The following is a 72,089-nucleotide window of genomic DNA, read 5'->3' on the forward strand; positions in this document are numbered from 1 at the left end:
GATTTCTTAACTTGGAAACTGCTATTTCAAAAGCTAGAAAAAAAAATAAGGAAAACCATGTGCCCATTACCTATGATGAATTAACTGGCCCAGGTAAATTCAGAAGTATTAATAAGCAATTGTTAGGTTCAGAACAAACTTTCAATCAAATTGGGCTAGCTGCTAAAAGAGCATGGCAAATTTTAACTAAAAAACGTGGTTACAAATTTCTGTGAAGAGACAATTCCTCACAAAAAGGCTATAAGAACATGCCAAGACAAAAAACTTTATACCACAAGAATCTGATGACAGCTCAATTTAACAAGACAACACATGTTTGCTTTGCCTACTGCAAAGCTGGACATTTTAAAAGATCATGTCCCAAATAAAAGCCTAGATGGTGTCCTGAATTTTTCAAAGAGTATCCCACAGAACAGCATTGGGTCACGCCATGTCTCCTGAGACCACAGGCCCAAACAAACAAGCCCAATCACCTACAACATTTGAACTGATTGGCAGGGTAATCTTGAGCCCCTCTAAAATTCAGGACACCAAAGAAAAGGCTAGTGATCCCAAAAAAAGTTAAAGCAGGCAGAAATTTTGCTTTCAAGCAAATGGCTAGAGCAAGAGGGTTTTCTTTATCAGCAAAACTCAGCACAGTTTTAGCATATCAAAAGGGAATCTGTAGGGGGCAGCTGGGTAGCTCAGTGGATTGAGAATCAGGCCTAGAGATGGGAGGTCCTAGGTTCAAATCTGGCCTCAGACACTGCCCAGCTGCGTGACCCTGGGCTTGACCCCCATTGCCTAGCCCTTACTACTCTTCTGCCTTCTGATGGAAGGTAAGGGTTTTAAAAAAATAAATAAAATTTTAAAAAAGAAGGGGGAATCTGGGAGACTACAGTAAATTTCTTTAAAATAGTCCCAGAGAATCCTGCTCACCTATTGTTTAAAAGCAAAAATATCATTCCTCAGAATTTACAAACTTTCCATGAAATCATTAGGAAGCATTGTAAGGGAGAGATACAAATCACAACTAAAGCCTTTCACATTTTTGCAACTGGTAATAACAGAAAATATATACACCTGATTCCTTTTTCAAACAGATCTTTGCTATTTGTTAGTGTGAAGTCAAATTTAAAAGCAAACAGCTCAAATTTATATTGGACACAGCAAATTAAAAAGAAATAACTGATTATGTTACTTTACAAGAAAAGTAAAATTTTTCTGGTTATTTTTCATATACCATGGTCTCTTTGGACAAGAGATATTTTATCTGTAATGAATTATAGTCTAACCACAAGCACCACAGTACGAAAAGAATTTTTAGCCCTTTTAATTAGATCTAAAGCTACATTTGCTGATCCAACCATGTGACTTGCTTCTAAACCTAGTTGGATCTTAAAGAGAAAGTTATACCAGCAGAGTGATAAATTAATTCTGCCATGAGGATGACATAACACCTTCACCTTAGGTCAAAAGTTGGTACCATAAGTGCTGGAATTAGTCAACAGGAAAGCTAATACTCAGTACACAGATGACATTGATCACCTACACACCAGCCACACTCAAGACACACCCAACATGAAGCTCAATGGTAACTACACAATGCCAAAGACTGACATTATTTCTCTCTTAGTTATATTCACTATCATTGCCATAATAGACAGTGGTCATGCTGAAATCTATTGGTCTATTATACCTAAATCCCAATATTAAGAATGTTAACTTGGATGGACAAGCCTCCACTTGTGTATGTTAATGACACCAAATGGCTACCAAACCCAATTTTATCCAAAGATATATCCATGGAATCAGAAGGGGCTAGCTACAATTATTCAGGCACTACTGTATACCCTCCATTTTGTATGTCTATGTTATATACTTACAAAAAGAATTCATTTTGTATGCCTTGTAAAATTCAAGCTTGGATTGTAAGAAATGCTACTGATAACAATTATATAGGCATTGGTATGGCTCCCATAGGATAAGGGGATAGAATATAACAACCAACACATAAACCTAATAGACCTGAGAACAAAAAAAAATTGTGTTTAAATCAGGTAGAGACAATGCATAGGGATTTGTCATGGATGGATTATTCTGTTCAACCTCCTAGGTAGGTAGAAATGTCAACTAAACTAAACTTTGAGATTTATAATTGGATACCTAAATTACATTGTGGATTTTATAATCTATTGATATGTTCAAATGGAACTAGAGGACATAAAAGATGGCACATTCCAGGTATGACATAGTATAAGATTGAAGGATTTACACAAGTTTATGTATCAGGTCCCAGACTTACTATTGAAGCAGGTCCCATTCAAAATACTCAGTGGAAAATCATGGTGGCCACCCAGTCATTTTGTAAATTTCAGGTCAACATTAAGAATGTAGGGATTGATTTTGAAAATGCCACTCATGTCAACATCACAGCTAGTGTATTTTCTCCTTCTGTAATATTAGTAGGTAGTACACTTAACATCACTAAAACCAATAAGGTACTCTATGAGATTCAATGCTCAAATTGTCAGCTACATCAATGTATAGATTCTATGCATGACAATGCCTATGTAGCTATTATGTACCAACCACCATTGGTGTGGTTACCTGTTTAATCTAATTTTAATTAGATTAATTAATCTAACAGACATGGGCAACTACTCCCACTGTTCATTTTGTTCACAAAGCATTTAATATCATTATGCATTGCTCCAAACGTTTAATATTAGCAATTATAGGAGCAGTAGTTTCCATCATTGATATTACAGACAACACTGATTACAGCAACAATTGCGTTGACTAACTCGATACAAAAACCAAGGTTTCATACAAGAGGTTGTATCTAATTCATCTGTACTTTGGCACACACAACAAAGTCTTGACCTTGCTTTTAAGGATGAATTAGAAACTTTGAAAGATGTTGTATTTTGGCTAGGAAAAGAGATTGAAGCTTTACACACTAGAATTACTTGCCCATATAATTTCAACCAAACAGAATATTGTATTACACCTTTAAAATATGATAATGTCTCATATGAATGGCAATCCATAGTATAACACATTAAAGGTGCTTGGGGACATCATAATAGCACATTGGATATAGCACATACATAGCACATTTACAACAAGAAACTAATAAATTAGACCAAATTGCATGTGAGCAAGAAGTTGTAAAAATTGCTTCTAAATGGGAAGAAACTTTAGCTTCTATTAACCCTAAAAATTGGCTTGGCAGAATTAATTTAACAAACATTGGCAATGCCATACTCTTGGTTATTATATTAATTGGTTTATTTATACTCTGCAGAAAAGGATGTGTAAAAATGGCTTATATCAGAAATATGCAACCAGAAGTTGCAATATCACTTCATTCTCATAATTCTTGTTGTTTAAAAGAGGATGATATTGAGCAAAAACCAGACAAAATGTAATGTTTATGGGTATATTTGTATTTTTTTAAATTCACATTAATTATTTTATTAATGTTTTTTGAAAAGCTCTTACATGGTGAAAAATTTTGTATGCTCACAATATGAATCTTAGTCAACTTAAATTAGGGAAATAGAAATCATTTTTGAATGAAAATCCTGTATTACACACTGGCTTAGCTAAAACATTGCTACATGGAATGTGAGTCGTGAGTTTAAAATTTTGTATTAATTTTATTTTTATTTTCCCTGATTATTTTTTCAGATTATTTTTCCTATATATTTTCTTCTAAGTACTTGAAGTACATTGAAAGCAGTGCTAATATTTTGATCCTGAAGAATAAGTTTGCAATATCTTTAAGTTTTTTTTTTTTTAACCCTTACCTTCCATCTTGGAGTCAATACCGTGTATTGGCTCCAAGGTATAAGAGTGGCAAGGGCTAGGCAATGGGGGCCAAGTGACTTGTCCAGGGTCACACAGCTGGGAAGTGGCTGAGGCCAGATTTGAACCTAGGACCTCCCGTCTCTAGGCCTGACTCTCAATCCACTGAGCCACCCATCTGCCCCCTCTAAGCTTTAATATATATGCTTACCCAAAAGCTTGAGACTGTAGGAACCTGCAAACATTTGTTAAACATCATGCATTTATACATAATATGCATTATTGTATCTGATTGCTGAGGAAGGGGTTGCAATGGAGGCATTGCACTTTGCATGAAAACCTAAGATCTAGAGACATAAAACCCATAAGAGATGGATAGATGTCGCTTGCTAATGTCTTGTTGGAGGTAAAAGGACTCAGTGTGTTGACACTCTCAAACACAGGTCGGCCTGATACCAAAGTTCCAACCAAATCTCTAAGTGGCTGGCATCTTGGCTTCAATATCCCCAAGACTCTATGCATAATCAGACCAAAGGAAACACTTCCTTCTCATCTCAAACTATAGTCCTTTCTTTATATTTAAAGGTCTGGCAACTTCTTACAGTCCTAGCTGAGCATGGGTGAAATGTTATATTATTGCACCTGTCCTACAGGACTGTGGGACTGATATCACACTAATTCAGGATCACTTGTGACTTAAGGTCATTTCATATATATATATATATATATATATATATATATATATATATATACATATATATATCTTACATAATATTTTAAAATTTCATTTTGCTATTTGATTTGGAATTCATTTTTAATTTTTTTACTTATTATTCTTATTATATATATATTTTTTTTACTATTACACAACCTCATCTTAATTTTTAAACAAAAAGGGGGATATGTAGTATCCCAGATATATCCTCATCTTGAAAGTATTATTGATGTATTGATATTGTAACCTAAGTGCTCATATACCAGACACATGGTCATGTTACTTATTGATCATTGTATTTCCAAATCTTCAGTCCAAAGGTCAAAGAATTCCCAGGCAGGGTGTTAACTGCCACAGGGTCCTAACCACCTCCTTGTCAGACCACATTCCTTACCAAGTCACATGTTTGATTAACCTCCTTCTCTATGATTACGGGATTGTCAATTGAACCAATATTAAATCCTATGCCATGTCACATGTTCATTATTAGCTACCTCCCACGATTCTCCAATAAAAGTTTGGGGACACATGCAGATCCCTCTCTCTCAATACCATCAGAGGAGCACGCATGATGGAGCCATGTTTTTTAACTCCTTGTCTCTGAGTCTTTATTCCTTTGTCTCTCTTCCTTTCCTCTTTACCCATTATCCTTTAGTTTCCAATCTCCTTCTCAGGTGTCCACCCACAAAAATATTAATTTGTAACCGGGGGCAGTTACAACATCTCTATGCATACTCTATGCATTGTAAGAATGAGAAATAAAACCCCTTATCTTGATGTTATTAGTTAGCTAGGCTTGATGATGTATGAGTCTAGCTGGGTTGTCTTTCTCACTGATCAGAGGGTCTCAAGGGTATGTTCCTGTGATGGAAGCTCAGTACAAGGAGAGATAGGATCCAGTATTCAGATAAAGACAACTAAAGGGTAAGGTATAGACAGTTTGTCTGGACTTAGCGAAATGCCAAACACCCTTTGATGTCTTCCTGATACCAACCTGTCAGGATGTCAGCAATGACCTTTTGCTTAACCAAAGTCTCTTAGAGCTGACACCCTATAACACTCTATTACCGTCTTTCTCTTTGATATATTTCAAAGACTTATCTGACTGTGCATCATATGGAATAACAGTGGTTTATTACTGAGACAAGTTAGAGGAAGATATGGGAAAGAGGTATTCAGGATATCCCTAGGTTATTCCTTTCAGACTAGTCTTGAGTCCTTGGCTATGGCTATCAGCCAAGATCAGTCCTGCTAGGAAATTCTTTTCCTAATCTATATATAATATATCTGAGCACCAAAGTATCAGTTTGAGTCTTGAGCAGTAGCAGAGATAGCTAAAAATTCTAGTCAGACACACAGATTGCCGATAAAATCCTGCTTGGGTCAATCTCCAGAGTCTTGTCTGACTACCACAGGTTCACTGGAAGATCTTTAAGATGATTGATTTTATATATATATATATATATATATATAATATTATATTTGGGACACTTCAGGCTATTCAATGATATCAATTTCACAGTTCAGGATCCTCCTTTACTCTCCCCCAGGGTTCATGAAACTTCTCCCTCCTCAGTTGAAAACCTTCCCGGCATCCTCTCTGTGCATACTGTCTCTCCTTTTGTCAATCATCTCTCTTCCTGTGTGTTCTATCTCTCCTTTCCATTTACATCCATTCCTACATTCATCTGCTTTCAAATGACAATCTTACCCCAAGATATCAAATATATATATATATATATATGTATACTTACCATTGATTTATTCCTCATTGCCTAATCTACTCCCCTCAAAATAATAAAATACCCTTTCCTACCCTATCCTATGGTATTCTAGATCTCTACTTACTCTAAGAGATTTTGTAGGTAAGAGAAATTTTGGTTTTTACAAAAATTAATATATAAAATTAAATCCAAATCCAACTCTAAAACTTCCATTAACACAATTTCAGTCTAAACTTTACAACTAACCTTTCCAAATAAACAATTTTGCCAATGCAGCTTAACTCTATTCTTAACCAAATGTAACAACCTAAGTTATGTTTATACTAACATTTATTCTAACTCCTAAACTGTTACACAATATTCTCCTAATTTATTTACCCTGTCCTTTACATGCTTTTATGTACAATGTATGTACAAGCTATGATACAATATTTATAAACCTTATAGCTACATTGCAAAACCTATTTTACAAGTATTTATAAAATTTTATAGAAACTATGTACATAAAGATACAATTCATTTCTTTATTCCCTACTCCTGATGTTAATCAAATAGGAAAATCAATTGATCTTTCTATTTGTTTAAGTCCTAATGGAACTAATTTTTCACAATTTTGCATTCTTTAAATCACAGACTCTCGTTTATCTACATGAGGTCAAAAAGTGATCCAGTAGTGATTTTTTGTGTTTATGTCTTATTATTTTGTGTTGCATGGATATACTTACATCTGTTTTTCAGATTTCTACTTCTCACTGTTGCCGGATGGATCTCTTCTTTCCTCCAAGCTATGTGTATGTTGCATGTTCCCAAAGTATATGAAAATATATATTTTTATGCTAATGTTGCACCATTCTTACATACATCCCAATATACTGTATGTCCTCTTCTATTTACAAGTACTTACAAAGTTCTCTGTCCTTGCTCTTCGTAGCATCTTTGTAACTGTGTTTCTTCTTTCTGGTAGGTTTTCTTACAGCTTTCCCTCTGGGATGATTCAATCTTTTCCTCTGGCGTAGTATTTTCTCTTTATTCCTTTTGTCTCTTTCTTGAATTATTTTTGACTGTCATCTATCATCTTGTTGGTTGTCTCATGGTTGACTGTCATTCTATTCTTCCTCTGGAACTGTTTCTGGAACTTTTGATGTATTCTGTTCTATCTCTAATGATTCTAATTGGTTTCTGTTCTCAGCACTCTCTTTGCTATTTATATTTCACTTTGATTTTCACTTTCTGTTTAAGGCTTCTCAAGTTTTGCATGTGAACAATGGATCCACAAATTCCTTTCTGCTACCCTTACTGCACTTGGAGTTGTTAATGACACGTTATAGGGACCCATCCACTTTTTGTCAGTGATTGTTTTCTTTTTCTTTTCTTTTTAAATTTTATTTGGTCAATTTCAAACATTATTCCTTGGTTACAAAAATCATATTCTATTCCTCCCTCCCTTCCCCCCGCCCTTCCCATAGCCAACATGCAATTCCACTGGGTATTACGTGTGTTCTTGATCAGAACCTATTTCCATGCTGTTGATGTTTGCACTAGGATGTTCCTTTAGTGTCTATATCCCCAATCATATCCCCCTTGACCCATGTAATCAAGCAGTTGTTTTTCTTCTGTGTTTTTACTCCCACAGTTTTTTTCTCTGAATATGGATAGTGTTCTTTCTCATAGATCCCTTTAGGTTGTTCATGATCACTGCATTGCCACTAATGGAGAAGTCCATTACATTCAATTGTACCACAGTGTGTTCGTCTCTGTGTACAATATTCTCCTGGTTCTGCTCCTTTTGCTCTGCATCACTTCCTGGAGGTTGTTCCAGTTCCCATGGAATTCCTCTAGTTTATTATTAGTGATTGTTTTCTTAATAAAATTCTAATATATACTTTGACTCCTGGTTTGATATTATGCAAAGAGTAATTCAATGGTATTGTTTGTTGAATGACACCCAACTCATTAAGTTCTTTTATCCTGTTTTATAAAGCTTTGATATTTGATGCCAATGTACAATCTCCCCCTAGCATAGAGATATATGTTGGTTTGCAAGCTCTTCCTTGCCAAATTGCATGTCCATACAAAATCTCAAATGGAGAAAGATATATGTCTCTGCCTGGATGTGTTCTAAGATGGAATAATGCTATTGGTAGAATTTCTGTATATTTACATCCATTCCTACAGCATACATTTGATATGTATCAAAAAACTGTGCCCTCCTGAGGTCCAGATTATCAACTTTAGTTACTTAGAGTATGTATGTATCTAGATGTTCTGTCATCTTAAATATTCCAAATCAAGCTCATTATCTTTCCCCAAAATCAGATCACCTTTCTGACTTCACTATTTCTACCTGCAATGCCACCATTCAATTTCCTTTCTATGGCCAACAAGGCTAAGCACCACTGTTTTCCAAACATGGAGTATATATAGTTAATATTCTATAGCATTTGGGCAGCTAGAGTGGCATAGCAGATAGAGCACCTGGGTCTGAAATCAGAAAGATTCATCTTCTCGAGTTCAAATCTGACTTCAGACACTTATGAGCTGTATAACCCTAGCAAGTCATTTAACTCTGCCTCCATTTTCCTATCAGTAAAATGAGCTGGAGAAGAAAAGGGAAAATCCCAAATGGGGTCATAAAGAGTTAGATACTACTGAAAAAACAGCAGAACATATATCATTTACTATGTGCCATGCATTATGCAAGTGCTCTGTAATTATTATCTCATTCAATCCTCACATTAACCCTGGGATTTGGAGCTATGATAATCTCCATTTTAAAGATAAGGAAACTCAGACAAACAGAGGTAAGTGAGTTGCCCAGGGTCATATAGTAAGTAAAAGAGGCTGGATTTGAACCCAAGTCTTCTTCATTTAAGACCCAGCACTCTAAATACTGAGTCTCCTAGCTTCACTCAAAAGTAAAGCAGTTTCTGTCCTCAATAAGCTTATATTCTATTGTTCCAACCTACTTTTCCAACTTTATCTCACATAATTTTCAATTTATTCTATACTTTAACCAAACTGTTCATCTTTCTAGCCACCTACATCATGTAATCTTTTGCTCCTGTTCCCATGTTCACTCCTTTTTCTTCCAAACATGGAAGGTCCTTCTTTTCCTTCTTTATCTGTTGCATGCCTGCCTCTTCTTTATAATTAATTCCAAAAGTCTCTTCCATGAAGGCTTCCTCAGATAAATGTTGGTGCCAATCCTTTCCCTCAGACCAAGGAGCCCTTTGATTTTTACCTTCTCTGATACACATGTCCCACTGCTCTTTAACCATCATGTATTTTTGTAGCTTATTCCCCTACTAAACTATGAATTCCAAGAGGTCCAGGAGCCTGTCTTATGTAAATTAAGTTCTTTAAATTCGGAATCTATCATAGTGCCTTGCACATACTAGGCTCATGATGGATATCTGTCAGATTATACTTTTGATAAATAATTGGTGACTAAGTCCAGTGTACTAGCTGGCATTGTCTTCCTCAAAGCATTCATCTTGACAAAAGAGGCTTCAATGAAATACTTGATGAATGAAATCACATGCTTGGGGTTGACCTTCCACGGAATCAATGTGACAAATCCCCTGATCAGACAGACTTCAAACTGAGTCTGGGCCCTGGCCATAGTCTGATTCGTATATTTGACTGAACCTTAAGATTTCGGACTAAGCCGTGACATTCTCCCTAGACTGAGCACAGTCTGACAAACTAACCCAGTTTTCTAAGCGAAGACTAGCCCAACAAACTTAATCTCAGACTAAAATCTATCCTCAGATTGAGCTGCACCTCAATCTTTGGGTCATTGGTCATAAGGAGTATGAGAGGAGAAAAAGTAGGTTGCTCAAAGCTCTCCATCATTCTGCCCTTCAGGAGACAACCCAGAGTCCTTTCCCAGATTGGGGATGATGATGTCATTCCCTGGGTACTGAGACACATTAGACTGCTCAAGGTTCATCGGGCTGTCGATTCTGCCTTAATAATATCACTTCTCCGGGGTCGAACAAAGAGCTCTTGAGGGGTTCATTAGGTCCAGTTCATTGCCATCAGAACATCCAAATTCAGATATATGATGATAGGGTACCGGGGGCCCTTCAAACTCCCCAAGACCTTGGCAGCCCAGTCTGAAAGTTTTTCCTTCTTATCTTCACTCTTAAGGTGCGACGAGGCTCAGGGATGAAGATTTTGCTTTAAGGGAGGGTCTCTCCAGTTGGTGTTGGTATTGGGGCCCCTCCCCCGTCCTCCCGCCCTCCGGGGGATAGGGCCCGGACCCCGGGCAGAGAGCCAGCGCATGCGCCTGCCGCTCGGCGCTGCCCGTGGCTGCGAGGCGCGGACCCGGCGCAGACTGAGTAGTGGACTCGGGGACAGCGACATGGCCGGACAGACGCAGCAGCCAAGCGGGGACGGGGACCCAGGCCCTATTCCTAGCTCGAGTCCGCCTGCGGACAGCTCGGCCGCAACCGCGGCCCCAGCCGGGGTAGAAGAGAGAGTGGCACTAAAGAAGGAGATTGGGCTGGTGAGCGCCTGTGCCATCATCATTGGTGAGCGGGGGCTTGCACCCTGGGCCGGGACAGAGAGGGGGAGGAGAAGAAGGACTGAGGGGATCGGACTAGGGAGCGGGACACAGTGCAAGCTGGTTGCGCTGGGCACTCAGGGAGCAGCGCAGCCTCCAGTGAGTTGAGCAAAGTTGGCTGCCTTCAGACCTGTTGAAGTGCCAGCTGCTCTGGGGTTCGCTCCCTCGGCACGCAGCGCCCCCGCCCGGTTCTGCCAGCTCCCGGGACACCCTCCCTTGAAGGGACGAGCCTGAATGGGATGGGACTGGTCCTTAAGGGTCAGGCCCACGCGCCTCCACCCCAACCCCCCCAATACACACCTCCAGGCACCAGGAGGTGCCCAATCATCTATCCCGGGCTCACGGCCAGAACGCAGAGCCCCTGGCATAGCGCGGGTAGGCGATGCCCCGACCTGCCCTCGTGTCCCCAAGAAAGGAGCCCATGGGCAGCCGCTGCAGTTGAGGGGTTCATTAAAAAGCCTCAGGGCTTACGTCTCTCCAGGCCTGACCAGTGTCATCCCTGTTCCAGTGCAATTTCCCCAGGCAAGAGTGTACCCCAGTTCGGGCCGTATAGAATCAAACACTGCCAGTTCCCACTTCCCTAGTCTGAACCTAGATATGTGCCCCCCAGCCCACTCCCAGCCTAGTCCTCCACTCCCCCAAACGCGATCTCATCAAATCAGAATAGTGATATTCCTTCCCTTCCCGGGACACTACCTCTTCTCCAGTCACAACGGACCCGGTTCTTTCCGCTGATCCAGAAACTTTTCTTTAAAGCTCTAAAGTTAGTGCGCAAAGTTCACTTCGCAAAACAAGTCCTCCCTCTCCTGAAGCAGGACGACAGAAGGCTAGAGGACCTTGTGCTACTTTGGGAGCCGTGGTGCGGGGAGAAGAGTGTCAAGGCTTGGGGAAAGGGACTGATAGTTGCATAGAATGTCGCAAAGGGGAGGACTTTTTTCCGGGGGAGAAGTCTTGAAGTCAGGCCTGGGATGGGGTGTTACTATCACACCAGAACATCCCGGGAGCAAAGAACATGTGGGGGCGGGGGGGAAATAGAGTAGCAGGAAGAGACAATATTGTGGCAAAGAATTTATGGAGCAGGGACCTCCTAGGAGAGGAGGGAAAATTTTGCCAAAGAACTTTAGAGAGGGAAGAGAGAACACTGTAGCAAAGAACTCTGAGGAAAAGGGAGACGTGGTAGCTAAGAATTCGGGAGAGCTAAAAACGTTACAGGAGAAGGGGAAAGAACTTTCCCTGATGGAGCCTGCGGATTTAGTTTGTAGAGATATTGGATGAGATCGAAGCCTCCCTCTACAGGGACTCGGCACCTGGACCTACCTTCCCATCGCCCTACCACCCACCACCCCCAACCCCCCAGAGTGATTAGTGACTAGAGTGGAGGTGGCAATTGAAAGAAGCAGCTGGAATGAATTGCCAAAAGCCCTGGGTTAGCATTTGGGTTAGCGCTCCAACTCTGCTTCTAACTTCAGTGACCTTTAAATCATTTCTCCCTCTGAACTTCAGTTTCTTTCTCTGTAAAGTGGGGATAACAGTATCTGTTGAAAGGAGTGGAGTCTTATTTCGAAGAATGTTGTTAAGGATTAAGCGAAATTGTGGATGAGAAAGTGTTTCAAGAAGGACTAAGTCCTGGAGTTGTAGTTGTTATTAGGAAGTAGGGTCCTTGAAGGAGGGAGTGATCCCAGCACACAGATGAGGGAGGTATTTGACCTTGAGAACTCAGAGGGCCCTCAGCTAGAGAGAAATAGAGGTTTCAGAGGGAAGACCCCCAGAGGCAAGGAATAAGAATAACTCCTGGTTATTATCTTAGCTCCATCTATCACTGTAACCTAGGCAGCCAGCTGCTTGTTTGTTCATCAGTTTCTCCACAGGTAAAATACATTTACAATCCCTGCTCTTCACTAGATATTTCAATGGCATGAACAGGTACTTATTAACATCTAATACATTTCTGGCCCTATATACTCACATTCTCTCTCTCTCTCTCTCTCTCTCTCTCTCTCTCTCTCTCTCTCTCTCTCTCTCTCTCTCTCTCTCTCTCTCACACACACACACACACACACACACACACACACACACACACACTTCAAAAAAAAGAAAAAGAAAAAAGCCCCAATAAGAGAAATAAGATTTTTACACCCAAGGTTCCATAACTGGAAGGGACCACAAAGGACACCTGCCCTCTCAGTGCCTATCTCTCAATCCTGAAAACTGCCTGTCAAAGCAACCTATTCTATTAATGCACAGGCTTAAAGGAAGTTCTAAAACAGGACTAAACTATCTAAGACAAAATATAGTTAGTGTAAATAAACAATACAAGCTCAGTTGTGTGACCCTCAGCAAGTCACTTAACCTCATTACTCATCTGCTTTGGAACCAATATATAGTATTGATTCTAAGATGTAAGGGTTTATTTTTTTTTAAGTACAATTTCTACTCTAGGAGGTAAAAGAATGGAGAGATTAGTGTGACTGTGGTGGTCCAGGAAGGAGATAAGACAGCAGGATCAAATAAATGGAGCCAATTGGGCAGAATAGAGATAAAATCATAGGATTTAGAACAAGAGGCTATCCTACAGAATATCTTGTCCACCTCCATTTTAACAGTAAGCAAATGGAGGCCCAAAGGAGTTAAGTAATTCACTCAGGATTTCACAGGTAACAAATACAGATGTAAGACAAGATTTGTCTTTCCACTCTTCTATACTTCCCCTGTTCAGGAAATCAAATCACCACTGTTTCTTTTCTCTCCAGTTGAAGGGCTAGCCAGTACTGTCCTCAGGATGGTCAATGGGCTCTACTATGGAAACATGCAGTTAAGGAGGAGAGAAAAGATAAGTATCAAGGTCAGAGAATTTATAAGGCTTTGTCCCCTGATGTGGGAGAGAGCAGTAATGTGGAGTCTGGGGCAGGTATATGTGTTACGGGACTAGAAAAAGGAAGCAAAGGGAATTCATAGAACTTTGGCAGGAATAGTGTGCCAATCTTTTTTCACAGCCCAAGATCTTTTACTCTGTGTTCTAATTTCTTTCTGGATGGTAGGAAAAGGAAGGAGGATCATTCTTAAATATAGTACCAGGTGTAATTAACAACAACACAGTTGATGTTGTCTGAGCCCAAGGGAACCCCTACTCATCCCCACACCCAAATCTCAGTCTCTCAAACTACACTTGTGTATGTACACACACACACACACACACACACACACACACACACACACACACATACACACAGAATGTAATGGATCTCCACCCCCTCCCAGTTCTATGAAAATTCAGCAGAGGAAGCATTGGGTAGATGGTAAGTAGTTTAATAAAGACTGGTTAGATATCTTAACTGCTTAACTGCTGTTTCCCAGAATATACCCTATAAGACTTCCCACCCTACACCAAGATTTCTCCAAGGATTTTGCAGCTCCATCCTTCTGTCTGTGTAGTTCCTTTCCTGGCTCCAATTGAATATGTCATTTTCAGTTTAACTCCCTGACAACAGTCCAGCTTTTTGCAGAAAGAAAGAGAGAGAGAGAGAGAGAGAGAGAGAGAGAGAGAGAGAGAGAGAGAGAGAGAGAGAGAGAGAGAGAGAGAGAGAGAGAGAGAGAGATCTTGTATTTTCTTCATGGGCCTCACCATGTCCATAGGGCTTATTTAGATGTTGCTTTGCAGCTGAGTTGGAAGCCCCATATTAAGTGTCAGAAAAATTCTTTACTAGTGTAGGTGGGGCCCAGAGTTAGCTGAGGGAAAACCACTGGAAACACTTTAGAACTCTATATTACACTAATAAGGATAAGTGGTAGATAGGAGATTGGTTAAAGGGAACTCCTAGGTGAAGAATTCCCTCCACCAAAGGAAGATCTATCTTTTCTGGGTCTTAGAGTCTTAGAGAGCTACCTAGAGAACTGAGAGTCACTTGTCCAGGTTTCAGAATGTCTAGGGTAGGACTTGTACCAAGGTGTTCCAGGCTAGAGGCTAGCTCTTTATCCACTGTACTACACTGGTTCTGTCAATGATGATAATGATAATAATAACAATAATTCAAGATGGAGGTATTTATAATAATAATTCAAAGTCATTGACACCAGAAATTATAGAAGGGCTCTCCTTATGGGCAAGCACAGTGCCTGGCACATAGTAGGTACATAATAAATGCTTGTTGATTTGAACTTTTTGCTTATACAAATCATGCAAGGAAAAGGTAGAAATTGGGCAACATTCATTACAGGTTATAAAAAGATAGCATATACTGAATGCCTAGTAAGACACAACCTGGTGGCCAAATTATCTCCAAACCTCACTATTATTCATAACCTAATAGATGACAAATCTCTATACTGCAATATGGATCTCCAAAAGACCTTAATAATTCAAAAAATATATTATTCAAGGACCATAGGGGACAGCTCAGTGGATTGAGAGCCAGGTCCTGGTTTCAAATCTGACCTCAGACACTTCCCAGCTGTGTGACCCTGGGTAAGTCACTCAACCCTCATTGCCTAGCCCTTACCACTCTTCTATCTTAGAACCAATACACAGTATTGATTCTAAGGCAGAAGGTAAGGGTTTAAATAAAATAAAATAAAGCACCATAACATTATCTCAGACAAACCTATTGCCCACAAATGCCTGGACCTAACACTGGATCATTAAAATTTAAGAACAATGTGTTTAATTACTGCCACTATGCCAAGTGTTCTTTATCTCCAAACTGTTCAGGAAGAAAAACTTTCAAAAATGTAAAAACCTATTGGAAGAAATTAAAGTCATGCAAGACAAGATTCAAGTATATAGTGTTCCTGTTATTTTGTCTACTACTAGAATTATACTGAAGATGCTTTCATTGATCCTAGAGGAGATGATTTTATATCCCAATACTTGAAAGATTATCCATCCCTGCAACAATTCTCAGAACATTAAACATATAGAAATAATAGGATAGTGACCTATCTCAGGTCATTTCTATATGAACACTGTTGAACAAAGATGAAAATGAGATGATGATGATGATGATGATGATAATCCATATTTTTCTAGTGTTTTAAGGCTCACAAACTGCTTTCCTCATTCCAGGCCTGTCAAGTAGGCCATATGTATTGTATGAGCACTACTGGCATGGTCCTATGCTTGGCACTGTGAAAGAGAAGGATGAAACCAGGGGTATAATGGTAAATGATTAAACAACCACCTCTCCGAGGGAAAATGTATGCATGACATAAGCTTAAGTTTAATCTGCACTATTAACATTTTCACCATCACCATCACCAGAACAATAAATCAAACCTTGGTTTGTAGTCTTTGGCAGTTCCTAAGGTATGCATGCCCATACCGGAAAGTTGAATCATCCTGAAGCTGGTATGAGATGACTCTAGCATAGGACTAGATGAAACCTATGTCTTCCAGGAGCTTATGTCCTGGGGCCTCATTCAGAACTCGTTAGGGAGCCCTCATTTATGGCTAGCCAAGGATTTGGCATTTGCTTGGGGACAGAGCAAGGTATCTATCACTGAGCAAGTGACTTTTTACTCCATCTCCTAGGAAATGCTTATTGTGAACTCAACTTTTTATCCAGTCTTCAACCCTGCCCAGGAGAGGAAGACAGCCTCTGAATCAGGATGTATGTGCCTATCTGGTCCCATGGTCATTTCCATTAGCTGGGAGCAATTCCCTCTGGAGCTTTGCCACCCTCAGCACCTTGTGCTATCCCATTCTTTGATGCCCTATCCTATCCAGGACGCTGTCCTCTCACCTGGCATGGTCTCCCCCCAGGAAAAACTAGGTCAAGTTCACACTTAGAGTGTCAGAACAGGAAGGAAAACTTAAAGATCATGTAGGGCAATCCTGTCATTTTGTAAATGCAGAAACTTTGGCCCAGAGATGAGAAAACATTTCCCAAGGACACACACAGTTCATCGGTGGCAAAGGAAGGACTAGAGCCCAGAACCAGAGTCCAGACTCCCATCCCAGAATTCTTTTCCCCAGACACTGGGGTCCCAGAGGTTAGCCTGGGATCTTGTACAAGGCCACTTCTGTGTGGTACCCGGATGTGATTTCAAAGGCACAACACAAAAACTTTCTGTTCTCACCCAAAACAAACAATCCACAGAAAGGGCTCACTTCTCCCTGCCTGCCTGCCTGCCTGACTGTTTTCCCCATGAGCAAATGAACAAGCAAACAAGGGGAAATACTCTCTTCTTGGGTATTAGTGACAATTCATCCTGGAAATCCATCTTGCCTATGAGATTTAGGAATGTGCCTCTGAGTGGATGAGTGAGAGTGAGTAGTGCAAGAGCCTTATAAGCAAGCCCTTTCATTCCCTCTGAATGTTCTCTAAAACTGAAAGCTGCTGCTGAGTATCAGAACTGGTGATGGCCTCATCTTTGGGCCCTCAGCCTACCAAGGACTCATTATCACAGGCTATTCTCTAGCAGTAGAGCAGTGAGGAAGCACCTGAGATGTTGAGGGGAAGAGGAGGAGGGAGAATTCCTCCTGTAGGTCTCTTTCACTCTCATTCTCTTTCAGAGCTATTCAGCAGAATTCAATGCAGCCCATCAATCATTCAGTAACCACTGGAGAAGATATAAATAATAATAACATCTCATGTTGCTATAAAATTTTATAGTTTATAAACAAAATGTTTCTCTCCCAACAACCTTGTAGAGAGTAGAAGTATTGCTGCCCTCACTTTACAACTGAAGAAATGGAAACTCAGAGAAATTATTTACTTGCCCAAGCAAATACTGGTGTCCAGGTTTTCTAATTCAAAGACAAGTCCTTTTTCTAGTTAGTACTCAATCTACAGCCATAGATTTCACAATCTATTCAGGTCATTGAAAGGCATAATACATACACAATTTTTTAAAAATGTAACCCTTACTTTCTGTCTTAGAATCAATACTGTGTATTGATTCCAAGATAGAAGAACAGTAAGAGCTAAGCAATGGAGGTTAAGGGACTTGCCCAAGGTCATGCAGCTTAGATATGACCCCATGACCCTCCTATTCAACTAACTCCAGTGGTTTCCTATTGCCTCTTAAATATAAATGTAATATAAATTATAATATAAAATAATATAAATTCATCTGATTAGTAGTTTTTAAAAACTCCTACCTTCCACCTTAGAATCAATACTAGGTATTGGTTCCAAGGCAGAAGAGTGGTAAAGGCTAGGCAAGGAGGGAGGGTTAAGTGACTTGCCTAGGATCACACAGCTGGGAAGTTAAGGCCAGATTTGAACCTAGGACATCCTGACTCTCGGCCTGGCTCTCAATCCACTGAGCTACCCAGATACCCCCCCCCCAAATATTTTAATAGTAGATGTTTAAACCTGTTTCAGAACATAATGAAAATATGGCAAGTATAGATACTATGGATGGAAGATCATTTCTGATTGGGGAATCAGAAAGATTTCCTTAAGGAGGTGTCTTAAGAGATAAGTCTTGAAGGCTAGGCAAAATTCAAAAGGCAGAGACAACAAAAGAGAGGACATTCCAACCATTGGGGAAAAACTCAACAAAAGCAGAATCAGGAAAGCATAGGCTATATATAGGGGACCTTGAAGCATCTACTTAAAATGGTGTCTGGATACATGGAAGAAGTGATGATTGAAAAGGTGGATTGCACCAAATTGTAGAAAAGAGTTTAAAACATATGATGTTGGCAACAGAAGAATTTTGAGTGGGAAATAGGGCTGTTGGAGCTGGGCTCCAAAAAGATGAATCTGGTAGGAAGAGGCAGGGAACAAGGTTGGCTTAGAGGAGAAAAGACTCAAGTCAGTGAGACCAGTCCAATAGTTGGTTGCCACTGGACCTAGTGGCCAGCCAGGCTGTGACTATGTGGTTGAGACAGCTTCCCTATCGAGCTCAGCTAACTATGGCATTTGTTTTGTGACAAGACCCAGTGGCCCAAACAAGTGGCTGGGGTCTGGGCAGCTGGGTTGGCTCAGCCTTCATGGACTGTGCATATAGAAAGAAGGTTTGGAGACTAGGATGGCCTTCAGAGAATGAACTGCCACCATGGGTATGCTTGAACAATCACTTTCTCAGGTGGCAATAATGGGAGCATACAGGAGTATGAGCCACATCCCTACACATTTTGGAAAACCAAATCTCATATACTAATCTGGCCCCAAACTCTCTCCCCATAAATTAGTGAATGCTACTCTGGGAGTTATGTTAGAACGCGGAAAGGTGGGCAGCATTAGTAGTGAGGAATCTCCCAAAATTCAAACATGAAGAACATATGGGAACTTGGCAAGGTCTGTTTCTTCTCTTTGTATCCAAGGGGGCAGCCAAGTGCCTCAGTGGATATAGAACCAATCCTGGAGAGGGGAGGTCCTGAGTTCAAATGTGACCTCTGACCCTTCCTAACTATGTGATCCTGGACCTGTCACTTAACCTCGATTGCCTACCCCTAACCACTCTTCTGCCATGGAGCCAATCCATAGCCTTGGAAAATAAGGAAAATAAATAAATAATTCTTTAAATTATTTCTTAGAATTACTCCAACCTGGCCTTTAATAGTTTCAGAGCAAGTAACCCTGCTGAAACTTACCACAATATCCCAGTATTTCAGACTTAGAGTTTGCCTCCAGAGCATGTGAAAAATAAGTGAATTTTTTCATTTAGTGACTTGGTACAATTAAGGGCCACAATGAATAAAACCCTAGACTTGGAGGTAAGAAGACTTGCATTTGAATTCTGCTTCAGATAGTTACTGACCCAGAGCAAATCATTTAGTTTCTCTCTGCCTCAGTTTCCTCTCCTATAAAATGAAGTAGTTAGACTTAATAGTCCCTAAGCTGGCCCTTCTAGCTCTGAATTTGATAACTTTGGTCCTTGAATTTGTAGTCAGAGAACCTGAGTTTGAATCCTGGCTCTGCTACTTCCTATTTGTATAACCCCAAGCAAGTCAAACAATTTCCTCAGGCTTCAGTTTCCTTCTCTGTAAAATGACCGGTTGGACTAGAAAGTCTCTAAGATTCCTTTTGCTTTAAAGTAATGATTCTCTTACTTAAAGATTAGCTTCTCAAAACTGGAAGAAACCTTTTAAAAATTTATCTCATCCAAATCCCTCAGCTTATGTACAGGGAAAGCGAGGCTCCAAGGACGTGGAGTCAAAGATACAACTTTCCAGTAATCACTTTTTAAGCTCTTACTTCATACAGGACCCTGCCTTAGTTGCTAAACATACAGAGATAAATAATAATAAGATATGTTTGCATGATATTTTGAACTTTATAAAATGCTTAATACAAATATTACATCCCCATTTTACAGATGAGGGATCCAAGGCTCAGAAAGGTGGAGTGGTTTGCCCAGGGTCATAGAGTATGTAAATTAGAGAGAAGAAAGGACAGGAAAGGAAAGGCAGTTTGGGAGAGAGGCACTAGAAGTTAGGAGTAGAAACAGGAAAGACATCATTCTGGAGGTAGCCATTGAGCTGAGCTTCAAAGAGACCTAGAGATTTAAAGAGATAGAGAGGAGAAGAGAGAACAATCCAGGCATGGAAGCCAGCCTGTACAAAAGTATAGAGATAGGAGGAGATTGCCCTGTGCAAAAAACAGCAAGAAGGCCATTTTGGTTGGCCCAAAGAGTCTGAGAAAGGGAATAAACCTGGACAGGTGGCTTAAGTCCAGGTTGTGAAGGGCTTTAAATACCAAATAGAGAAATTAGCTTTTGATCTTAGAACCAATAAGCAAACATTGAAGTTTATTGAGCAGGGAATAAATAGCCTGATCATATCTGTGTGTTAGGAATAATACTTGGAGAGCTGAATGGAACATGAATTTGAGAATGGAGTCACTTGAAACAGAGAGAAAATTTAAGAAGCCATTACAATAGTTCAGGAAAGATGTCCTGAAAGAGGAAATGGCTGGATATACATGTGTATATTCAGAAGTAGAGACAGACAGAGACAGATAGACAGAGAGAGACAGACAGAGACAGAGAGATAGAGAGAGAGGGGGGAGGGAGAGAGAGGGAGGGAGGGAGGCAGAGAGGGGGGAGGGCTGGGAAAAAGGGAGAGGCAGCTATTATGGTGACAAAGACCCAAACCTAAATCAGTGTTGGGTTGGGAGTGTGGAGAAGGAAGTGGATTCTAGAGTCCATGTTTAAGTAGAAAAATTGACCTTTCAACCTTCTCATCTCCCTGGCTGTCCTGCCTGGGCCCAGTGCTTTTTGACTATTCTGAAACCCTCTCCTCACCACCCCACCAAGACCCTAATTTTTTCCCAGGCTGTCCCACCCTACAGCCATGGAGTCTGGCTTGGGGATGTTGAGAGCAGGAGGAAGGTCTTTAAAAATATACCCAGCCTCCCCTGGACAATAAGAACTTTCTGGCCTGGGGAGACTTTCTCTATTCCCTAACATCACAACAAACTCCATCCCTTAATTAGCTCAATAACTTATGAGTGAAGACACAGGGTTAAGATAGCTTCAGACTCAGATCTAGAAATGAGCCTGAGGCGTAGCCCGAGGGTTGGGGTGATGGTTTCCTCTGAAGGTTAGATTCCAGCTAGGTTCACCATGTCCTTGTCTTTCAAGGTGCAATTACAATCACATATTCTCTGCTCCCTCAGTCATTAGGGCCCCCAGAGACCTTGACTGGGAGAAGGAAGAGACTGTTAAGACCCCACTTCATACACCAGCACCTCCAAACTATAGATCTCTCAATCCTTCTCCTTCTGTTTCCATATGCCCAAACCACCCATCCCCAAAGGATCCTTTTCTCTCCAATAAATTTTCCCTCATTCACTCACTCCATGCTTTACCTCTCCCAAGGAACATGGTACCACACCCAACTAAAATGCACCCAAGAAATGATGGTGTATCAGCTGTCTGGAAGATGTAGTTTAGGTGAGAGAAACCAATTGAGAAGCCATTGCAGTAGTCTGTGAAATAAGCAGTTTTCTTAAGGGCAGGAGAGCCTTCTATGCTTCCCCAAAGCCTTCTTCTCAGCCTTGTTTTAATGATGCTTCAGTAGATTCCCTGCCCTCATTGATATTCCTGCCAGATCTGCCTAGTCACTTTAAAGTTAACTTTTTAAAGTCACTTTAAAGATCACAAATTCTATGAGTCAAAGAATATGTTATATTCTCCCCATTTTGAAGATGAGAAAATTGAGGCTCCAAGAGATGATCATAGGGGTCAGAGCTGGAGTACAGTTTCTGACTTAGCCCTCCTTCTACTCCCAGTAATTCCTGTCCACATAGAGGATTCCAGGCTCTGAAACCATAGTCTTTCTCAGAGGACCACCACATGTTTCTTCCCCTCACAAAGATCTGAATTCTCCCCAAGCCCTGGGCTCAACCTGCATGAATATGAAGTGAGAAGTGTTTTACTATGTTGGGCTAGATCTGGTCCCAACATTGCCTTTAGAAGGAGAGAGCCTGTTTTAACAGAAAACTAGAGGAGGTACCATTTCCCTGGTCCCTTCCTTGGCTGCCTAAAGTTTACAGAGCTGGAGTGAGATTGGAATAAAGATGGTGGCAGGGACAGGCCTACGCTACTGCTGGTAGAGGAAGAGCAGGGCTATCCCAAGTTGCTCTGGTCCTGGGCCAGGCCAAGGCCTTCATGCCAGCTCAAGATGAAATGAAAGTGGGTTAGGCAAAGGGTAGAAGGGTCCTTAGAGAGTCCTGGAGGGAGCTAGGCCAGCACAGCCCTCCCAGGAGCAGCTCAGATCTTGCTTTGATCTCCTTGCCTGGGCTCCAGTATCACACTGAACTTATCTCCTTGCCCTTCGTCCTCATGAGAATTCAGAAACACAAAAGTCCCTTTTGCCCAACTCAGAGACCTGTATTGCGTCTTGGTCAGGCTCCTGCCACAAATGACCACCAACTTTTCCCCAGTGGGATAAGAAATTCTTCTTCTCTGAACTCTCTGGAATCCTCAGTGCAAATATGAAGACAGCACAGGAAGAAAGCTCAACTTCCTGAGTAAATTCCCATCTCTAGAAGGGAAGGATGTGTCCTCCCCATCCTTATCCTCACCTCAATCAAGTTCTGTATGTACAGCAGGGACCACAAGCATACACTCAAGGTGAGGGAACTATATGCTCTAGAAGATCATATCTCACATCTCTATAGTTCCTTAAGATTTCCAGAGCACTTTTCTCCCAGCCACTTTGTAAGGTCCAAATAGTAACACCCTTTTATGGAGGAAGAGATTAAGTCTTAGAGAAGTTGGGCATTCCCAAGGTCCCCAAACTAAGAAGTGGTAGCTCTGGGTTTTGAATCCAAATGCTCTCGGTGCTAGTCATAGATCATAGATTTAAAGTTGCAAAGGATATCAGAGGCCAGCTTGCCCTCTCCTACATTCTTCAGATAAGGAAACTGAGGCCCCAAGTAGGTCAAGTGATTTGCCCCAGGATACAGGTAATAACTATCAGAACTGGGATTTGAATTGATTGATTCCAGAGCCAGAGTTCTTTTCCCTGTGCCATACCAATGTATAACCAATGTATATAATGTGGCATGTGTACCATATGTGGTAGTAGCACACATATTTATTACATGAATGATCTAAAAGAGCATTTGAGTTTTTACTGTGTTTCAAACACTGCATTATGTGCTGGGATCTGAAGAGGAAAAGAAATATGGTGTTTGCTCTCAAGGAGTTCATGTTTAATGTGATGCACATGTGCCTGCACATCATGTATAAGGTATATATTAAGCACATTTCATACATGTTTGATATGAAGTCATATACATTAGACACTGTGCTCAAGATAACACAGTCTGAAGGGTGCTGTTGGTGGCAGGGAGGTCTCCTACCATCTTTTTTTTCTCTCTAAAACTTTTATCTTCTATCTTGGAATCAATTCTAAATATCTATTCCAAGGCAGAAGAGCGGTAAGGTCTAGGCAATGGGGGTTAAGGGACTTACCCAGAATCACACAGCTAAGAAGTGTCTGAGGTCAGATTTGAACCCAAGACCTCCCATCTCTAGGCCTGACTGTCAATCCACTGAGCCACCCAGCTGCTCCCTATTCATGTGACCTGTAGAATTGGCCTCAACTTCTCTGAACTTCAGGTTCTTCATCTATAAAATGGGCCATGATAACATCTGCCCTTGCCCATCTCGCAGGAAGAAAATGCTTTGTAAGGTAAGAATTCACTCTCTACAATGATCAGTTTGGATGCAGAGATTCCATACTAAATAGAGGAGGGCCTCAATTAGTGTAAAAAATGCCTTCTGGAAAAGTCTCATGAAAGCCCAAGCTATTCCTCTTCCTTGGACTTGCCATGGGACCAGAAGAAGAGCAGATTGACTTGAGATTTGAAACCTTTTCTCTCTGGTGCTTGGTCCAAGTTGAATAGAGGCAGTGTCGGTACAGATCCAACCTGGGGGAATGTGGGGCTAGGATCAGAAGCCCAAAAACCTCAGTGGCCCTGCAGGGTAGGGCTAAGGTCAGCCAGCATGGACAGTAAATGCAAAGGCTTGAGGCACTGTCATTCTGGTATTGTTCTATCATTAAAGGGAGGGTGAGAGTGAGGCAAACCAGGACTCCTTTTCCAGAGGCAAGGATTTGCTGGCCGGGTAGGATGCATTTCCTTCTGCTCCCTTCAGAAATGGACACCAAACCAACCCAGATACAGCTGTTCTGGGAGCATCTTGCTTGGGCCAGCCTTGGGTTTTTGCCAAGCTCAAGTCTGCAGATGTGGCCCCAGATCAATGGGGGGTGGAAGGGAGCTAACTGACCTGCCCGTGGGAATTGGCTGGTCCTTTAGTTCTCAGGGAGTTCCCTGAAGAGCATAGACGTATGGACTTTGAGATCAAGAAGAGCCCTTAGATCATAGACTGTCAAAGTTGGAAAAAAGATCATACAGTCCAATTCCCTTGTTCTACAGATGAGTAAACTGAGACCCAAAGAGTAGAAGCAACTTTCCCAAGATCCTATAGCAAAGCACAAACCAGGCTTTTTCTGAACAATGTTGTCAACACTGGAACAACCTGGGTGAGACCTGGACTGAGGACTCTGCGCTCTTCTATGCCAGCTCCCCTTCAATTTCCTCTGTTTTCTAACCTGTATTCTGGGGCAGGATCTAAAGAGACCTCCTAAGTGGGAGAGAAGACTGTCCCAAGTGCACTGCATCATCTGGGCTCTACAGAAGGGATCAAACCCAGGAGAACCTAGTTTCCGACTCACCAGTACTAAATAGGTCAGCATCAGGAGAACTGGTAGCCACACAGTCCTGGGAACAATGGCCCTTTCATCCAACTGTAGCGGGCGGCTTCGTAAGCTCCATCAGGCCAAACATCTTAATGTGATAAAACCCCTACACCAGGGCTGCAGGAGGGCCTGCCCAAGCACCCCAGAGAGGCAGCTAAGCCTGGGTAGTAGGATATAATGGACACGGTCCTTGAAGTTTGAAAACTTGGCCTTGAACCCTAACTTCACAATTTCTGAGCTGTGTGACTATGGGTAGGTTGCTTAATCACTCTGGGCTTCACAGTTCCCTCAGTGAGCAAAAGGGCTTAAGAATATTTGTACTATCCCTTCACAGGGCTGTTGTGAGTGAGGAAAGCACTTGAGAGCTTTTGGGTGAATAGAAATGAGAAAAACAACAACAATAATAATCTCCAAGTTACATGTAGCAAAAAAGCAAAAAGCTTTGAAAATACAAGAACCTTGCCAAAGAAATAGAAATCATGTGGGAACATATTAGGAGATGATTATATCCCAATATTTTGACACAGCTACAAAAAGCAGTTAATTTATCCACTTGTAGGATAGTCTTCAGAATATAGCAGGAGAGTAAACTCTCCTAGGATCTTTTCTCTCTTAACTCCACAGAAGAAGATGAAAAGAATCATTTTTTCCATAAGAATCATCATCATTATAGTGATCCTTAGCATTAAGGTCTAGGGGACTAAGAGAAACAGCTTCCAAGTCAGAACAATGGGGGATTTGACCTATATCTGGGAATCACTGATTATGTGACCCTAGAGAAGTCACTTAACCTGTCTCAGACAGTTCACTAAGACTTTCACAGTTGTCAGAGAAGGTTCCACTCTACACTGTCAGCAGAGGTTCCTCCCTATAAAATGAAAACCAAAGACCATTTCCATCCCAATAGTAATAAGAAACAACCAGATGATTATTCCCATACCTGGCCTGCTATGGCTGAGAGTGTGGAGTGGTCCTGCCTGGGAAGATGGAACTTTCCCTAGCATTTGCTATTAATGATGACCTCCTGTCTCTCCATCTCATTGATAAATGGAAGTCCGAGTTGGAGGAAAAGAGAACAAAGGTAACTTTCCTGGGCTAAAGGCTTCAGCCTGGATTCCATGAAATCTTTGAATCTCAGAGCTGAATATTATCTCAGAGGGTTTAGATTAGAGCTTTGACCTTCCCACAGTTCTTTAGGTCCTCCTCATGCCATCTTATGGGTTCTCTTGTCTCAGATCTTGGGAGTTAGTGAGAGTGGAAGAAGCTAGATAGCTCAATAGATAGAATACTAGGCATGGAGTTAGGAAGACCTGGGTTCAAATCTGGTCTCAGGTGCTTCCTAGCTGTGTGACCTTGGGCAAGTCACTTAACTCCCATTGTCTAGCCCTTGACCTTTTTACTTGTTTCTAGGACAGAGCATAAGGGTTAAAAGAGAGTGAGGCACTGTGGTGCTGTGGAAAGAGTGTTGAACTTAAGTTCCAGAACCTGTATTCAACTCATATTTAAAATTTTCCAATTGCATCTAAGAAAAATTTTTAACATTCATTTTTTATAATTTCAAGTTCCAAATTCTCTCCCTACCTCCTTTCCTCCATCCCCATCCCCTCTCAAAAAGCCAAGCCTCTCTGGACGTGGAGAGCATTTTTCATCTTATTCCTTAGGAATTGCCTTTGGTCATCATACTGAGAATAGCTAAAGTAGTCATCATACAATATTGCTGTTATTGTATACACTATTGTCCTGGCTCTGCTCACTTCACTATACATCAGTTCATATAAGCCTTCTCAGGTTTTTCTGAAAGCATCCTGCTCATCATTTCTTATTGTGCAGTAGTTTTCCCTTACAACCATATACCACAGCTTGTTCAGCCATTATTGATGAACACCCACCTCAGTTTCCATTTCTTTGTCATGTAACAAAAAGAGCTGCTAAAGATATCTCCATAGAAATAGGTCCTTTTCTCTCATTTCTCATCTCTTTAGTATATTTGGTACCCAGTAGTGGTATTGCTGAGTCAAAGGGTATGCATAGTTTTATGGCTCTTTGGGTATAGTCCCATATTGCTCTTCAAAACAATTGCGCCACATCCCCACCAACATTTATCATTTTCCTTTTCCTATCATATTAGCTACTCTGCTAGGTGTGAGGTGCTATCTCAGAGCTGTTTTAATTTGCATTTCTCTAATCAATAGTGATCTGGAGCATTTTTATGGCATTGTAGTATTTTATCACAATCCTATGCCACAACTTGTTCAGTTATTGTCCAGTTGATGGGTCTCTCACCAACTTCCAATTCTTTGCTATCACAAAAAGAGCTGCTATCATATTTTTGAATTTATAGTTCTTTTTCTTTTCCTTTGATCTCTTAGGGAAACAGACCTGGTAATGGTATTGCTGAGTCAAAGGGTATGCATGGCATTATAGCCCTTTGGACATAATTCCAAATTGCTCTCCAGTATGGTTGGATGAGCTGAACCTGCATCCAGATGCTGGATCTGCCTTTTATTACCTGGAATTTATAGACTTTGAATAAATTATTTCACTCCTTGGGGCATCAGTTACCATGCCTCCCTAAGAGAAGATTGGATTCAATGGCCTCTGTGGTTGCAGCTAACTCTAAAACTCTAGACCAGCCAACCCAGGAATCCACTCTACACAATCCATGGCCATCGAGCCTCTACTTAAAGATAGTCAGTATCAAATTCAGAGACGTAGATCTCACAGGTGCTCACAGTGGGAATGAGGAGGTAAGATTCATACACAACTTCCAAAGCATGAGGAAGCCACCAGTAATTGGGTGCTGGAGGCTTCAGGGGAAGGGCCTGATTATCTTGGTCCTCTCCTATTCCCACCTTCAAATAAAACTCAGGGTTTAACCCAGAGCCTTACTTATAATGGGTGATCGATAAGTCGGATGGAAGGTAGGGAAGGAATGAAGGAACCTTGCCTATCTTGAGTCTCTAGGGTATCTTCCCTCCAGGGAGAAATCTCATAGAGCTTTTGGAAATCCATCCCTTGAGTTGACTCTGTCCGCTTCCCTCAATAGCATCTATTGAGAGCCACGTTAGCCAGAAAAGACGGCAAGGGTTGAGCCACATTGACTCCACCAATCTTCCTTCTCCAGGCTCTTTTGTGCATCAAGAAAGAAACTGGTATAGCCCAGTTCCCTACTCCCCAACCCCCACTCCTTCCTGGACATTTGTTGAACTGTGGGCAGCCTTAGAGCCAGCCACCTGGCCCTGGAGCTCTGAGGGTTGGACAGAGCAGGGCAGATGCCAGTTTCCCTGGTAGTTCCCTGAGGGCAGTGGATTTGGCACCAGCAGGCAACTGGCTGGTTGGTCTTTCCTTCACATCACAAGCAGCGTGACCTGGCCTGGCCTGGCCTGGCCTGGGCCAGCCCAGCCCAGCCCAGCCCAGGGGGTGGTCCCTAGAGAAATAGTACTAAGGATTGGGGCCAGTGGTTCAAAGTAGCTTGTGAATTAAAGAGGTGGAGAGGGGAAGGAGTACTAAATGACTGCAGCTAATGAATATGAACTAAATTAGCTGCTGGAACTGTTTTTGTGACCCACATCTCTCTCTCTCTCTGTTTCTCTCCCTCTCTCCCTCCCTCTCTCTCTCTCTCAATCTCTCTCTCTCTCTCTGTTTCTCTCTCTCTCTTTCTCCTCTCTCTCTCCCTCTTCCCCTCCCCATACAAGCCTTAGCCTTAGACAAACCTAATTAAATTTCTCCTGTTGTCAGAAGACCTAGTTAAAGTTTGGATGTCTGACTAAACAGGAGAGGGTAGAATACTTTATCCATCAGCGTCTGTCTCAAGTCCTATCTTCTTCATGAAGCCCACCCTGATCTCTTCTTTCTTCAGATTCCTGTTGTACCTAGAATGTCAACCACATATTATCATATGCTACTGAGGGATAGCCTGGCGTAGTGGTGTTTTAGAATCAGGTGGAACAAAAGTGATATTTTCAAATCAGGAAACCTGGGTTCAAATCTTGCCTCAGGCACTTAGTTACCTGTGTGACCATGAACAAGTCACTTAATACACAACCTCCATCTCCTCTTTGGTATATATATACATTTTGAAAAAAGTCCTCATAAGCGTTGAATGTCTATGTAAATGTCAATTACCATTATTATGAGAGTTGAAACCAGCATGTCTACCCTCAACTCCGAGTCTCTAAGCTACTCAAATTCGGGCACATGGGTAGGGTCGCAGCCTCATGCCCCACCTCATACTCAGACATGCTTTGCAATTCCTAATGATTATTAAACAACATACCCATTCTGGCCTAGGCACCAAGGGGAAAAGGAGGCTGAGAAGTCACATTTCAAGAGAGCTTTAGTTTTACCAGGAGCCCTCTTCAAAGTGTTACTAACTCCATTTTATAGCTTGGTAGGTTGAGTGACTTGTTATATATTGCCCAAGGTTATATATGAACTAGGCTCAAACCAAGAATTTGTCTTTAAGGGCAGCAAGGTGGTCAGGGGATAGAGTGCTACACCTAGAGATGGGAGATCCTGGGTTCAAATATGGCCTCAGATACTTCTTAGCCATATGACCCTGGGCAAGTCATTTAACTCCAATTGCCTACCAGGGATCCCCAAGCTTTTTACACAGGGGATCAGTTCACTGTCCCTCAGGCTGTTGGAGGGCCAGACTATTAAAAAAAAACCCAACTATGAACAAATCTGTATACCGCTGTCTGGGATAGCAGAGGCTGCATTGCTGGTTGTGATGGGCCAGTCACAAACTGCACAGGCCCGTCACTGCCACCACTATACTGGGCAGCAGTGTACACAGTGCGGAATCCCCTCCCCCAGATCTCCACTTACCATGCTGACATCTTCCATTGTGCAGCCACATAATCCTTTGTGTGGCGCCTCGTTCTCATTCAGTTACTCTCAGAACAAGGTGCCACGCAAAGGATTATGTCACCGGAAGTAGAACTGTACTTGAGCATTGCTGCACTTTGCAACTACATACAGTGCTCCTCTCACTGACCACCAATGAGAGAGGTGCCCCTTCTGGAAGTGCAGTGGGGCCTGGATAAATGACCTCAGGGGGCCGCATGTGGCCTGCAGGCCATAGTTTGAGGACCCCTGGTCTCACCCTTACTGCTCTTCTGCCTTGGAATTGATACCGATTCTAAGACAGAAGGCAATTTAAAAAAGACAGAAAGACAGAAAGAAAGAGAGAGAAAGAGAGAGAGAGAGAGAGAGAGAGAGAGAGAGAGAGAGAGAGAGAGAGAGAAAGAAAGAAAGAAAGAAAGAAAGAAAGAAAGAAAGAAAGAAAGAAAGAAAGAAAGAAAGAGAGAAAGAAAGAAAGAGAGAAAGAAAGAAAGAGAGAAAGAAAGAAAGAGAGAAAGAGAGAGAGAGAGAGAGAAAGAGAGAGAGAGAGAGAGAGAGAAAGAAAGAAAGAAAGAAAGAAAGAAAGAAAGAAAGAAAGAAAGAAAGAAAGAAAGAAAGAAAGAAAGAAAGAAAGAAAGAAAGAAAGAAAGAAAGAAAGAAAGAAAGAAAGAACTTATTTCTAACAATAAAGAGAGATCCTGTACTTTGCCTTCAGGGAGTTCACAGGAAAATCAAAGGAAGTACAAGCCAAAATATGGATTTAATGGCTGAAACTCTGAGCTTGAATCAAACTCAGCTACCCACTGGACATAATCTCAGGGACAGGGAAGAGAGGTTTGATGTGATTTCCTTGTCATAAGCAACTCCCAGTTGAGGAAATTCCCTCTGCCAAAGCAAATGAGCATCCTCCCTACAACTTGTAACATTAGGGAGATTCCTAGAGCACCAAGAACTTAAGCCCCCTCTTACCCACAATCATTCATTCAGTTATGTCTCAGAGGGCAGGTACTATCCATTTCACTATTCTATCTCTCCTAGTAGAGTGCATTTACAGAGTGCTTTTAGGGCAGGGACAGTTTGGTTTTGTCCTTGGATCCCCAGCACAGTACTAGGCACACAATCACTACTTAACAAATATGCTTTTAGGCATTATTTTGTTTGACATTAAGATAGGTAGGGAGGTTCTACTATTATCCCCATTTTACCAGATGAGGAAATTGAGACTCAGAAAAGTAAAGCAACTTGCCTAGTACCATAGATCTGGTAAACTTCTCAGGTGAGATTTGAGCCCAGGGTTTCCTGACTCTAAGTCTATTGCCATATTCCTAGTGTCATGCTGCTACTTTTTGTCCTCATGACCTAGGAGAGTCAAGCATTTATTAAGTACCTGCCATGTACAAGGAACATCATAGCTCTGTTGCCAAATCTGCCCAATGACAAGCTGGTATTAGACAGTCTTTAAGGTCTTCTATGGCTAAAAAATCTATAATTCTTTTTTCCTTTTTAGTTGGAGGGTGAGAAATTGATAGTGGGTAAAGAAAAGAAAAAAATTCTAATACTTTCTGAAGTATTTAGATTCAGTTCAAACAGTATTAAATTCAATAAGGATTTGTTAGGCAGTGGCTCTGTGCCAAGCAGCATACTAGGGACACAAAGACAAAAACAAACTGCTCCTGCCCTCCGGGAGCTTATGATTATAAGCTGAAGGAATATATGATTTTTGTGAATGAAGGTTGGCAGGGGAATGCCACAGGTATATCAATAAGTAAGGATAAAGTATATACAAAGGGGCAACTAGGTAGTGCCATAGTGCATTGAATGCTGGGCCTAGAGCCTGGAAGACCCAAGTTTCAAGGCAGCCTCAGACACTAATTGTGTCACTTAATCTGCTTGCCTCAGTTTCCTCATTTGTAAAATGAACTGGAGAAGGAAATGGCAAACCACTCCAGGATCCATATGGGGTCACAAAGAGTCAGATGTGACTGAAACAACTGAACAACAAATGCAAAACAATTTGATGGAGGAAATCACCCAAGGTTGTTTTTATTTTATTTTCAATAAAATGTTTATGTTCTAAGTCCTCTAATTTTTTTTAAGACTCTTTTTTAAATGCTTTTAAAAAGTATTGGTTCTAAGGCTAAAGAGAGGTAAGAGCTAGGCAATGGGGGTTAAGTGTGACAGGAAGTATCTGAGGCTAGATTTGAACCCAGGATTGCCCATCTCTAGGTATGGCTCTCTATCCATTGAGCCACCTAGCTGCCCTGAGTTCCCTAATTCTTAAAAATGACTTGAAGATACCACAATAAGTAAGTAGAAGAATAAAAATAATTAGTACAATCCTTTCCCTGACCTCCGTTCTGGGGAGTTTAGGAGGTCAGACCTAAAGGAAGGAGACCTATCTCCAACCTCACCTCCCAGGAATGGCCTCCTCTGGAGGCTTAGAGAAGGGGCTGGAACTCTTTCATGTCTGAGGATTTCCCCTGTACAAAGGGTTTGTACCTGAGTCTGCAAAGTGATATGTAGTCTTAGTGGCAATCCAGATCCTTCACAACCTTTTTTTTTTTAAACTTTGGGAGGAATCCTGAATCACAGCCCAGCCTGGGTCTTTACAGAAAAGTATGAAAAGACCATTTCCTTCCAGAACTGATGGCTGGCTAAGGGCAGCAGGCTTTCCGGCTAGAATGGGCTTTCCAATTTCTTCTTCTTGCCCTGTAGTAGTGGACGGGCCGGGGGGTGGGAGGTCCTGCCAAGGGTTTGGAAGACTGTGCCCATTGTAACTGTAGCCAGCCCCCACAGACTTCACTAGGACTTTAAGCAGCAGCCTTTCCAGGAGGGGCCCTGGGGCCACAAGCAAGGCTGCGACAAATTCATCAGGTGAAGGCCCTCCTTCTGCAGGCTCCCCACAGAAAAGTCCCAATTAATCCCCAGCCAATTGTGGCAAATGCCCTGCCCAGCCTGGCCTGTCAGGCCAAGAACCCTGAACCTCCCTTGGTACTTCCTAGAGATTGTCCCATCTTTTTGTAGCCCCTCATGACTATTCTGGGCTGGGTTTCCGAGGTGCTGCACCAGGGTATGTACAGGGAAATAGCCTGGCCAAGACTTGGGAAGAAAAGGAAGTTGCCCCCCAGGAGTAAGGAGGCCAGCTGAATGCTAAGTCTTGCCCCTGCCAGACTTCAGCCTGGCCAGGCACCCACAGCCCAGCTCAGCTCCTGGCATGACAGCTGCCGCCTTCCAGCTCCTGGTGTCCTGGCTCAGCCATGGCCTCCCTTACCCCCCAACCCACCAAAAAAAAGTCTTGCACCACCTAGGAAATTAATGGGCTTGCTATTCCTCTCTGTGACAAGTAGGAGGTAAACAAATCAGTAATAAGAGAGGCACCACCAGCTTCTGCAGCCAAGTTGGTTTTAGATTCACAGTTTGAACATAGAAAGTTCTTCAGGAGAGATCTATATACTTTATTAGATAGCATAGTATAGCATAATATAATATAAAGTGTGTGTGTATATACTATAGCACAATGTAATACATATCATATCAAATCATCGATAGTTTACATATGACATATATCAATCCTCTTAAAACACATTTCTGTGGCACTCTAAATAAAGCTTGCAAATTCCTTTTTTTAAAGTTACCCTGAGGGGGTTCAGGGCTCAGTGAATAGGCCTGGAGTCAGCTCAAATAATCTGGGTTCCTATGTAGCCTCATACTTCCTCACTGTATGACCCTGGACAAGTCACTTGATCCCATTCACCTAGCCCTTACTACTCTTTTGCCTTGACTGATGCTTATAGCAATTCAAAGACAGAAGGTAAGGGTTTAAAAAAATGGGTAGCCTGATGAGGTAGCAGCTGTATATATTATCCACAGAATGACAAAATTAAAAAGCTGAAAAGTTCTTCAACGGTCATGTAATCCAGCCCAGAATGGAAAAGAAGGCCCATTCTGATATAACTAATAGGTATTCATCCAGCCTTAGCTTAAGACCTCTAAAGAAGGAACACAGAACCTCTCAAGGCAACCCATGGCACTTTGGGATCATTTTGATCATTCTGATCTTTGCAGTTTACAACCTTCACTCCTACGGAACACATTTAGTCCCTCATTCACATGACAGCCCCTTAAATATTTGAACACAAACAGCGTGTTTTCCCTGAGTCTTCTCAGGCTAAACGTTCCTAATTTCTTCAGCAGAGCCTCATGTGACATGAGCCTGAGGGCCATCCCAGTGACCATTGTGATTCTCAAATATCTATTGAGAATTTCCACCTCGATGTCCCGTAGATATCTCAAAGTTCATCATGAATGAAATAGAACTTAATTTTTCCCCCCTAAACCCAATCTTCTTCCTACTTCCCCTATTTCTGTCAAGGTCACCATAATAACATTTCAGTTTCCTGCCTAGTAACCTCAGAGTCATTCTTAACTCCTCCCTCTCCCTCTCTCCATACCTAGTCAGTTGACCAATTTTATTCATCCTCCTTCCCCAATATCTCATAAATTCCTTCCCTTCTTTCCTTCTTTCCACTCAGCTTGGATTTTCCCTACATTCCCTCCTCCCCTCCCTTCTGAGAGAGCCATTCATTGTAACAAAGATTTTCTTAAAGAGGAACAAGGAAAAAAAAATTACCCCATAAAACCAATCAACACATCGAAAAAACCCTAACATTTTATGAAATGTATTCATAGAGCCCAACTTCTGCAAAGGAGTAGGGGGAGATGTCTTCCCAAAGCTCTTCTTTGGGACCAAGATTGTTCTTTATACTTTTGCAATATTTCGTTTCAGTTCCTTTGTGCTTGCTGCTCTTTCTGTTGACATTGTGGTAGTCATCGTGAAAGTTGTTTTCTCAAATGCTCACGTCACTCTTTATCAGTTCATACAAATCTTCCCATGCTTCTCTGTATTCACCACATTCTTCATTTCTTACAGCATATCAACATTTCATTACATTTATGAATCACAATGTATTTAGCCATTCCGCAATCAATGGGCATCTGCTTCACTTCCAGTCCTTTGCTACAGTAGCAAGTACAGCTCTCAATATTTTGATGTCACTGTGTCTTTCCCAATGCAGGTTAAAGTGATGTTAGCACTCTAGATGAAACATTCCTAATTCCTTCAGCAGAGCCTCATATGACATGGGACTGAGGCCCATCCCAGTGACCATCGTGATCACCAATTATCTATGGAACACCGTGCCGCCCCATAGACATAGAAGTTTGTTAAAACCTCCAGATTAGTTTCAAATGACCAGCCGATGAGCCATGTCTCTGCATTTTGTACTTGTGAAGTTTTATTATACGATTACATAGACCCAGCTCAGTGCAGGTTATTGAGGGGGAAGAATGTTGGGGAATGAGGGAGAAAAAGGCGTCTGTGTATTAAGAGATTTTAAAGTGATATTTCTTGCTTCTTAAAATATCTATCCATCAGAAAGCCATCGCTTGTAATAAAGAATAAAAAAGGGAGAAAGAAAACGCAGACCTGAGCCAAGCCACTTAACTTCTGTCTGCCTCAGTTCCCTCATCTGCAAAATGGGGACAATAATAGCACTTACCTACCAGCGTTGTTGTGAGGATCAAATGAAATAAAAATTTTAAAGTGATCTACACAGTGCCTGGTATATAGTATCATTTAAAAGTTAACATTGTTATTAAAATATTATTCTTATACTTTTGTGCAGAGTGGTCTAGGGAAGACTGGTAATAAAAGAAGGAAGACTATCTAAGAAACTACGGCAATAATCCATAAGTGCTAGAGCCTGGCCTGGATTGTGGCAGAGGGAATGGAGAGGAAGAGGATGGATGGGAGGGAGATTGAACAATTAAAATTCTACGCAGCTAGATGATGCAGCGGTTAGAGTCCTGGGCCCGTGTTCAATTCTGACCTCAGATACTTACTAGTATGACACTGGAAAAGTCATTCATTTAGCTTCTGTTTGCCTCAGTTTTCTCAAGTATGAAATATCTAAAGTGTAAAATAAAATAGTACATACCTAATAGGGTTACTCTGAGGATCAAATGAGATTATATTAATGAAGAACTTAGCACAGTGACTGGTGAAAAGTAAGTACTATGTAAATATTAGCTAATATAATTAAAATCCATAGGAGTCAGGGAGGGACAGCTGACTTTGACTTTCTCTACATATTTCTTCCATCCTTTTTCATACCAGGTGTCCCAAAAGTCTTAGTGTGATTTTAATCTTTGGCAGCTTAAAGTCTTTTTACATACTTAAAGCTTTAAGCTTTAGCCCTTTCAAATTTTGTGATTCCAGGAATAATAATATGTGTAGCTGCTACCTCACGGGGCTACTTTTAAGAAAGTAATTTGCAAGCTTTAGAGTGCCAAAGAAATGTGAGTTGTAAGAGAGCTGATAGGTGGCACATATAAATTATTGATGGCGTGATTTGTGAGAGTATGTTTTAAGTTTTTAGTAGCTTAAAACTGCACTAAGACTTTTGAGATAGCCTGTATTTGGATGCAGAGTGATCTCAGTGAGATTAGAGAAATGGATATTGTACACCCTGACTTCAGGGAGCCAACAAGCATTTATTAGGCTCTTATATGGCCAGGCACCAGACTAAGCCCCGGTTATAGCAATAGGCATTCTGAAGTCCTTCCTCTGGATGGACTCCTTATCTCTGCACCCAGTATGCTTGGCTTTTAGAACCCTGACCTCAGGCTGTCTAAGCTTTTAAAGATTTACCAATATTTCTGCAGGTAGCAAGGCAGGCTCCACAGAGAGGGGCACTCTAGACATGCTTTCTCAGTGTCAAAGCCGGAGAGGCCGGATGCTGTGACCTCATCCACAAAGCACCTATCCAGCCCCCAGGTCCTCCACAATACCCTCTATATAGGTTGTAGCTGAAGAGAATATGGTGCAGTAGTGAGAACATTCTACTGGGAACTGACAAAAAATATGGGTCCAAATTCCAACTCTGAAATTTACTAACCATATGAATCTGGACAGGGTATTTAGCCTCTGGGCCTTAGTTTACTCATTTATAAAATGGGAATAACAATATTTGCATGGCCTATTTCACAGGGTTGTTATAATAAAGGTGCTTGTAGATGCCTTATAGAATGCCCTATAGAAATGAAGGCAGTAATTACTAAGCTTCCTTGCACAAAAGAATAGCTAGAGATGAGAGGGGCACAAAGTAAGCACTTAGCCATTGATTGCTGATTGATGGTTGATGTGAAAATGTTAAGAACCCAGGTCCTGATAGTATGCCAAGGGGGCAATGTAGTCAGTTCCCTGAATTTATGCAAGATTCATCTCATTGATCCTAGGTAGGGTTATTGGTATTATTCAGTCATTTCAGTTCTGGTTAACTCTTCATTACTTCATTTGTGGTTTTCTTAGCAAAGATACCATAATGCTTTGTCTTCTCCAGCTCATTTTACAGATGAGGAAACTGAGGCCCAGTGTGAAGTGACTTGCCCAGGGTCACACAACTAGTATGTATATGAGATCATATTTGAACTTAGGTCTTTCTGACTCCAGGCCCAGTAGAGTATCCATTCACCACCTGGCTACCCAGGTAGAGTTAGAGTATTATTCATAAAATTCTACCTATTGCTCTTCCCCTTATCTCATTGTACGCAACACTGTTTAGTCATCTTTACTCTCACTGAATTCTTTATTGCTCCCCTAAATTCTACTACTCAATTGTCATCCTGCTTCTTTCTGTCCCTTCCTACACTCAACAGAATAGTCCAGGTCACTAATTCACTTTGGCCAACCCTGACTGATGTCTCTCTTTGTGTCATGGGTAGGTGGGTAGAGGGAGAAATAGCTCTTACAGTTGCAAACCCTCAGGCTTTTAGCTTCCAGTGATCCCTGCCTGTCTAGCTTGGAGTGGCCACCCTTCCTCTGTGCCTCCCCACAGTCACTGACCTATAGGCCTCCCCAAACCACAACTCCCTCATTTTTCCATTTTAACATGACACTCCTAGCCCAAGCCCTACCACCTACTTCTTTGGAACACAACCATATCTTTCAGATATGAGATTCAAAACCCAAGCCTTCAGCCCTCCAGGGATCAGGAATTTCCTGACTCCTGGGTGGGCAGTTTCATTATGAGAATGACCCTTGGTCAATATTAATTAAAGGAACTAATTTTAAAAATCTTTAGGGCTGGACCTGACCTAATCTGATTACACATTCTTACCTCCCCAAATCCACTTGGTACTCCCCAGTGGGACTCTAGCCAAGGGTCTTGTTCTTACTTGTTAAGAATTTAACATAAATGTTTAAATTAAAGTTAGGTCATAGGTTCATTTTATTCCATTAATTAGCAGCCTATGCCCTCCTGCTAATGCATGCTGTGGATTTCTCTCCCTGAGGTCCCAGACCATCCAAAGCTCCCCTTAATTGTACTTCATAGCAAAGGATGGAACATAGTTCTGCTCAGTACATGCCCTATTCATTGCCTCTGCTCCCATAGTGGGGAGGTGGGGGGAGCAGGAGCCATCATTCCTCTTCGATCATATTGGGACAGACAGAGGTCCCTGGGAGATCTTGACTTCAAAGCAACTCTTCCAGGCAATAAAAGTTTATGTATACCATTCAGACAGTATATGTCTCATCATCATCCCCATTTCCCCTGATGGACCCAAAAGAGCACCATGGAGCACTTAATCATAAGATAGTCATTGCCCTAAATTAATGTGCTCCCCTTCCAGCCCTCCTGAAAAGTATCTGAGCTCTCTGCTGTTTGAAAGATTCATCTGGAAGAGCAGTGGAAAGAACCCTAGAAATGCAAGTCGGGAAACTTGGGTTTTAGTATTGAGACCCTACTAATTCTTGATCTAAACTTGGGAATATCCTTTCCCCTTTTTCCCTCTCCCCATCACTTTTCTCATTTATAATTTGGCTTGTTGGTTTAAAAAACAACTTTACCTTCTGTCTTTAAATCAATACTAAGTACAGGTATTCGTTGCAAGGCAGAAGAAGTGTGGTAAGGGAGAGGTAATTAGGGTTAAGTGACTTGAACCCAGTTTCTCCTGACTCCGGGCACTATCCATTGTGCAACCTAGCTATACCTCCATGTATAATTAAGGAGATTGGGATTCAGTGCTCTATCCGGACTCTCCCAGTTCTCACAATTTTTGTCCTAAGCCCCCTTCTCAGGACTCCATTCTATGTTGTGAAGTCCCTCCTCGTTTTGACATTCTGTGTCCTAAGGACTCTCCCAGATCTGATCTAACATTTAACACACTAAGGTCCTATCCAGTTATGACATGACTCTATAAATAGGAAAAAATGCTGCTGCCACCATGGCTGCTGGCCTCAGAGATTCTGTGTACTTTTGCTAATGTTTTTCAACAGTTAATGCCCACAGCAGGAAAAAACAATTAAGAAATTAAGAAATTCTGGTTCTGATTATATTTATGTCCTGAAAGATAATTGTTTGCTAGCTTGAATAGAACCCAGATCTTGGTTAAAGGTGTCCATGCAGGATTATTTCATCTTGGTCCCCAGCAGAAAGGAGAGTCAGTTGAGGATATTAAGTTAATAATAACAGTTAAGAATGTTTAGCCTAAAGACTGGAGCCAAGGAGGAGAGGGAGGAATTATTGGTATCTTTGATCATTTGAAAGATTATCCCCTGGGGAAAATAAAACTAATAGTAGTGTATAAGGAAACAATTCTAAGAAGGCCATAGCATGCCATAGAAGAAAAAATGCTAGATATGGAGTCAAAGGAACCTTGGATTCAAATCTCAGTTTTGCCCCTTACTGTCTGTGAACCTCAAATAAATCACTTGACTTCCGAGACTCTGTTTTCTCATCTGTAAAATGGGGGGATTGGACTAGATGCCTTCTAGGGTTGCTTTCAGTTTTAAAAGTATGATCCTATATTCCACCCTGGTTCTCGGTTCCTATCTCTCCTCAGGTCCCATCACAAAGGTGAGCCCCTTCCCTTGTGGGACCCTGCTGGTCAGGGAAGTCCATTGAGGAAAAACCCCACACAGGGAAGGAGTCCGGCAATAAGGGGAGTCTGAAAACTAGGGAGAAAAAGGGGAGGCCAAAGGGGCAAGTTCCTGGAGTTGTCTTGAGAGGACAGGATCAAGGACTTGGAGTTGTCAAGAAGAAGCACTTCTGAGACTAGAACAAAAGAGGAGAGGATTGAGGTGATTTGAAGCTCGGGATGTGAGTTGAAGTGTGGAATCACAGTCTAGTAATATTCATGTCTGGATTTTCAGATCCTAGAATCCCAGTTTCCACTTTCAGTTGGTTCTCATGGTTAGAAATTATTCCTTATAGATTGAACCATCAGAGAGTGAGTGATCACCTTGAAGGCAAGGACTATCTTTTACCTTTTTTTGTATCCCCAGAATTTAGCATAGTGCCTGGCACATAATGGTGCTTAATAAATATTGATTGATGCTAAAGTTTGCTTCTCTGGAACTTTTTCCTATTGTTCTTAGTTCTGGCCAAACAGAACAAGTCCAGTTCCTTTTCCACATGACAGTCCTTCAACTATTTGAAGATGGCTCATATGTCTTTCCCAAGTCCATTCTGCATCCCAAATTTTGTTTTCTTAGAGTTTGTTTTAAGACAATAAGGCTAGAACAATTGAGGATGGGTTACCAAGTTCTGCCAGCAGATGGTGACACCATCATACTTCTCACCTTAAAAAATAAAAATACAAACACAAATACATAGCATAGCATACACACAACACAAAAACATCTCTGGGCTTTTACCCAGTAGACCCATCTAGCTGAGTTCCTCATCTCTCTAAGCTCATGCTAGTTCTAATCCTCCTCTTCTTAGTAAGGGCCATTGTTGGTTATGTTTCTCTGATGTATAAACCTTATTTTTCAGTATAATCTCAGAATTTATCTCCTGGGTAAGTAATCTAATAGGAAAAATATGTCAAAGTGGGAACCAGGCCTATAAATTTTCACCACTCTAACCTGGTCCTGAGAAGTAAGTATGGAGAGATGGCAAAATGAAAGATGAGTCTAGTCTGATCTCAGCTCCTACTGCATGGCTTCATTGTGAAAGTAGGCTAGAAAGAGCTGACTTGGGCTCTATCTTAGGGTCTCACAACTATTTAGTATGAGTTCTTTTTACTGTTCAAATATTTGCTGCAAGTCATTTCAGCACCTTTCCTCATATACTCTTCCTTTGTACCAAGAAGAAGAGGTGGCCATTCATACTAAATTCAACCTTTCTGCTTGTGACTTTCATCCCATTTCTTCTGATCTTCCTCTAGAGCTTGCCCCATTAATCCTCCATTCCTCTGAATTTCAGTCTTTCTTTGTCCCCCAGCTATTTTCTGAATACCTAGAAACATGTTGAATCAGATCTTTCCTGACATTTAAAAACAAACAATTAAACAAATAATGAAAATCTTCATTTGATCTTGCAACCTCCTCTTCAAGATATTATCCCATAACTTTCTTTTCTTTAATAGTAAAAGTCCCAGAAAAAGCCCTCTACATTCATTTCCTCCATTGTCTTACTCAGACCTTTTTAATCTGGCCAAACTTCTTTTTCCAAGATTACCAGTGATCTTAGTTGCTAAATCCAGAGTCTTTTCTAAATCCGTATCTTTCTTAGATCTCTGCAGTATTTTACCTTGTTGACTACCACCTCCTCCCAACTACTTTTTCTTCCTTGGGCTTTCATGACACTAAAGTATTTATTAATTGCCTCCAATGTATTGGGTACTGTGCTAATTCTTAGGGGTACAATTATAACCAGGCAAGTCTCTCCCTGCCTTCAAGGACCTTACATTCTGATGAGGAAGGAAACAAACGGCATCTTGGGAGGTACACAGCCTCGTGGTTTTCGAAGTAACATGGAGAGGAACATGGGGAAGTAACATGGAGACTCTATTCCAGACAAGATGGGGCAAAAGTTCATCTATCAGATTACATGATCTCAGGATTAGAGTCCAGATTTCAGTAAGGGGGAAATGAAGAGAAGGGCTCAAGTGCAGGTGTTTTGTTTTTTTTCTCTCCTAGTTTTTCTCCTGCCTGACTATTCTTCAGTCTCTTTTACTATATCATCCTGCTGCTGCTGCTGCCCACTGTGTATGAATTTACTCTCAGTGATTTTATCAACTACCATGGATTCAATTATAATCTATATGTAGCTGATTTCAAAATCCATATATCCAACCCTCATCTTTCCCCTGAGCTCCAGTCTCACATCACCAGCTTCCAACTTGATATTCCAAATTTGGTGTCACAAACTCAATGTGTCCAAAATAGAACTCATTATCTTTCCCCTTAAAACAATCCCTCTTCAAAAGGTCCTATTTCTGTCAAGAGCACTGTGATCCTTCCAGTCACCCAGCTTAACCTCAGTCATCCCTGACCCCTCACTCTCCTTCACCCACCCCATAGCTAATCTGCTGCTAAGTTTTATACTTCATTCAGCCTCCACATCTCTCACATTCCTCCTTTTTGCCCTACTTATTGCCACCCTAGTTCAAGCTTTCATATTTTCACCTGGATTATTGCACTAGACTACTAATTTGTATAAGTATCTCCTGTGTCTCCCTTTCCAACCCATCCTCTACAAAACTGCAAAATAGATATTTTTAAAACGCAACCCTGACCATGTCATGTCATTTCTTTCTTGCTCAAGAAATCTCAGATGTTTCCTATTAGTCTCTAACATAAAATATAAATTCCTCCATTTGACATTTAAAATCCTGTGTAATCTGTCCCCAGCCTATCTTTCCTAACTGATTTCATAATATTCACCTTCATGAACTCTATCTTCCAGCCAGATGGACTACTTGTTGGTCTATGTTCCTGACATTTCATCTCTCACAGTCCTACTTTATATAAATACTCTTCCTCTCCATCCCCACCTATCATTCCTAGAATGCTCTCTCCTTTTTCTCCTCTGCCTTTCCTAAACCCTAACTTCCTTCAAGGCTCAGCTCAAGTGTTTCCTCATCTACACGATCTCTCCTTTCTTTCTTTCTCTTTCTTTCTTCTTTTCTTCCTTTCTTTCTTCCTTTCCTTCTTTCTTTCTTCTTTCCTTCCTTCCTTCTTCCTTCCTTCCTTTCTCTCTCTCACACACACAAACACGAGTGTACACACATGTACATTAAGTGGTCTTCTCCAACAAAGTTCATTTGTATTTCCTTCCTTAATTTACATTCTATATTAATCTGTCTGTGTACATGTGGTTTCCACCAATGTAAGCTCATTAAGAACCAGGACTGATTCCCTTTTTGTCTCTTTATACTACTAGCAAAGTAACTTTCCTATAATAGAAACTAAAGGCTTGTTGCATTGAACTGCCAGGAGACAGAATTCAGGCTCACGAAAGAATGTATCAATATCAGGTCATAGTTACTTGTAGCTAGTGTTACTTGCTTGCAGGTAACTTGGCTTACTTGCTACTTGCATGGTAGCACTTTTGTTTGACTGCTAAGGGTGAGAAACGTCATAAGTCTGGACACCATTCAGAATAGCTTCATGGAAAAGGATGCTAGATTGGAGTTGAACCTTGAAGGATGAACAGGATTTTAGTAGGCAGAGAACAGAAAAAGAAAGAGATGAGTTCCAACTCAAAATGTTGTAATCAGTCCTGTGCAGATCATAAAGTCAAGGAGTCCTCCACCTGTGGCCCTTAGATAGTTTACCTAAAAACAGGTTTAAAGACTATAAAGGAACTTAGAGATCATCTATGTAAAATGTCCTCATTTTGCAGATGAGGAAACCAAGACCTAGGGAAGGGAAGGGACTGACCTAAAGCCATATAGGCAGTAAGAACAGAGCTAGGATTCAAATCCAGGTCCTCTGGTCCCAAATCCAATGCCCTCTGTACTACAATGAAGCCCACACTTCCCTCAAGACCCGAAAATAACCTATTTTCTCCACAACATTCCAGAGCCATCCTGGATGTTAGAGAAATCAATGCTGCCCTGAGACAAATGCCACTTGTAGGGGACTTTCCCTCATCACACAAACTCACAGTGGACTCCCCTTCTCTATATTCATACCTCATTCTGACATTCCCCATGCCTGCCCCTCTAAGTTGTTCTCCCAAACTAGATACATCAGTTGGAAAAAATTGATTGTCTGCCAATCGATGAGCTGCCAAAAACAGTTCAATGTCAGATCAAGGAAAATTTTAATTCCCCAACTCTGTTCTCTCCACCCCTCTCTAACATCACAATGGGCATCCTCTATAGGAGCTCCAGAAGGAGAGGTTTCATCTGTTTCACAAGCTGTAGACAACAGGTTCCAAAGCCAGTCTTTGCTGGGTTGGCATATCAGTTGACAAAGGCAGCTTCAAGGTAGATGCTGGATCTGATGGAGAATGGTGATGGGGGGGGGGGGGGGGAGGAACAGTAGGGTGGTCCTTTGGGTCTATGCAAATTTCAAGCTCTTGAGCAAACACATCACTCATTCTCCTGGGAGACTTCTTGGATCAGAGATCCTAACCAAGTTGGTAGCTTCGGGAAACCAGACCCTTCCCCTATAAATAATAATAAAGTTCCTGCCTTGTTTACAAAACATGAGCCAGTTTGCTAAGTGACTTTCACAACCATTATTGGAGCATGGTGGACTGGAATAGTTATTTGATGTGAAGGTAGAAGACTTGGGTTCAAATCTCCACTCTGCTGTTTTTTACATATGTGATTATGGGCAGTTCAGTTTCCCTCTCAGAATCTTAAGTTTTCTCCTCCATAAAATGAAGCCTTGGGAAAGTCTTGTCCAGCTCTAAATCCAAAAAGCTACATGATCCCTACCCTTTCAGATCCAAATCTGAGTATCTCATTTGGTCCACACAGCAGGTGGACAGGGAATGCCAGACAAATGAAATCACAAACTGACCTGCAGATCCAAGAGGTAGCCTAATTCACAAAAAGGTTCTATGACAGAATAACAATTAGGAATTCTTATTCAGGGTACAAATTCACTTGGGGGTATGACACAAAGAATAGTCTGACTGAGGGGTGCCATCACCCTGGAAGAAAGCAGCCAGTTTCTCTTAAAAGTCCAGTCCTTGCCTCTTGAGGAGGAGGCGGGGGAACAGGGAAGGTATGCCATTGCAATAAGACTCTGAGGAAGCCTGGTGATGCTTGTACCTTGTGGTAGCTGGAGCCAGCAAAAGATAATAAGAGGGTATACAGGAATGACACTTGCTGCAGAGAAGAGGTATGGCTCCCCTGAATACTGGAGCCCTGGATCACAATCTTAGTCACCCTATGGTAGTTACAGTTCTTAGGAAAATAATCTTAAGGCTCAGAGAGAGGAAATAATTTTCCTTGGCCTCTCTGGTAAAGCTCAGATCCTAATCTGAGTCTCCTAACTCCCTAGGCAGTGCTGTTTCTACCAGACTCCACTGCCTCCTTAGTGTGGAGGATGGGCTGGAGAGTACTCAGGTCCCAGGAGTTCTAGGAGGATTAGCCACAGGGAATCCTCAATCCCACTCAGCTGGGCTGGACTCCAGCTCCCCTGATGGCCCAGCTGGCAGAGCCATGGTGTGCTTAGGGGAAGCTCAGTATCTGAGTCTATTAAACCCCGCACATTCTAAAGCAGAAGAGGAAGGTTTGGGTATCATTTGTTATTTGAGCTTATCTGTGCTGTTGCCTTTTCCTGAGGATCCCAGACCCCCAAACTTGGGTTTGGGGCAACAGGAGAAATTAGGATCCTGAATTCTTGCTCTTTTCTCCCATATTTTTCTTCCTCCCTTTCCCACTTACAGGTAACATCATTGGCTCTGGGATATTCATCTCCCCCAAAGGTGTGCTGGAACATACGGGCTCAGTAGGCCTAGCCCTTGTGGTCTGGGTACTAGGTGGAGGAATTGCAGCCCTGGGGTCTCTGTGTTATGCTGAGCTCGGAGTGGCCATCCCCAAATCTGGAGGTGATTACTCCTATGTGACTGAAATCTTTGGAGGCCTTGCAGGGTGAGTACTAAGGAATGAATTCTAGGATCATCCCACCCCCCCCAACTCCCACTCCATCAGAAGAGACAGGACCATTGACCCCTTTTGGATACGTGTCATATAGCCTGAAGTTTGGCTATACATGTTTGCTTACAAACCCCAGACACTAAAGGACAAACTATGGCCATTCACTTACCCTTGCTATGTCTGCTCTGCTTCCTTTGTAAATAAAGGATCTTTTCTGCATGCTGAGGGAGAAGAGGAGTTTTCTTCTCTTCTGGTGAGGAAGGGTAGCAGAAATACATTACTTAAAGTAAACTCAATATTATAAAAATCTGGATAAATTATAGCAAGTGTCAAATTCTCATTACAAAAGAATTCTCTTTCCAAAGGTACTTGGGGAAGGATGATGACAGTTAAAGACAAAGCACCCAATATGTTCTCAAAAGTTTCAAATTTTTATTTTATCTTAATCTAACTGGACTATTTCAGGACCTAATAATAGATCATGAAGGTAACAGATGTATCTAAATAAGCTATTACCTTTACATAGAAACCATCACCTAGTATCATTATCACTACTTTTATATATATATATGCATATATATGTATTTATATGTATGTATAGATATAATATGAGGATGGTAGTGGGGAAGGATAGGGATTAGGAACAGAACTCATAAAGGGAAGTCCCTGGATGGGTAAACTTCCTTGATAAGTACAAGTCAGAACTTTCTCTTCAATTGTGGGCCTTAAAGAGCTTCCTAAAGCATTGAGAAAAGAAATTACATACCCAGGGTCTGTCAATATATGTCAGATACCAAACTAGAATCCAGATCATCCTACCATTGAACCCAGCTCTTTTTATTTTTAATATATTTTTATTTCATTAAATATTTCCCAATTACATTTAAAAAGGTTTAACATTCCTTTTTTAGAATTTTGAGTTCCAGATTCTCTCCCGCCAGCATCTCCTATCCCTTGAGAAGTCAAGCAATGTGATACTGATTATACATGTGCAGTCATGCAAAGCATATTTCCATATTAGCCATATAAAAGAAAACACACCAAAAGAAATAAAGGAAAAAAAAGATGCTTCTGTTTGTATTCAGAGTCCATCAGTTCTCTCTGGCAGTAGATAGCCCTTTTCTTCCTGGATCCTTTGGAATTGGCTTGATCACAGTTGCCAGGTTTTTCACAGTTGATCATCTTTACAATATTCCAGCTCTTTTCTTGATCCACTATGTTACAGTGAGTAAAGAACTTGTGCAAATCCTGAATGGTCTATCTTGCCTTCTTTGGAATGGTCTCAATACCTGACTAGGCTAACTGTTGTGCCCACAACACCCTAATTAGCTACTACTAATTATGTGGAGGCAGCTACCAGAACTGCAGCATGGTACTGGAATAGAATGAATAAGTCCCCTCTCTAGGATGGGACTAACTTGCTATGTGACTTGGGCCCCCTGAAACTCTCCATTTCCTCATCTGTGAAATCATGGCTATGGTGTCGTGGTATCTAAGACTTAGCATTTTATACACTTTATGGACTTACTGTGAAACCTTGCCCTCCGTTTGAAACAATGACAGTATCACAAGACCTTACGTTTCCCAAAGCTCTCTGAACGTCATCACTTCACATACCATGTCCCAAAAGTGACCCAGCTATACCACTACTGAGCCTATACCCCCAAAATAGCAAAGAGGAAAATGATCTATGTGCACAAAAATATGTATAATAGCTCTTTTCATGGGAAGCAAAAATTGGAAACTAGGGGATATCTTCCTATTGGAGAATGACTAAACACATGATGGTATGTGAATATAATGGAATGTTATTGTGCTATGAGAAATTATGAAATGGACCGTTTCAGAGGAACCTAGGAAGACTTCTTTGAACAGATACATAACAAAATGAACAAAACCAGGACAATCTATTCAACACTAGCAACATTATAGAGAAAAATAACTTTGAAAGACTTTAGAACTCTAACCAACACAATGATAAGCTAAAAGTTCAGAAAGAATAATGATGAACCATGCCACTTACCTCCCACCAGGCAGGTAGCAAACTTAAAATGCAGAAAGAGCCATACTAATTTGGGATTTTGTTTTGCTAAACGATGAAAGGATATGTCAGGGGATTTGATTTGGGGTTGTTTATGTTTTTTGGTTTTTAGTTAATTCATGAGAGGAGTAAATTGTTTTTTTTATTTGATATTTGAAAAATAAAAATAATAAATTAAAATTTAAAATAGCAGTGCTATCTTAATATGATTGAAACAAACAACTCACAGTTAAGCTAAGACTTTCTCTCTCATATCAAGAAAAAGGAAAGGCTTTGATGGTTCTATTCAACATCTAGAGTACATTAGAAATACTTCTTAAAAACATATAGAATTTAATTCCTTACAATTGTCTGAGTAACTCACAGCAATTCAGCCCACCCTGTAAGTTCACTAAGAAGAGAGATTCTAGACAAATGAGTTCCAGAAGCTTTGTAGTAGAATTGGCAACAAAAGGGCAGGGGCTGCAGAGAGAGAGGGACTTGGGGAGTCTCATAATCATATCATCAAATAATCACAAATAATATACAGCAAAATATACAAAAACTCTCCCTGATATTTATATATACTAAACCCATGAATTGAAATGCAAAGGGATAGAATCCATTCATTCACATAATAATTTCTTCAACAGATAATAAATGATTATTAATTTTTAATTTCTTTAAACCCTTACCTTCTGCCTTAGAAACAATACTGCTTATTGGTTTCAAGGCAGAAGAATGGTAAGGGCTAGGCAATGGGTTTAAGTGACTTGCCACACAGTTAGGAAGTGTCTGAGGCCAGATTTGAACAAAGGACCTCCTGTCTCTAGGCCTGGCTCTCTATCCACTGAGCCACCTAGCTGCTCTTTTAATCAATTTTTTGATAAATGTTTCTGCTTTATGAAGAAAACACTATTGATAAGTATTATTTTATTTTTGAGAAGAAAAACAGACTATAAGAGCCTGGGGGAGGTCCTCACTCAAAATTCACCCTGCCCTAGGAAGGATACAGAGTATTCTATAGATGTAGAATAGACTGAGAGGTTAGGCAAAACAGAATTGCAGTACCTCAAAAGAAATGTGAGATGCACAAATTTAGAGGCATCTCCATCTCAGCTGTTCATATTTGTGCTGGACCTATAGTAGAGCCTTTAGAGCTCTGATCAACCACAGTCAAATACAGGTACCTTGACTCCAACATGGTGATGTCATTTTGGTCCTCTTCCAGTAGGATGAACAACAAGAAGCAACTTGCCCAAGGCCATACACTTTTAGAGGCAGACCTAGAACTAATTCCTAGGTTACCCAATCATTTCCACTACGCTGGAGGCCCTTAATGTAGCTCCTTTAATAGCCCCCTGAGTGGGGAGAAAGTGACTCTAGGGGGATGGTCATGTCTTAATCCAAAGCAAGTTTATCTCGTGATAAATGAAAATGGGAGGTCCACCAACCTTCCCAAACAGCTTGGACCAACGCCTGAGCAAAAGGCAGCCTCATAGCTAGAACACTGGATTTGGAGACAGGAAACCCTGTCTCAAACTAGGAAATAGTTAGCTGCCTGAACCTAGGCCAGTCATTTAACTTCTCACTTGAGGTTTTTAGTTTTCTCATCTGTAAAATTAAAGGTTGTGTTTATAACCTTGAGGGTATCTTTGAACTCTAAATTTATGACTCCCTGAGCTTTGTAAAAACACTGGCCTAGCTTCTAGGCTCTGGGTTCTGGACTCTAGGGCCAAGACTGGACCCTGAGCTACGGGCTTTAGCCCCTTGGTGCTGGGCTGGCCTTTAGACTTGGGGTTCCTTGCTCCCAGCAGTCCCTAAACCCTCTCTTTCCTCTAATTCCAGCTTCCTGCTGCTTTGGAGTTCAGTACTCATCATGTACCCCACCAGCCTGGCCGTCATCTCACTGACCTTCTCCAACTATGTCCTCCAGCCTGTGTTCCCCAATTGCATCCCGCCCTACACAGCTTCCAGAGTACTCTCCATGGCCTGCCTATGTAGGTGCCACCCATCTTGTAACTCCCTCCTCCCTGTAGTGCCTGGGGATCCCCCTGCATGGTTTGTAGGGAAAGGCTTCAGGTCCCTCTTTTTCTCCACTCACCCACATCTCCCACAAGGTGGACCTCGTGCCCAGTCTCTTCCCCTCTTCATCTGTATAGTTCATACATCTCTCTATATCCTTCTTCAATTTCTGTCTTCTTACCTCAGGAACAAAGAAGGCATTTAAATGCTTTGGGGAGGGGGGGGAGGTTAAGGGTGGTGGTAGGGGAGCCTGCCTGTGATAGCCTAAACATGGCCTCAGGAGCTTAGTAGAGGTAGTTAAATCCAGACCAGGAGTTTGACTGCACATAAGCTGTCACCCTTCCAAATTTGGGGGCCCCATCCCCAGACAGTTGCTTTGCCTTCTCTTTCAGAATTCATCATGAAATTGTGGGAATATTCATAGAATATGACAAATGGCCCAAAGGCTCAAGACCACCCTCTTTTCTTTCCACCCCCAATTCCTGTAAAGCACAACTGTATACCTGGCCATCCATGTCCCAGTAAACTGACCTAAAAAGCAACTTGCCTGTCACCCTGCCCAGCCTGTTATAGGGACAGAATTCCTTAAATTCACTCACCCCTCACCCCTGAGCCATTAAAATAAAATTAGTTTTTGCTCACTTCTTCAGGAACGAGTTTTGTTGTTTAGGTTTATCCAAATGTACCCAGTGCTCATCATTACACATAACCAAGAGGGATCTGGGGAGAAATTTTGTCTCCTGAGCTTGTGGCCATATCTCCAGGACATGGCGGTCCCATAGTCTGTTCCAGTAACACCCCTTTCCTCCTACCCAGTGTTCCTCACATTTGTGAATGGCTCCAGTGTCCGGTGGGCCACCCGGATCCAGGACATCTTCACAGGAGGGAAGTTGCTGGCACTTGCCCTCATCATCAGTGTTGGCTTCGTCCAGATCTTCCGGGGTACTGAAAATGGGGTGGGTGGGTTGCCTGGCTTCTGGGCTCCAGGGGAGGCTGTTCTACCATGAATGGGTCTTTGGGGTTGGAGACACCCATTGGCCTCTTTCCCCCAATACTCCATCTGGCCTCCACAGGCAACTATGAGGAGCTGAAGCCTGGCAATGCATTTAGCTTCTGGATGACACCTACCGTGGGGCACCTGGCCCTTGCCTTCCTGCAGGCATCCTTTGCGTTCAGCGGCTGGAATTTTCTCAACTATGTGACAGAAGAACTGGTTGAGCCCCGCAAGTGAGTGAGCATCCGTGGGATGTGGGGGCCCATGAAGTCCAAGGCTCTGGGAGACAAGAAGTGCTAATGCTCCCCACAGCCTTGATGGAGGAATGATGCAAAATATGAACTGTCTTCCAGGATGGGGAAATGGGAGGGAGAGAGAGAGGCACAGGTCCTGACACAGGAAGTCCAAAAGTGGCTCAACTGGATGAGGGATGGGTTTTCAATAGCTACTTTCCTGAGGGAAACAGAAGTCTGTATCTTTGATGCCTCTACCGACAATGAGAACTAGTACCCTGGACTTGGAGTCAAGAGACCAGAATTCGAATCTCAAAGTCAGCCTTTACTGTGTGACCATGGACAAGTTGCTTGACTCTTTTAAAGCCTCGGTTTCCTGACCTGAAAAATAGGAGTTAACGATTTCTAATGAAACTATTCACCATAAAAGGTTATTGTGAGGATCAAATGAGGAAATATGCAGGGTGTCCCAAAAGTCCTAGTGAGGCTGCAAGCTTTGATTGCTTTAATTTGAATCCTGCAGAGTAACCTGCCCTGTAGAAAAAGGAGGAGCTCTGAGACCCATCTTTGGAACAATACTTCAAATGTTTCTACCAAGGGACCTATATTTTTCCTTCAAGTTGCTGAGAGCTCCTCTCAATCAGGCTCAGTCCCAGACATAAGAGCACTATAGTTTATCACATCTGGAATACTAATTGTGGCAGCCCTGTTGATATCCTTTGTAGCAAAGAGGAGACTGAAATATGATTTCAGCAATAAAAATGATACTTCTTTGTGGTTAAAATAATATTAACATAAGTAAAATTAGAGTAAATCTAAATATTAAAATTTTGAAAATTTAAAATTAATCACTTTAAAAATTCAAATAAATAAAAGTAAATATAAATGTTAAAATAAATAAGGCTATTTAATTGCTTTAAAGTGATTCAAATAAATAAAGGTAAATATAAATATTAAAATAAAACCACTTAATCTCTTTAAAGCTGAAGCCACCCTCAGACTTTTGGATCACACTGTATGTAAATTATCAGCTATTATTATCATTCTTTTTCCTTAGGTAGGAAAGGAGGCTGATAATAAGCATCTTCTCTGTGTATAGACCTTGAAGGGGGAAAAAAGAGCCCGACTCTCATCTGAGGGGTTGACAAGAGACAAGAATGGATTTTCCAAAGAACAGAGTAAAAGAGCCTGCTTCTCTAAGAAAGAATGACTACTCGTTAGAGGCCAAGTTAAATGGTCTGTGACCTTTGGGTCAACGTACCCTAAGCTCCTGAATGTTAGTAAAAAGATTCTGGGCCTAGAAATTGGAAAGCCTGTATTCTTGTTTCTTAACCTCCAGAATGGCTAATAATAATTACTTCACTATGTGCCTTTGGGCAAATCATCTAAGTTTTAGGCTTAGTTTCCTCATCCATAAAATGAAAATAATATGAGGATCCCATGAAAGAATTAGGCTTGCTTAACCTAAAGAACCTGGATGTTTAACCAGGGGGCACAGGAGAGTTATCTTCCCCTAGATAAGGGACTGTCAAGTAAAAGAATGATGATACTTTTTTCTTTCTTGGCCCCAGGGGGCAGAACTAGATTTAATGGAGGGAAGTAACAGAGAGGTTCAATTTAGCATAGTATGAGGGAAAAAAAAGATAGTGTCTGACAATGGAATAAGTTGTTTTATCAGGTAGCAAACTTCCCCATACTTTTTGTAAGTAGTCAGAGTCAAGATTCTGGCATGGCGCAGGAGGCTGGACTAGACAACCTCTAAGACTCTTTCCAGTTCTGAGATTCTGTGAATCTCTGCCCAGACTATCTCACAGGGTTTAGAATCAAAGCACATTAGAGCTGGAAGGACCTCATAAGCCATCTCACCCAGGCCCTTTTCTCTTCAGATGTTGGAAGTAAGGCCAGGAGAGGGGTTAAATATTTGCTGGGATCACACAGTGAGTTAGGGGCAGAGCCAAAGCTGTGCTGAGGCTCAAACCAGATCACAATTTAACATGTCTTGGAAAGTAGAAAGTCCCATGCAGCTGTGAGACCCCAGGGCAACCTTCCCAGCCCCATATGGCTCCAAATATGGGGAATTCTGATTCCTTGTTAATCAGCTGAGGCATGAGGAAGCTTGATGTTGGTTCCTACTGGATGTGCACAGTGGGCAGATGTCAGATGCAAGACAAAAACAAAACAAAATAAAACCTAAACCATTACATTGTCATCCCAAAAGGAAAAGCAAATAGATCCTGAGATTAGCTAACCAAAAAAGGAGGAGGATGGGTCAAACCCAATCCTTCTTACTGAGCAGCCCTTCTGCATCCTAAATCTCTCAGTATCAGAGGGTTTGCCATAGGCTACCAGACAAAGGACAACCACTTCCACATTATTTGGGGTCTGAAGATCCAAAATGTGAATTATTCAGGCCTCCAAGTCTCTACTACTGGGAGCAAGAGAAGGAAAAGGAGAAAAAAAGATGGAGTTGTCTGGCAATGGAATAAGTTGTCTTATCAGGTAGCAAACCTCCCCTCATTTAAAAAAAAAAAGGCAGGGGGACAGATGGAAGGAGGGAAAAATCCAGATCTGTGGCTCCCTGTAAGCCATTCCAGTCCATGGAGTGGCTCAGAACTCACTGTTGGTGAGATAGGAGTTGAATGATTTTCCTGGATTCCAGTGCCACCAGTTTCCCAGAGGCCATCTGGTCCAAATCATACCTTATTAGAAATTCCTTCTAAAATCTCTAATAAGCAAACGTCTAGCTAGCCTGGGCTTTAAGACCTCAAGTAAGAAAGAACACTCTGCCTACAAAGGCAGCCTATTTCCTTTTCTTGATAGCTGTGATCATTAGGAAGTTCATCCTTATTTCTAGTCTAGATAACAACAACAAAAATAACTATAGCTAGCACTTCAAGGTTTGCCAAATGCTGTCTATTTGTTATCTCATTTAATCCTTGCAACCACCCTGGGAGGTAGATACTATTATTATCCCCATTTTACAGATGAGGAAACTGAGGCAAATGAAAGTTAAAAGACTTGACCAGGATCACACAGCTAGTGAGTGTCTGAGACAGGATTTTAACTCAGGTCTCCCTGATTCCTGGCACTATAGCCACTGCACCACTTATTGTATGCCCATTGCCTTTAGCTCTGCCCTCTGCCTTCTTTATCTTCTTCTATTCCATTCTCCTACCCAACATACATATGTTGTGAGAGACCGTGGACTATCAAAGGTTGCAGGTAGAGCATGCTGCTAGCCAGGGGGCATTAGATATTCCCACAGCTATGCCTCACCACCTGTGGCTCTGTTTTTTCCTTCTCCCAAGTATCAATACTGATGAATCCCTATTGTTCTCCCAACAGGAACCTACCTCGAGCCATCTTCATCTCCATTCCACTGGTGACCTTTGTGTATACCTTCACCAATGTAGCATACTTCACAGCCATGTCCCCACAGGAGCTCTTGTCTTCCAATGCAGTCGCTGTGGTAAGTACCACCGCCAACCCTAACCCGAGACGTGCTCTGCTCCCTCTTCTTCACTGACCACTCCCAGGCAGGCTAGTCACCTCAATCCCTCTGCCTTCCATTGTTCTAGACATTTGGAGAGAAGCTACTGGGCTATTTCTCTTGGATCATGCCTGTCTCGGTCGCCCTTTCCACTTTTGGAGGGATCAATGGATATCTTTTCACCTCCTCCAGGTAAGCAACCTAGATCTCTGTCAAGAAGGGGTGATGTCCAGGGAGACTGAGAAGGGCTAAAGACTTCAAGAGGGGTGAGAAAGAGTTGAGGATGAGTCCTCCTTTAACATTAACATAGAATCTCCCGAGGAAAATTCCCAATTCCTCTAAAAACAACACAAGAGAGAATCAGGAAAGGGAAAATTTTCATGCCTACCTTGGCTACTCAACCCTAGCTAAGGGGAAGGTCAAAAGGGTTTTCCTCAGTGAGACAGAGAGAATTGGGGAGATGGAAGGATCACTTAGCCATTAGTCACAGGCTAACCAAGCCAGTGTCTTGGATGTTCAATCAATAAGGCACCAGGAAGGGATGAGAAATCTAGGGCTCAGTTCTAAATTCTGTACTGCTACCATCTATTCCCCATTGTCTGATGTACTCAATGTAGAGCTTATCCAGGCTCCAGACTGGTATTTCTTCCTTCCAGATTATGCTTTTCTGGAGCCCGTGAAGGCCACCTTCCCAGCCTGCTGGCCATGATTCATGTCCAACACTGCACCCCCATTCCTGCACTTCTCGTCTGTGTAAGTCTAGCTATCCCTGATTGTACCTGACCCCCTGTTCCAAGAGATTCTGGGGCTGGACTGGGACCTGCTGGCTTTCTATAAACACAACATCAGGGACTTTAGTAGAATCTCATGAGCGATGAAAATCAACTTGCTTGAATTATCTAAATAACTAGCCTCAGTTTACTTTGCCAGTATACACCTGGAAATGAAATATATTGACTAGAGTTGACAACCTAGGTAATGAGGTTATCAAAACCTCTTTCCCAGTTTGTCACTCCAGCTTTTTCTTGTAGGACTCTAGTGTTCTTCCTTGGGTTGGCACCAACCTCTCAGAGGCAAGAGAAAATATGTCCCCATATGTACCTCCCTCATCCCACATTAATCCCCTAACAAGGTCACCAATCCAAGTGACCTCCACCCCAAAGGTGATTGGGGCTGAGTTTCTGGAATTGGAATTTAAATGCCATATATGAGAAACACATTCACATACACAGCCTCCTAAGCTTGGTCTTGCCAGGCATTGATGGAAGAGTCACCATTGCTGACCAAGAAGCAACTGTAGCGATTTGGAATGGGGTGATATAGTCTAACTGTTCTTGTAGGGCAGTTATGAGAAATGGGACTTTCCTAAAAAAATAGACATGCAAAGTAAAGGTGGCAAGAACAGGAGAATTAAGTCAGACTTCAGAAATAAACAAAACCAAAAAAGTAGACCTCACTTAGCCTCCCATAAAGCATTGCATGCGGGATTGAATAAAAGAATGACTTTTCTGCATCCTAGGCTTACTTACTCCCACTCTGATTAGATGGAGGATGAGAAAGGAAGATCCCCTGGAAAACTCTTTCCCCAATGCTACAGAGCCAGACCTAATGGGTATAAGAACCCTCTACTCCCCTCCCCTTCCTTTTCCTACCCCCTTCTCCCACCTCCCTCCTTGGCATTAACTACACCTTTTTGGCATCCCTAAATACTCCTTGAGCTGTGAGCCTGGCAGTGGAAGGATCTCATTCCCATTGTGATAAGGACAGGCTCGTGCTCCCTGTGGCTCCCAGTTAGAACACAGCTATGCTTATTCACACTGAGAGGAATTCTGAGAAATTATGAAGGTTGTCTTCAACTCCCACCCTGACTTCCTTTTATGTCTTCCCTCCTTTTACCAGGGCTAACTCCTCACTTTCATCCCTTAAATTCCCTGGATAGTACCTAGTCTGCCCTCCAACACAGAACTCTCACCTGCCTCTGGATCTTCCTCTAGGACACCCCCACAGCCTCCCCCCCAAAAAAACTTGCTTCTTCCTTGAACATCTTTATCCCCTGTTCTCTGACCATGGGCATCTCCTACTGTGAAGAAATTACCAAGCAAATTAACCCCCTTTCCCCCTTGGATCCAGATCAGCAAGGAAAGAACTTGAGGTTTAAGTAGCAGAAGAGAAGGTACCACTGAGTCAGTGTGAGGGGACCAAAGGCAGCCAGCCACAGAGGGGGGGCTTTCATATGCATTTACAGTCAATCCCCCTTCTCTTCCAGTGTGGAGTCACAGCAGTGATCATGCTTGTGGGAGACACGTACACATTGATTAATTACGTGTCCTTCATCAACTACCTCTGTTACGGAGTGACCATCATTGGCTTGATTGTGTTGAGATGGAAGAGACCCAAGCTCTTCAGACCCATCAAGGTGAGCATCACTCAGCCTCACGTAGGGCCTGAATGTGCTATGAGGGGCCTCAGTGCTCCTTAGCTGAGGTAGCCCAGACCCCAAAACCACAATCATCTTAAGGAACAAGGGAGAGCGAGCCTTTAGGAGTGCCTTCCATTTGTCACCTCATTCAGCCGCTAGGTGGCGCAGCAAATAGAACTGGAAATGAGGTCGATAATTTATTTACTAGAGGCATGACCCCGGGTAAGTCACTTTATATTTCATTGCCTCGATTTCCTCAGCTGCAAGATGTGGATGATAATATCAGCATTGTTATTAGGGTAAAATTAGACAATATTGATATGGGGCTTCACAAGCCTTGAAGTGCTATGTAAATATTAGCTAGCATTAGATTATTATTAGAGCTATTATTTGATTATTATTATTAGAGCTATTATTTGATTATTTTAGAGCTATCATTAGAGTATTATTAAAGCTAGTATTATATTATTATAGCTATCATTTATTATTACTATGGATATCAGATTATCATTATAGTTACCATTAGATGATTATTATTAAATATATCATTAGATTATTACTATAGATATCAGAATATTATTATAGCTGCCATTAGATTGTTATTAACACTATCATTAGATTATTATTATAGCTATCAGATTATTATTAAAGCTGTTATTAGATTATTATTATTACTATAGATATCAGATTATTATTATAGGTACCATTAAATTATTAACACTATCATTAATTATTATAACTATCAGGTTATTATTAAAGCTATCATTAGATTATTATTATTAAAGCTATTATTAGATTATCATGAGTTATTCAATTATTGTTATAGTTATCATTTGATTATTATTACTATGATTATCAGAATATTATTATAGCTACCATTAGATTATTATTATTAGATTCTTACCAAGACCTTTTTAGGTAGGTGCTATTATCATCCCCATTTTAGAGATGAGGAAACTGAAATTGAGACTGAGAGTAATTAAATGACTTGTCTAGCATCACAGAGCTAATAGGTGTCTGTGGCAGGATTTGAACTCAAGAGGTCTTCTTTGTTTCTCTAATTCTGGCTCACTATCCACTCTACCACCTAGTGGCCTCATCATCAGCTGGGGCTGAGCAGGACACCCAGAAAAATAATATAATATTCTGCCTAAGGTATATACCAGAATGTGTGCATCCAAAGGAATATTTTCCCTTCATAACAGCCCCATTGAGGATCACGCAACATTGCTACTGTTCTTGGCATCTCTGTGAACCACCTTTCATAGTCAACTTGAAAACAAACACACAGAAGACCTCATTACTTCAAAGTTGTCCCTTATTTTTCACCCCACACATACAACCATGCACAATGAGCCAACTTAGCAATAACAGCTCATTTGCTCTGTCAGACACTGTGCTAAGTGTTTTATAACTCTTAATCTCATTCGATCCTCACAACCCTGGGAGGTGGGTATTGTTATTATCATCCCCATTTTACAGATGAGAAACAGAAATGAATAGAGGTGAAGTGACTGGCCCAGGGTCACACAGAGAGTAAGTGCCTGAGGTCAGATTTGACCCCCTCACTGCCACTGATTGCTCCTAGTTCTCTCCTTGTCATCATCCCAAGGGCTCCACTTTTGGGCTTTCCAAGTCCTTCTGTGGTCTCTGCCACAGAATTTCCTTATCTACATCATCCCCATAATTAAAGCATGAGTTCACTCATGAGTTGTGAGTGGACTGGCTTTTTCTATTTGTATTCCCTGGATTTCATATAGCATTTGGCCCAGAACCATCCATAAAGGGTTTTTCGCTGATTCAGCCAATAACCTTCCCTAATGATTGTTGGGAGAGGGGAAATGAAGGCAGGAAGGGCCAGGGGTTCCAGGAGATTGCTGGGCAGGGAATAGGGCTGTCCCGGTCTCATTTTTGTCTTTGCATCCCCGGTGCCTGGCACAGTATACAGGAGGCACTTCATAAATGCTCATTGCCCCGGATCCTAACTCCTGGGAGAAGGTGGCCCCATTGGCCCTTGTTGCTCTTTCTCCCTTTCCAGGTAAACATTCTCATCCCAATCACATACTTGACCTTTTGGGCATTTCTGCTGATCTTCAGCTTTTACTCAGAGCCTGTGGTCTGTGGCATTGGCCTCATCATCATTCTCACAGGCGTCCCTGTGTTCTTCCTGGGAGTATCCTGGAAAAACAAACCAAAGTGTGTGCACAGGCTGGTTGGTGAGTGATGGGATGGGGCAGAGCAGTGGCTGGGAGGAGGGATGGGCTCCTCTAGGAGCAGGAGGGAACCTCACATACCATTTAATCCAACCTCCTCTTTTTACACATGAGGACACTAAGACCCAGGGAGGTTGAGTGACTTGCCCAATGTCACAGGGATAGTAAGCTGTCCAGGGCAAGATTTGAACCCAGGTTCTCTGACTCCAGAAAGGGTCCTCTTTCCGCTGTACCACCCTACGAAGTTGGCCTGTAGGGGTCCAAGGGGAAAAGAGCCACCACAATCAATGAAAGACTATGTGGGATTCCACTGGAGAGAAGAGTCCTCCAGGACCTGGAAAGACATTTGCTCTGGGTTACTCATTATGCCAACTCTTTATATGGCCTTTTTTTTCTTTTTCAGTCACATCTAAATAATTTTTGACTCAAGGACTTTGATGTTAAAGCTCTTTCAACATTACAGTCCTCCAATCATACTCCCTCCAGAAAAAAGAGAGAGGGGAGGGGAAGAGAGAGAGGGGGGGGGGAAGGAAAGGAAAGGAAAGGAAAGGAAAGGAAAGGAAAGGAGAGGAGAGGAGAGGAGAGGAGAGGAGAGGAGAGGAGAGGAGAGGAGAGGAGAGGAGAGGAGAGGAGAGGAGAGGAGAGGAGAGGAGAGGAGAGGAGAGGAGAGGAGAGGAGAGGAGAGGAGAGGAGAGGAGAGGAGAGGAGAGGAGAGGAGAGGAGAGGAGAGGAGAGGAGAGGAGAGGAGAGGAGGAAGGCAGGGAGGCAGCACGTAGGAGAGAGTACCATACTGAGGAGAAGCTCTGGGCCAGGACTCAGGAGAGCTGGATTCCAGTCCTGCCCTTGCCACTAACTTCCTATGTGACTTTCAGCAAATCCCTTCCCTTCTCTGGGCCTTCTTCACCACATGTAAAGTGAGGGGGTTGAATGAGATGCTCTTTAAGGTCCCTCCCAGCTCTGACAGTCTGAATCTGTGACCTCAGAGACCTGCAGGTATGGGAATGGGGGTGGTTCTCTGAGGGACAGATTGAAGAAGTAGCTTTGGGGTTGTGTTATTGAGGGGTAGATAGAACTGGACAGGTTTCCTCTGGGAATCCTGGTGGGTTATTTTTCAGTTTTCTGCAAACCACTCAATGATTGGTGTCGCAGGGCGGCCAGTCCTAGCCCTTGCCCTAATGGCTTCTGTCTGCCCTCAGAGTCCATTACATGCTGGGGCCAGAAGTTGTGCTTCGTGGTATACCCTCACTGTGATGCCCCTGAAGAGGAAAATGGTCCCTGTCCTCACCCCACCCTTCCTGGAAGTGAAAAGACTTTGAAGACACAATGAGATGCTTATCAAGAGTCAAGTAGATTTTTTTTTGTTTACATGTTTTGTTTTTGTTTTTGAAAAAGTTTTCTTGGGGAAAAAAACAAAAGATGTTTCTTAGCCAATTTTAATAGCAAAGCCCTCCAAACAGCAGCCCCCACTCCAGATCAGCCCATCTTAGCTATGCAGACAGCAAGAAGTCTATAAATAAAACAAGGATTCGATTGGTTAATTCTGACACTTGGTTCAGTCCATCAGTGAGGTTAATTTGGAAGCACAATGCATAGAGGCTAGGTGAGCTGCTCCTGTCCTAAAGGACCAGCAAAACTGGGAATTTGGGGCCACACTCACACCTCTGCCCTGAGAGCTCCACATCTCAGAGAGTGGAACCAATATGGGCCCATCTGCTGGATTTGTAATTCCACATAATCTAGTGAGTGCTCATGGCCCCCCAGCCCATGCCCTAGACAGCAACTTCGGTGGCCATACGGTCAGTAAGCAAGTGTGAGGGAGTGCCACCTTAATGCAAAGAAAGAATTTCCCTAGCTTAACATGAAGAATGGAGGAATCACTGGTCATTCCTACCTGAGAGGATCCTGTAGTCTAAATAAGGACATCCCACTTCTTTCTCATATACCTTTTTTTAAAAATGGAATATCTTTGGAATATCTTCACTCATTCTTGGCCCCAGATCACCCTTGCATGGAACAAGAAATAACTGATGCCAAGAAAAGTCAGGAGAGAGAGAGGCATCAAAGTTCTCAACAGGCTAGGGTTGGAGGGAGGGTTGGGGTGATTCTCCAGCTTTTCTCATCTGCCACGAGTGGGGCTGGGTTTAACAAGGCAGCCTTCTCTAAGAGACAAAAATGGCAGCAATGGCATCAGTTTGAAAAGGCGTGGGGGGACTGCCCTTCCTTCCATCAGTGACAGCGGCTCCTCTATGAAGATATGACCAAGAACGACAGCTATAACCAAGGCTCATTTGTGTATTGAAAGGTACTGGCCATGACCAGGACTCTGCTACCAGGTCCCAGTGGAAGTGTTAGGAATGGACCAAGTCAAACCAAGGCTTAGGATCGGTGTCATGCCAGGGGGAGCCCCTTCCCCTCTGTACTCTGGAGCAGAACCCTGGCAGCCAGGATCCAAAAACCACTAGGGCTGCTCCACGGTGAAAGAACCTGCCCAGAATTTCTGGGTGCCTGCATGTGACCCTGATGAATGTCCTTTCTGCTCCTCTAGAGCCAGTCCCAGGAGGGTTTCTCTTCCCCCTCCCCTTTATGGATAGCAGGGCAGCTGCAGCTCTGAAGCCTCGGGAGCTAGGGGCAGTCACGTCTCCTCCTATATCCAGATGCAAGGATATGTGTAAACACTGCCCTCACCCCTACGTGGTGATGGGTCTTCCTTGAACTTGCCTTTATTCTACATTGTGAGCTCTCTAAAGAAAGGGAAAGATGGTGAGGTCGGGGGCTTTGGGGACCCAGCCAACCTTGAGAAGGAGCACAGGGGCAGGAACCATCGAACCTTTCCACATCTTGGTCCCCACCCCCCGGCTTTTCTTCCCAAAAATATTCTACTCCCTACCCCCTGAACCTTCTTCACTGTCCATATGTGCACAAGTGGGCATGCTGAAAAACAGATAGGCAGGCCTTCTCAACAGCTGTTTTACCAACTTAAGGGGACTTGTCTGTGGCAAATTGAAACTTCAGACTTTGAAATCCAGACAGGAAGGGAGGAAAGTGCAAAGGAACGGGATTAACTGCAAAATGGTTTCAGCAAGAACATGAGATCACTTATGTAATCACAGGTGTAATGCCATCTGAGGCCTGGTGACTACACAAACAAGAAAGCTCAGTCATCTCCATTGCTATGGCATTTAGGGACAAAAATATAGAAGCAAAGAACGGACGGGCCACATGAAACGGAGACGCCTCCTCCTGAATCTCCTGCTGGTCCAATAGCACCGGTACCAGAGAGGTTACTAGGAATTGCTGTGCCGTGAACTGGGTCCAGAGGAAGTAGTGGGGGGTGCTACAAAAAAAGAAGCCATTTCCATGTGGTCCCTCTAAATTTGGTGCCCTGCAGCAAAGCCCTGGTCACTCCAGGCTAGTTGGACAGAGAATCCCGCCGTGAGACTAAGCTCAGCCTTAAGCTGATCTTGCTTCTCTGCCTGTAGATTTAAAGACTCGAGTAGAACATCTTCATTTTTAACCTTTCCCCCCTCAACCTGCCCTTTCCACTCTCCAAAGAAATTGTCCTTACCCTCTCTTCTGAAGGGATACCGTCCCAGACTCATACCATATACAGGTACTCATTTGGGCTACCCCAGCCATATCCTCTTTGGGGATCCCCCAAACTAGGGTCAGGCTGTTCTGGCACCGGGCCCATTGTCCCTCTCTTGGCATAATATTCACCGGACACCTCAAGCCTTCAACAAAGTTTTCAGAAAGAGCTGGTGGAGAAGCCCAGTGCCCATCATCATGCCCACGCTGGCAGTGGCCACTCGGGCATCTGTGGTCACCCCAGTAGGGCCCGGAGCTCTCCCAGGAATCGCTGGCACTTATCCCGGTAGGGAAAGCACATGGGCCCCCTTCACCACATCCAACCCCCCTGGCCAGCCAGGCCTCCAGTGAGTAATCCAAGACAAAAACAGAAAGAAAGAAAAATCATAACAAGGGTAAAAATCATCTTGTATTCCCTGATTGTAAAACATGGACAAGGAGGATTGGGGGAGGTGGTGACGGGCAGGAGTGTTCTCCCAGGCTGGGTGGTGACAGCTGATCTGCCCACCAGGGGCCCCACCACCCAAGTTTAGTCCAGTCACCTCTCCCTGGAAATGGTCACTGCAAGTAGTATGAGGTCAACCCGTCAGCCTTGAGCCCCTTCCTGCCGTTCCACTGTAGCAAAGGCCACCTCAGCACACCAGGAGGGACTCGTCATCACTGGCATCAGAAAGCAAGGAGTGGGGTGTGGGCGGCCCGTGGACCCCGAGGGGCTCCTCTTGGCACGTCTGGGGCGGGCACAGGGAGTTGCCCGAGGAGCCTGGTTCCCGCTTCCTGAGGGGCAGCCGGCCTGGCCCCTCGCTCAGCAGGGGAGGGCTGGGGCCGCGAGGATCGCCCTGGGCTGGGAGCCTCTCGGAGACACTCTCTGACAAGGGGTCTCTGAAGGCCTTTCTTGGCTCCGCCTGGACGGCGGCTCTGAGCTCCTTGTTCAAGTGCCTGGGCTCTAGGCCGTGTGCTGCACAAGGGGGAGCTGTGGTGCCCGAGATGGGGGACCCCAAGGGTTCTGTTTCAGATACCAGGGCACAGCTGGAAGTCTCTGGTGGCCCCTCCCCCACAACCTGACCTACAGTCTCGGGGGGCATAGGGGGAGGCCCTGTAGAAGATGCAGGGGGGCTCAAGGAGGTGCCCCCGGCCCGGCGAATGATCCCATCCCCCAGCACAGTCTGTGAGGCACGTGAAGGAGTCAGCAACGGGATCTGCCCTCGCGCCCGCGGCCGGTGGAACAGTCTGTTCCAGATGCGGCCCAGGCGGCGGCGGGAGGCGCTCCGGCGAGAAGTGTGGCGTCGCATCTGGCGTCTCATGGCCGTCCTGATGTTCTGCAGTACTGACGCCTGCAACACAACACAAGGCCAGCACGATTACTGGGGCCCTAGCCCTCGCCTCGCCTCCCTCTCTCCTCCCTGGCAGGATCCGGGGTGGCTCCTCTCTGTCAGGATACCCGGGGAGCAGAGTGCTTCCCCAACGTCCTCAAAGATCCTTGGAAACATCACCTGGTCCGTGCCTCTGTCTGCCACCTCTGTGTGTCTATCCACCATTTCACCAAAGCTGACTCGACTCCGCAGTGTCACAGATAGGGGCAGAGGGCTTGGGAATGGGATAAGCATCCCCCCATTTTTGTTCTGAGCCCCACTGTTCTCTCCATCCCTACTAGAGCCATACAGTCTGGGCTTACTTTTTATTTTTTCCCTCATGGAAGTGTTCTGAAATGGACTGTTTTGGACACACACGCCGGCACTCCTGCTGGCCCCCACAGATCAGGGAAGGGCGCCCAATATTAAGACCCAGGGTCCCTGCCTCACCTGGGATGCATTGTAGACAGGAAAGTCCTCCACAGGGGGGATGAGGCCCTGGGCAATGAGTTGTCCGTAGGATGGTGGGGCTTCTCGTCGAACAAACTCGGCCTCTAGACGAGTCATCTGGGTCTCAAATGCCCTGAAAGTAAGAGAACCTTTGTTATGGACATCTTTCCTTCCGTGTCCCAAACATAGGAGCCCTCGGGCCCTCTCCATCTCCCAGCGCCATCCCAAATGCCATCCATTTCTCAGCCCTTGACGTAAACCTTCACAGGGAAACAGGAAGGCCGCAGGATGAGTGCTACAGAAATTCCTGGTCCATGGACTGTCTTCTATTTCTGAGCTCCAGTCTCATATAGGCCTCTGTGGCTCCCATTGGCCTCAGTGCTTAGTTGTGGTTTGGTTCAACATCCCCTGCCTGCCTTCCCATCACACACACACGCACGCACGCACGCACGCCTCTTCCTACAGGACCTTCCAGAAGTAACGCCAAATGCAGACTCATTACTCATCCTGTCTCCAGATCTCCAAATGCCTATGATGGGAAGAGATGCCAGTAATGCAAACCTATCCGGAAGAAGGGGAAACCAACGTATGGGAGGATCAGACAGAGTTTCCCAACAGGACCTCATCTGAATGGGTAGAGAGGCAAGAGAGGGACAAGCCCAGGAACCCACGCGGGAGTTCCAGCCTCTGGGGCATACGTCCCACCAGTTGGATCCACACAGCTAGTGGCCAGCCAAAAGGGCAGCTCTGGCAGCAGCTTGCTTTCTTCCCCTTCTAGATTCCAGTTTCCTCAGTCAACAAGTGGAGAGAGCTGCCCCTGCCCCGCTGTACTGTACACAGGCAGAAGTGAAGCCGACAGAGCTATGAGGTGCTTCATGGAAATGGAAGTCAGAAGAAGCAGAAGACAGTGCAGTAGCAATTAGACGAGACTGCAGCTGCTTAACTTTTTTTTTTTTTGCATCAAGGATCCCTGTGGCAGTCTGGTGAAGCCTATGGGCCCCCTTAATGTTTTTAAATAACTGAATTGAAATGCTAAATTTCAGGGAGAGGTTGATGAAAACGTAGATGTATTATGTTTCCTTTTTTTTAATCCCTTAAGTCTTAGAATCAATACCAAGTATTAGTTCCAAGGCAGAAGAGCAATAAAGGCTAGGGAATGGGGGTTAACCGACTTGCCCAGGGTCACAGAGCTATGAGGCCACATTTGAACCCAGGACATCTTGTCTCCAGGCTTGACTCTAAATCCACTGAGCCACCTAGCTGCCCACTGCAATTGTTTCCATTCAAGTTCATGGGCACCCATTGACTCCTTGATGATATGGAGACTCTGGGTTCAAAATCCCCCACCTAAAGCCTTGCCCTCTTGACCAGACTCCTAGCAGAAGGCCCAGGACTGCCCCCTGCCACAGCCTCCAGGTGCTAACCTGTACTCCTGCGTGCGCAGGGAATAGAGCTTAAAGGCGCAGCCAAGCGCAATGACAAGAAGGAGCCCACAGACCAGGCTGCCAATGAGGGCGGCAGTGATGACCTTCCGAGGCACTGCTGCCAAACAGTCCCGCTCATCACTGCCATCTTGGCAATCTTCCTGGCCATCACAGCGCCATGTCTCGAAGACACATAGGTTGGTGCCACAGTGGAAGGTCCCCGGCTGGCAAGAGAAGCAATTCTTCTCATCAGAGCCATCGGGACAATTCTTCTGGTTGTTGCAGCGGTCGGGAGGTGCATAGCACAGCCCACTGCCCCCCTCACACGGGTACTCATCCTGCTGACAGGCTGGACAGCCCTCCTCATCTTTCCCTCCAGGGCAGTGCCACCAGCCATCGCAGCGCTGCAGCTCAGAAAAGCAGCCCTCATCACTCCCACACGGCTGCTCCCAAGGCAAGCAGTAGCCTTTGACCTGGTAGGTGGCATTGAAGCCGTGGCCAACGCTATGGGCTCGAGCGTGGTAAGTCACCGTCAGCTGGCCCTCGGTGGCTTCCACGCTGACCAGGCGGTGGTTGCTGCGGTAAGATAGGGTCTGCAGCAGGCGGTCTGCACGTTCCCCCAGGCCGTCGTAGACCTGCACGTAGTCATCATAGCCCAGCTGCAGCTCTAGCTGCAGGAGGACACGCCGGGCATCCTGAGTGTCCACAAGCCACGTGCACTGTAGGTCATCCGAGCCACGGTCAGCCCCAAAAAGGTCAGGTGAGGCAAACGACCCATAGAAGTTGCCCAGTCGCCTGCCGCATGAAAGGTCGGGGCAGTAGGCTTCGTCTGAATTGTCACCACAGTCCTGAGTCCCGTCACAGCGACGCTCAGTGGGCAAGCAACGAGTGGAACGGGCACCGCTGCAGGGGAATGTGCCGGGTGGGCACAGGCTACGGGGGATCTCGGTGGGTAAACCTGAGCAGTTCTTCTCATCTGACCCATCGCCACATTCATCCATGGCATTGCAGTGCCAAGGGCCCGGGAGGCATTTGCCATTGCCACAGAGAAATTCATCTGGTTGGCAAGCTGCCTGGCCCAGCTTTCCTGCAGGGGACGGGGCATGAAAGAAAGAAAGAGGGAAGTGTCAGTTTGGGTTATGCCACTTACTCTGGATAAGCCATTTAGCTTCTCAGAACCTCATCTTTCTCATCTATAAAATGGAGACAATAATCACACTACCTACCTCACAGAACCCTTCTGAGGAGTAAATGAAGTCGTGGGTGCCAGTGTGAATGGGTAGCATCGCTAGAAGGACTTGCCCTTGAGGGACTAGGTCATTAGGGAGAATCTGGGGCATTGGGGGGCCTGAGGAAACATCACCACAGTCTCCCCAACAGATAGCATTTTAGAGTGGCGCCTGTTGGGGGAGGTGGGAAACCATAGAGCTAAGTTCTATGGAAGCCAAGTGAGAATGGTTAGGCTTGGGAAGGGGACATCTCAACCACTTCCTTTTTCCCACCCGTATCCAGTCATAGACAGATACCCTGACCGTGCCAGGCTTTTCTCCGTGGGCAAGCCCATAACTACCTCGGATGTAGGACAGGCGGAAGCCCTGGGCCTGGCCTGAGCTGGAAGCATCTGAGTGGAAAAAGATCCAAACATGGTCTCGGGCTGAGATGAAGGCAGGGGGGATGGCCGAACCACAGATCCGGTAATCATCCCGGCGAGATGATGGGCCCAGCATGAGCCAATCCGTGGTGCACTGGTGGGACTCTTCCACATCAAAGTTTCTGAAACTAGGGCAAGGGAGAGAAGAAACAGGTGAAGACAGCCTGGCAAGCCATGGGCAGGGGACGTGGGGTCAGATAGGGTAACTCACATCCCTGGAAAGGAGAGGGAGGCATAGGGCCAAGAGACAAGAATTTGAACTTTAAGGCTTAGAAGAAGTCAACATCTGAACTGAAACAGAACTCAGATCTCCTTTTTTACCTCTCTACTCCAATCTCATGCTCTACACCTCCCAGCTGCCAGGAGTAGTTAAGTGGTTCAGTGGATAGAGAGCCAGGCCTCGAGACCAGAGCTCCTGGGTTCAAATATGGCCTCAAACACTTGCTAGCAATGTGATCCTGGGCAAGTCACTTAATCCCCATTGTCTAGCCCTTAGTGCTCTTCTGCCTTTTATTTCTGCCTTGGAAATGATAGTCAGTATTGGTTGGTTCTAAGACACAAGATAAGGATTTCAAAAAGGAAAGGAAAAGGAAAAGGAAAAGGAGAAAGAGAAAGAGAAGGAGAAGGAGAAGGAGAAGGAGAAGGGGAAGGGGAAGGGGAAGGGGAAGGGGAAGGGGAAGGGGAAGGGGAAGGGGAAGGGGAAGGGGAAGGGAAGGGAAGGGAAGGGAAGGGAAGGGAAGGGAAGGGAAGGGAAGGGAAGGGAAGGGAAGGGAAGGGAAGGGAAGGGAAGGGAAGGGAAGGGAAGGGAAGGGAAGGGAAGGGAAGGGAAGGGAAGGGAAGGGAAGGGAAGGGAAGGGAAGGAAAGGGAAAGAAGGGAAGGGAAGGGAAGGGAAGGGAAGGGAAGGGAAGGGAAGGGAAGGGAAGGGAAGGGAAGGGAAGGAAAGGGAAAGAAGGGAAGGGAAGGGAAGGGAAGGGAAGGGAAGGGAAGGGAAGGGAAGGGAAGGGAAGGGAAGGGAAGGGAAGGGAAGGGAATCTGAATAGAAAAATCTTCATTTCTGGATCTGTCCCACCCAAATCAATCTTATCTTCCCATGGGGATCTTTTTGAGTGCAGCTGCCTCCCCATGCCCCCCTCCTCAGGTTCACAGCTCTTACTCTTTTTATAGAGTGTCATTGAGAGGCAAGGATTCAAGTGGCAATTTCTTTTTTAAAAATATACATTAGCAAAGCATGATGTAGCTGGAGGCAGGTCAAAACTCCTTAGCAACCCTTCAACATCCAAGGAACCCAGAACATGTGCCCATAGACTTTCTTCCCACCTGGTGTGAGGCACTGCCCAAATCTCTCATCTCAGACACCCCATGTTCTCCCAGTTCAGCCTTCCTACTCCAATCCATGACACATTCACGCTATGGCCCTGACCCACACCATTCCAATCCAAGACAAAAGCTGCCAACAGCTGGAAAGCACTGCCTTGAACATCCTCAGAGGGAGCCAAGAAGGAAGGCCTCCAGACACGTGTCCCATGCTGAGAATGCTAGGCCAGCTGGCTGCCCTCTCATGTGAGACGAAGGGGGGAAGTGGGGGAGGGATGGCAGACACCCACACACGGGCATGTGTGGGCCTCCATCTGTGTCTGTGTTGACTAAAATAATATGTGCTACGGTGGGGAAAGAACATTATTTGGAGTCAAAGGACTTGAGCATAAATCCCAGGTCTTTTCCTACTTGTGAGAGCCCCTGCTTAAACTATGAGCTTCCATTTCCTCATCAAAAAAATAGATCAGAAGACCTCTAAGTTCCTTCTCCTCCAACTCTAGGCTTATATACCTATATAGATCCACACAAACCTGTTTGGCCAACCCCCTGTTCTGAGGTGATCCAGTGGATGAAGCCCTGGGCCTGGAATCTAGAAATCTGGTCAGCTGTAGGACCCTGGGCAAACCACTTAACCTCTGTCTGCCTCAGTCTCCTCAACAATAAAATATAGACCTAATAGCACCTACCTCTCAGGGTTGTTGTGAGAATCAAATGAGATAATAATATCTGTAAAGTGCTTATCACAGTGTCCTTCCACATAGCAAATGCTTAATAAATGTTTATTCCCTTCTTCCCCTTTCCTACAAAAGGGGTCAAGTGAATATCATACAATGATTAACTGTGAAAGACTCAGCTACTCTCAGCAATACAATAATCAAGGCTGATTCTGAAGGGCTTAGGACAAAGAATGCTACCCACCTCCAGAGAAAGAACTGGGGGAGTCGGGATACAGGTCAAAGCATACGATTTTTCACATTAGTTTATCAATGTCTTTATTTGGTTTTATATGAGTACTCTATTCTCAAAAATGACCAATATGGAAATGTGTAATATATGTATAACCCAGATCAAATTGTTTACCATCGGGGGAGGGGGGATAGAAGGGAAGGAGACAATTTGGATCTTATACTTTTAGAAAACTATGTTAAAATTCTTCCTTATATGTAATAGGGAAAATAAAATATCTTTGAACAAAAAAGGTGGGGCACCAAGGGAGTGAAAGGATCAGCTGGACCCAGAGAAAGGGGAACCCACCATCTATAGGGTCAGCTGTAGGGTCACCAAATGATGAATATCAACATGCCTTTTCCTAGGTTCTCCCATAGAAAGTTTCCTTATGAAGCCCACCACAGCCCACTGCCCTTGAATACAGACACGTGCTTCCAGGCCCACAAATGGCAGAAGCATAGGCCCTCTGGAGCCAGCACTGACATTAGCTGTATGCACTGGGATCTATGTTTTGTGCCTTTGACACCTGACATTTCTATCCGGGAGTTACTCTATCAGATGATGAGTCATTAGGAGGCACAGTAAAAGCTAATTGACATCCAAATCCATCTTTATCAACTTACCTGAGGCTGGTCCTATTGACCTCTAAGTGCACAGACAGAGATAAGGACTCCTTTGTCAGGGCTTGCCTAGTTTGAGGGTCCCAAACCACACAGCCCTGAGCTTTGGCAAGTAGAAGTCTAGACCATCTCCTTGGAGAGCATCCCTGAAGCTGACATACCGTGCAGGCCTCAAAGTAGACAAATGGATTCCAAGGTGAGTACTCACTAAGTTCTTCATTATCCACACGCCCTCTCCCCTGATCCAGTCACCTGGTGTGTGTGTGGGCCTCCATCTGTGTCTGTGTTGACTAAAATAATATGTGCTACGGTGGGGAAAGAACATTATTTGGAGTCAAAGGACTTGAGCATATGGGATGTTTCCCCCCCAGCTCTCCTCTGGCAAATATTCTTGGGCTATCTGCATTTGGGGGAATAGAGGCGTGGAAAGCATGTATAACTTTATTTAGAATCGTGTCTCATTCTTGTGCTCTTTGGGGGAATAGCTGAGGTTTAAGGGGTCTCAGAGGATATCTGTCCTAGCACTCCTCACTCAATTTTATCTGACTCCCACACCCCAAAGGGCAGAATTGCCCCTCACCAAGATCTAAACAAAAGGAGGCCCTAGGACCTTAGCAACCCAGCTCATTTCACCTTCATTTTCAGTATGCAAAATTATAAAGAGGATTCACTCACTTGCTGCCCAGTTCATGGCATAACCCAGCCATCAGTCAGGGCACAGGAACTGCCTAATGCTACTGTAGGGATGTAGGGCTGGGATGGCCAGTTCCTGGGCTTCAGGTCCAAAGGCTGATTTTAGCAGACATATGGGGGTACAGGCCAACTTCCCATCCACAGCTACCTATGTTAGGACTGATCTTTTTTATCGGGTTTAGAAGACCCCCCACTAACAGAGGGTTTCCTTGAAATAAATAGTGAGGCAGCTTGTGTTTCCCGACATAGGCAGCAGTTGAGCTGGCAGATGGTGCTGAGCAGAGTAAGTCACAGCCTTATACATACCCGCCGCCAGGAAGGTGGCTGTGTTTGCTGGCAGCCACGGGCAGGGGTGGCACCTAACCTCAGCAGCCCAGGAGGTGTGCACATGCCAACCACCCCTTAGCTGCTGGCAATTTTCCATCCCTGTGTGCCCAGACTTCACAGAAAATCAGAACAACCATTCCACTCCCACCCCTGCATCCCAAAAAGCATATTTGAAAGTCCTCACAGTCAGGTCACATTGAATTCATATCCCTCCCATCATGCTCCTTCTACTTCCCTTGTTGCCTGTTTTATAGCTGGGGAAATTGAAGCTTATCTGGAATCCCAAGCCTGATGAAGAATGCTGCTTTCTCTCCCCCCCCCCCACAAATGGGGCAAAGGACCTTGTCATAGAAAAAAGAATTTTCTCTGAAAGAAGCAGCTATGGCCTTCTTTCATTCTCCACCCACCAGTTCCTGCGTGAGGCTCAGAGTGCTAGGACAGATATCCTCTGAGACCCCTTAAACCTCAGCTATTCCCCCAAAGAGCACAAGAATGAGACACGATTCTAAATAAAGTTATACATGCTTTCCACGCCTCTGTTCCCCCAAATGCAGATAGCCCAAGAATATTTGCCAGAGGAGAGCTGGGGGGAAACATCCCAAACCAGGCTCTTTGAAGTA

The 72,089-nt window shown here is 43.4% G+C and overlaps 2 protein-coding genes across 4 annotated transcripts in view; one reads left to right on the forward strand and one right to left on the reverse strand.

Annotated features, from left to right (window-relative positions):
* The first annotated feature begins 10,507 nt into the window (after positions 1 to 10,507).
* On the forward strand, positions 10,508 to 60,645 carry SLC7A10 (solute carrier family 7 member 10). The gene is made up of 11 exons (XM_001366935.4): positions 10,508 to 10,766; positions 45,500 to 45,704; positions 49,579 to 49,730; positions 50,572 to 50,697; positions 50,829 to 50,982; positions 54,328 to 54,451; positions 54,561 to 54,664; positions 55,129 to 55,225; positions 56,739 to 56,888; positions 58,930 to 59,107; positions 60,301 to 60,645. Exons 1-11 carry the CDS (start codon positions 10,517 to 10,519, stop codon positions 60,429 to 60,431), a joined length of 1,671 nt encoding a protein of 556 aa, XP_001366972.1. The 5' UTR covers positions 10,508 to 10,516; the 3' UTR covers positions 60,432 to 60,645.
* A 2,435-nt stretch (positions 60,646 to 63,080) lies between these two features.
* The window catches only part of LRP3 (LDL receptor related protein 3), a 105,849-nt gene continuing 96,840 nt past the window's right edge, over positions 63,081 to 72,089 (reverse strand). For all 3 annotated transcript variants that reach the window (XM_056812195.1, XM_056812196.1, XM_001366980.4), the window contains 4 exons: positions 67,483 to 67,691; positions 65,913 to 66,999; positions 64,489 to 64,621; positions 63,081 to 64,020 (listed from right to left, as the gene is read on the reverse strand). In XM_056812195.1, the coding sequence (XP_056668173.1) occupies positions 63,322 to 64,020; positions 64,489 to 64,621; positions 65,913 to 66,999; positions 67,483 to 67,691 (2,128 nt within the window). In that variant the 3' untranslated portion in view covers positions 63,081 to 63,321. The remainder of the gene's footprint in view (positions 64,021 to 64,488; positions 64,622 to 65,912; positions 67,000 to 67,482; positions 67,692 to 72,089) is intronic.

This window comes from Monodelphis domestica, chromosome 1, assembly GCF_027887165.1.
Source record: "Monodelphis domestica isolate mMonDom1 chromosome 1, mMonDom1.pri, whole genome shotgun sequence".
Taxonomy (NCBI): Eukaryota; Metazoa; Chordata; class Mammalia; order Didelphimorphia; family Didelphidae; genus Monodelphis; species Monodelphis domestica.

Coding starts and splice junctions, on each gene's coding strand:
- SLC7A10 (XM_001366935.4), top strand. CDS start 10,517: ATGCGCCTGCCGCTCGGCGCTGCCCGTGGCTGCGAGGCGCGGACCCGG. Junction 49,731..50,571: donor ACTCTCCATGGCCTGCCTAT/GTAGGTGCCACC, acceptor CCTCCTACCCAG/TGTTCCTCACATTTGTGAAT. Junction 55,226..56,738: donor TTCCTGCACTTCTCGTCTGT/GTAAGTCTAGCT, acceptor CTTCTCTTCCAG/TGTGGAGTCACAGCAGTGAT.